Genomic DNA, 72,089 nt, shown 5'->3' on the forward strand with positions numbered 1-72,089 from the left:
AGGGAAGATGAATGAAGATCCAAAGACGCATATGATGGACTTCGAGGAGATCATGAACACCTTTTAATACAATGGGGTGTCACAAGGTCATTCCCCTTTTTCACTTAAAGATAATGCGAAGCAGTGGCTTCGAAGCTTGCCAAATGAATCAATTGGAACATGGGAGGAAATGACCAGAAAATTTCTTGATAAATATTTCTCCTCAGCTAAGACGGTCAAGTTTAGAAGAGAAATCCATAACTTCTGCCAGAAAGAGAACGAAACTATTTTTGAAGCATGTGAGAGGTTTCAACAGAGCAGAATTGAACTCTGGATGCAACTCTAGGGTTTTTGGGATGGATTGACACCGACCTCGCGTAGAATATTGAGCAATGCAGTTGGAGGCCCATTTATGAAAAAGACTCCAGAGGAGATAGTTACTATTCTCGATGAGTTATCTGAAGATGCTAATCATTAGCCCTCTAATAGTGTGGAAAGAAGAAAATCAACTGGTGTTCACCAAGTTGATGCTACTACATCTGCGCAAGTACAACTTGATGCTATGGCTAGAGAAATACGAAAGCTAACTGTAGTTTCGATGCAAAATGTACACCACACAGCTTGTGATATATATGAAAAGAGGATACCCTACTCATGAGTGTCAAGCCTCAACCGAGGAAGTGAATGTTGTAGGAAATTATAATTTTAATGCAATGGGTCGGAGGCACCCCAGATTTTCATGGAGTTCACCTGGGGTTACTGCAAATGCATGGCAAAAAACAACCCCAGATTCCATGAACAAGGAGCTCCGGGCTCTCAAAATTAGCAGAGGCAGCAGTATCAATCTCCAAAGTCGAATTAACCCAGCATGGAAGATCTAATGAAGACCTTCATTATCAATACATATGAGAGGCTTGATGCCCATGATGCATATATCAAAGAATTGGGTACATCTTTTCGAAGCGTGGAAAGACAGGTTGGGCACTTAGCTACTCTAATGTCTGAGAGAGCCCCAGGAACACTCTCGGCTGATACAGAAAGAAATCCCAAAGAAACAGTAAATGCTGTAACTTTGAGAAGTGGAAAAGTGTTAAAAGATCTCACCCCAATCCACAAAGATGTGAGACATGAAAAACAAAGCAAGGAGCAGCTGAAAAGTGGTGTCGAAAAGAAGAAGGAAGAAAACTCGAGAAGGGAGGAACTTGAGGAGAGCAAGCATATGCCGGTGTTGCCTTTTCCCCAAAAGTTAAGTAGAGAAAAGCTAGACAACCAGTTCGAAAGATTTCTAGATGTGCTAAAATAGGTTCATGTAAACCTACCATTCACAGAAGTGCTCTCACAAATGCCGGCTTATGCCAAGTTCTGGAAGGAGATCCTGACAAAGAAGAGGAAAATAGAAAAGACCTCAGTGGTCAAGCTCATAGAGCATTGCAGTGCAATATTGCAAAACAAACTCCCACAAAAGTGTGGAGATCCAGGGAGTTTTACCATACCTAGCTCTTTAGGCACTACTAATTTTGATAAGTCTCTATGTGATTCTGGTGCCTCAATTAATTTAATGCCTCTATCTATTTACAGGAAACTGGAGAAGGAGATTGAAGAGATAAGGTCTGCACCAATATCTTTGCAGTTGGCAGACCAAACGATTCTAATACCCGAGAGAATAGTTGAAGATGTCTTATTTCAGGTAGATAAGTTTGTATTTCCTATGGATTTCATAGTGGTTAATATGGAAGAGAAAAAGAAGGCCCCCCTCATCCTAGGAAGACCATTCCTAGAAACGGGTAGATAAATATTAGATATACATCAGAGAAAACTCATGCTTAGAGTGGGTGAGGAAATTGTGACTTTTGAGATGGATGTAGAAACGGGGGTAAAAAGGGAGAAGCTAGCTGCTAGTGTTGTGTGGAAAGTGAAGGACGTGACAGAGAATGCTGTAGTAAGTGAAAAAGATAAGTGTGGGGTGTACCCCAAGAAGTCTGAGAAGAAGCTATCTGCATGGATGAGTGCACTAGTTCAGGCGAGAGGAATGGAGCCCAACTTCGACTCAACTTGCCTGGTGTGTTTGCAAAGCGAAATAGTAGTTTTATTCAGTCTTGGAAGTGATATATGCGTTTCTTTGTTGAGCCAGTTATATGTTGTACCCACCTAATTGTTATGTATCTTAGTTAACCCCTTTGAGCATCCAATCCTGTTTCTTTGGCAACCACATTATAAGTCTTACCCATTTTACCTCTCGCGAGCACATGAAATTATTATGAACTTTGTAAAAGTTAAAGTGTGGGGTGTTGGTTGGCTTTTGATTGGAACTAATGAAATAAGGAGAAAGGTGCACTATTTTGCAAAACAATAAGAGCCACGTGAATTGAAAAGAAATAAAATAAAAATATAGTTGCATTGTTGTGCAAATATTCATTGATAGTGGTAACTTTTGATGTATGCGTGCTTAAAGAAGTGGGGAGTTGACATATATTGTTTTGCGGGTAGAGTTATGGTTTGACAAAAGTCTAGAATTTTGAACGGTCAATTGTATGTATTAAAGTTCTTAGGGAGGTGTATTCAATATATCCAAATGTATCCTACCCGTCCCGCAGCCTACATTACAACCAAATAAAGTTCTACTCGATCCTTGACTGAATGAGTTCAATTAGTAGAGTAATACATTATGGGCAAGCTTATGGTACGTCTTTTGTAGCACATGAGTATTACTTCTGAGAGTGAGCGAATTCTTCCTATCTTAAGTTCCTAATTGTTCTTAAACTCTATTGTGTGTGGAACTATTCTCTATTATTATGTGACGACACTTGATTCATGAAGGAAAGGTATTGTCATTGACCTCTGTGTTAGAGTAAGTGAGCAGTTATGAAAAATGCGTGGTGCTTTTGAGTGAAATCTTGAGGCAAGGATATTACAACATTGTGCTTAATTTATTTTGATTATTCTTGGTGTGATGAGTTAGGCGAGTTGTTTAAAAAGGTCGTGTCTATGTGAAATATAGTTTGATTGCTGGAGAATAAGCAATGGTTTAAGTGTGGGGTATTGATGGTAGGCTATAATCCCGTATTTTAGTCGCTTATTGTAATCTAATTTATTGTACTTTATTTATGTTGAGCTTTAACTAATAATGTTTTGCACTTATTGTGTATTTTATGGCGTGTAGGAGTGATTCTGAGTTATTTAGATGTTATGGAGCAAATTCAAGCTATTTGGAGCTTTGAAGTCTGAGTAGAAGCCCAAGGGATTAAACCGAGATCACGTTCGGGGGTCGAGTACCAAGTCCGGATGTCAAAACTGGAAAGAAATGAATTACTCTAACCAAACTACACTACCGCGACGCATGGGGCGGCGTGGTTGTGTAAAATATGGCCAGAAAGTATTTTGCAATTCGTCTTGGAAATTGCCACAAGCGCGCCGCATGGTGCATCGCGGTAGTGCAAACTTCTTAGAGTATCTTCCCATTTTCGCTAAAAAGGGTATTTTTGTCTGGGGTTTATTTGGGGGATAGTTAAATACACGGGAAAACACCATTTATTCACTTTTGACATACATTAGACCTAAGGAAGCTAAGGAGAAGAGGGAGAAGCAAGAGCACAAAGATTTCATCATTCCTTCCTCACTCAAGATCCGGGTTTGGATTGTATTTATGTTTTCCTATATTTTTGTTTCAATTGTGAGGAACTTCTCCATGTCTATGGAGTAGAACCTTTTGGGTTTTGATGGATTTGGTGTATTGATGGTTGTTTGTGGATTATAACTCTAATTTTATGTATTTGAATCGTTTTTGGAAGATTAAATTGTTGTATCTATGTTCACTTGTTCTTGTAATCTAGAGAGGCATAACTTGTGATATATTTGCACTATATTGTTGGTTGAGTTCATAGATTCTTCTAGGTAATCGAAAGAGGCTAGTTGAATCCTTGATTAAACCTAGTTAGGAGGATAATCGAAAGAGGTTCTCCTAAAGACCAATCCATTACGATTTCTTGCATATCTTCACCGAGCTTAAATTGGTTCATATTGTGAGGTTGAGATTTAATTGAGAGAGGAGTTTCTACTAAACAATTGTATTGATAATTAAGTGAATTCGAGAGATTCACTTGAACATTAGTAGTGAATTATCTAGAGTTAGATCCCGAGCAATTATTTTGCACCTATTCTATCAGCCCATATTTTCTCCCATTGATAACTTGCCTACTTACCTTTGTTGCGATTGTCATTAGTCAATAGTTTAGATTCTTAGTTAATTTCAATTCTTAATTGTATAAATCTCCATTGTTGATCCTCCTGGATAGCAATCCATCTACAAACTACGATAAAACTGTTTAAATCCAATCCTTGTGGGCACGATATCATACTATACTATCTTTGACTAGCGAGCACAATTTAAGTGTGTATTTTGCGTACTGTCAAACGGTCACCAGACAGGGGACTGTCGACATCTTCGGGAGGAGGTGGAAACACTATTGAAGAATGGTCATCTCTGAAAATTCTTGAGTGATCCAGCTAAGAACAATTATGGTCGTAACAGAGACAACGCGGAATCCTCGAAAGCAAGAGAAGAAATCCCACGCCAAACGATCAACATGATCTTTAGGGGGAACGAGATTAACCGGGTCACCGTTTTGGCAGAAAAGAAGACTAAAATATTGATAACTCATAGCAAAAGTCTCCAGGAGGACGATATCACTTTCACGGAGGAAGACACAGACGGATTGCTATTACCACACAACGACGCACTTGTAATCTCTTTAAATGTGTTAGATTTTAAAATTAAGTGTGTTCTAGTGGATCCAGGAAGTTCGGCTAATATCATACAATGGAGAGTATTGGAACAAGCTAAACTCACCAAAAGCATTATTCCGGCAACAAAACTCCTCGCTGGATTCAACCTTGCGAGAGTGACGACCCGGGGAGAGATCTTGCTGCTCACGAATGCTGAAGGAGTAATGAAAATAACTCTCTTCGAAGTAGTGGATGGTGATATGGGATACAACATCATCTTAGAAAGGCTATGGTTACACAAGATGAAAGTTTTACCTTCGACGTATCACCAATTGCTGAGGTTATAAGAGGTGACCAACCGACAATGAGGGAGATGAATGCAATCTCAATTTCCAGTAGCAAAGGGAAGGAGCACACGACATAGCAATTACAGGAATCGACGCCTACTTTCGAGTTAGAAGAGGTTATTCCAGGGGAAGAATCGTTAGAACAATATTAGGTGTCGGGATATTTCCAAGTTCCGGAAGAAACGGACACAACAAAATCCATGGCAGAGGAACTAGAGCAAGTGTCATTATTCAAAGAATTCTTAGAAAAAAAATTTCACTTGGGAACATGACTACCCCCCGAGCTCAGGTATGGTTTTATTGAATTCCTTACAGTAAACGCTAATTGTTTTGCATAGTCTCACAAGGATATGACAGGTATCCCCATAGAAATAGCCATGCACAAGCTGAGTCTGGATCCCAACGTACCACCAGTACGACAAAAGAAGCGCCATATTTCCGAGGCTAGGAATAAATTCATCAACGAAGAGGTAACTCGCTTGCTTATAATCGGTTCGGCCAGAGAGGTAAGATATCCATACTGGCTAGCCAATGTAGTAGTAGTTCCTAAGAAGAGCAATAAATTTCCTATGTGTGTAGATTATAAAGATCTTAATAAGGCATGCCCAAAAGATTCGTTTCCACTGCCAAATATCGATCAAATGATTGATGCCATGGTCGGGCACGAACTGATGAGTTTTCTTGATGCATATTCCAGGTACAATCAAATTAAGATGAACCCAGAAGATCAGGAAAAGACTTCATTTATAACAAATTTCGGTACATATTGTTACAATGTAATGCCTTTCGGGTTGAAAAACGTCGGAGCCACTTATCAACGACTCATAAATAAGATGTTTGAAAAGCAAATAGGAAAAACCATGGAAGTTTATATAGACGATATGCTCGTTAGGTCTTTGAATACAGGTTACCACCTTAAGCATTTGCAAGAAACATTCGATATCCTGAGGAAACATAACATGAAACTTAACCCCGAAAAGTGCACGTTCGGGGTCAGCTCCGGTAAGTTCCCGGGATTTCTGGTCTCACAAAGGGGAATTGAGGTAAACCCCAACAAAATCAAGGCCATAGACAATATCCCAGATCAATTATCAAACATGAAGGAAGTCCAAAGACTCACATGAAGGTTAGCATCTTTGAGCAGGTTCATTTCTCGGTCATTGGAAACGTGTCGTCGCTTCTTTACATTGCTAAAAAAGAAGAACAATTTCGAATGGATGCCGGAGTGCTAGAAGGCTTTGAGGTACCTGAAGAAGTACTTATCAAGCCCTTCATTGCTCTCGAAACCAAAAGAAGGCAAAACATTGCTAGTCTACCTCACAGTTTCAGAAGTTGCGGTAAGTGCGATTTTAGTATGGGAGGATGAAGGTACGCAGTTTCCTATTTATTACGTTAGCAAAATTTTAACGGGAGCAGAAACTTGCTACCCACATTTTAAAAAATTAGTCTTAGCTCTCGTAGTCGACGCTCGGAAGCTGAGGCCCTATTTTCAGTGCCACCCAATAACTGTGGTGACTACTTTCCCTTTGCGAAACATCCTTCATAAACTCGAACTCTCGGGCAGATTGACTAAATGGGCCATCAAAATGAGTGAATTCGACATAGAATATAAGCTGAGGACTGCAATTAAGTCACAAGTCTTGGCTGACTTCATGGCCCATTTTAGTCCGGGACTGCTACCTTTGGCAACCAAGGAGGCAGTCATGGTGTCGGAATCGACATCAAGGGTTTGGACCTTATTTACGGATGGAGCCTCAAACGTAAAAGGGTCCGGATTCGGAATAGTTTTAATTACGCCTTCGGGGGGAACCTTAAGGCAAGCTATCAAAACAATTCCTTTAACTAACAATAAAGTAGAGTATGAAGCTTTGATTGCAGGGCTCGAAATCAAATGTGACTCACAGCTGGTGGTAAATCAGGCTTACGAGATCTTTGATACCAAAGAAGAACGTATGCAGCAATACGTGATAAAGGTCCAAGCTCTTTTGGCACGATTTCGTGAGTGTTCAATCACTCATATCCCGAGATAGGATAATGTCGAAGCGGATGCATTAGAAAACTTAGGTTCATCGACGGAAATAAAGGGATCAGAGTCCGGAACGGTGGTACAACTGATGAGTTCAGTCCTTGATGGGGATGGATACTATGAAGTGAATTCGGCTAGTCTGGTCTGGGACTGGAGAAACAAAATAATCAACTACCTCGAGCACAGAAAGTTGCCCGACGATCCCAAAGCATCACAAGCGTTACGCATCAAATCTGCACGTTATAGCTTCAGGAAAGGCCAATTGTATAGAAAATCTTTTCAAGGCCCGCTGGCCCGGTGTTTAGTAGCATCAGAAGCTGACTATGTCATGAGAGAAATCCACGAAGGGATATGCAGCAATCACTTAGGCGCAAAGTCTTTGGTGCTGAAATTGGTACGTGTATGATATTATTGGCCTCGCATGGAACAAGACGCCAAAGATATCGTACGAAAATGTGATAAGTTCCAACGCTATACATCACTAGTACATCAACCGACAGAACCCTTACATTCGGTTATGTACCTGTGGACGTTCATGAAATGGGGGATGGACATCGTCGGACCACTACCACCAGCTCCCGGAAAGGTAAGGTTCCTTTTAATTTTGACTGATTATTTTTCTAAATTGGTGGAAGTAGGTTCTTATCAGAAGATTAGAGAATGCGAGGTGGTCGATTTCCTGTGGAAAAATATAATTTACAGGTTCGGAATACCAAAATATATAGCATGCGATAATGGGCCACAATTTATCGGTGCAAAAGTTACAAAGTTCTTCGAAGACCTGAAAATAAAGAGAATCATATCCTCGCCTTATCATTCGAGCGCCAATGGTCAAGTGGAGTCAACAAACAAAGTGATCATTCAAAACCTCAAGAAAAGGTTGGAAGCAGAAAAAGGCAAATGGCCCGAAGAGTTGCCCGGAGTTCTATGGGCCTACCGAACAACGGCCAAATCAAATACAGGAGAAACTCATTTTTCCCTAGTGTATGGTGCTGAAGCCCTAATCCCAGTTGAAGTGGGCGAACCCACTTTAAGATATTCTTAGATAAATGAAGAATCGAATGACGAAGCAATGATTATCAACTTGGAACCGCTCGAGGGACACAGGGACTTGGCGCATGTAAGAATGGCAGCTCAAAAGCAGAGGATGGAGCGATATTACAATCGAAGAGCCAATTTCCATTTTTTCAAAATAGGAAACTTGGTTCTAAGGAAAGTAACACAAAATACCCGGGAGCTCAACACGGGAAAGCTAGGTCCAACGTGGAAAGGTCTTTACTGGGTTTCAGCTGTCACTGGGAAAGGTTCATACGAGTTGGAGAACCAGAATTGGGACAAGTTTCCCAACAATTGGAACGTGGCACACCTCAAAAGATATTATTGCTGATGAACAACACTCAAACAGAAAGTATGTGCTACACTTGTTTTCCCTTCGTTCAGTTTTTGTCCTAATTGGGTTTTTTTGGCAAGGTTTTTAATGAGGCGGCGACAGAAAGCATACTACGAAGACAGCAACAATAAGACATTTGATTGTAAGGCAAACGAACAAGCTCCCTCTCGGGGACGATTAGGTAATCTTTGGTTCGATAGCAAATTCCCACCGGGAAGTTAAGTTTGCTATCGAACAAAGGTTACCCGACCGTTCACGAGCACAAACTTCTAGAGGACTGTTAGGTATTCTTTCGTTCGATAGCATGGGTTCCTAAGGGGAAACAAGATATGTTGTCGAGTGAAGGATTACCTAGCAATTCATTGGTGGGACTTTCGAAGATACAAGACTTCTAGTGTTCCAATTCGCATTCTTTGTATTCAAACACAGGGGGGAATGATATGAGGATACAGCAACAATGACTGCCACGTCAACCAAAAACGAAAATCCGGAAACAAAATACATCATCGGGACCGAGGACTGTTCAGCCAGCCCCGCAGAAATAAGTTGTACAAGATAGCCACAAGTAATGGAAATTTCTTTTCTGCATAGAAAAATGCTTATGTAATTTCTGAAAATAGAATGAATAAAATAAAATCCTTTTGCTTTTATCTTGTTTCTTGTCTGAAAGATGAGCTGATTTTGTCATTTGAAAGTTAAACAAGTACTTCAAATGATTAGTGTCGTAATGAACATGAGACGTCCTCTTCAAGAGCACCGTAAACATAAGAGGGCCCTCTCTTAAAAAAACCCTCACGTTAAAGGGTTGGTTCCGGAAGAATCAATGCCCGGAATCCCAAATGCCATCGGGGAAAAATACACCCAAAGCCGCATATGAAAAGGACGCAAAAAGCAAACTTTGCAAATATTCATAGAAACCCTCATGTAAAAGGGAAACTTGCGCAAATATTCATAAAAAGCCTCACGCAAAAGGGAAACTTGCTCAAATATTCATTAAAACCCTCATGTAAAAGTGAAGCGCGAATTGAACAACATGCGCAGAATGCCTGGGCAAATGCAAAAGTTAAAGGCTTGCATTGATATTCAAATGAAAGTAAGACTCAAACGACACTTAAACAAAAATAAATATGTCTTTATTTACAAGAACGGGCCAAAACGTTACAAGTACAAAATAGGAAAAGAAAGAAAAAGCTAAACTGCAGTGCCTCCGGAATCAGGAGGAAGAGAAGTATCCGCATTGCTGGGAAGAGTAGGTGGTTCCGTCGATGGCTCAACGCTTTCCCCAGTTTGATCTTCGGCCTCATCGCCTTCCGATCCCTCTTCAGTTTTCGAAAATTCAAAACCGGAATCATAAGAACTTGGAGCATCAGACTGCGCCGGGAGTCATTTTTGCAGCCATCTCAAGCTCTCGGGCCTTAGCAATTTCGGCATCAACATCAATGATACCAGCTTTGGCTTCTTCCAAGGTTTTTCTCCTCATGCTATACATGGAATAAGTTTTTTCAACAATGAGGGAAGTCGCTCGATGCTTAAGTTCTTTTTTGAGTTGAGTGACCTTGGCGAAAAGGTTTTCCCGGGCGGATCTAGAAGATTGGAGACTAAGGTCGAGCTCACGGACAGTTGAACTAAAGAGTCTATTATGCTCGATAGTTTTCCTGTACTTCTCTTCTAGCTGGGCATGTTTCACCTCCACAACAGCAAGCTCTTCACTTTTGGAGTTCAAGGCTGCTTCCAAGTCAATCACTCTTTTAGCAGAGGCAGCCTCGAAGTCGGTTGCAGCAAGAACAGCGTTCTGGACTTCTGCCCATTTGGCCTTGGCTTCATCAAATCTAACCCTCAGCGGCCCAATTTCTTGGTTAAGGGTTACCACTTCTTGCTCGCTTTGCTGCAAACGAGCCTCTAAAACAATGGCCTCAGCAGCCCTGGTTTCCAGTTCCGAGAGGCGGAGAATAGTCTGGTCTCGTTCCGCCAAAAGCTGATCCCGTTCAGAAGTAAGTTCTTCCTTCTCACGAATCAACCTTTGAAGACACTCAGAAGCAAGAAAGTTGGCCTATAAAATAATAAGAGGTAAAATTTAGAATACATTCGTTCAAAGTAGAAGAAATAACAGAGGAAGGAAGGAATGTACCGCTGCGGCGTTATTGTCATGACCCAAACCATAGTGCCGCGATGGGCACCTAGTGCCTAACTCAACCGAGTACCAACGTAACGTATCCTTCTTATCATACTATCATGGGTAAATGAACCGGAAAGGCTGTCATGATATAACTAAAATTAAACATAAGGGAATACTAGACTTAGGACAATGCAACATAATATAGAAACTTATACATGTGACATACGGGCCTATAAGGTCGACATGATCATTTGTATACTCAACATATAGGCCGATAAGGCCATACAAGTATCCATATACATGACATCTATCTACAAGCCTCTAAGAGTATATAAATGTCATAAAGGTTGGGACAGGCCCCGCCATACTAATAAATACATGTCCATATCATACTGACCAAATAGGCAACTCCGGAGCAAGTGGAGTGCACAAACACCTTCCGCTGAGCTGATAGCCTACTAGGAGAATTCTCAACCTGTCTATCGAGACCTGCGGACATGAAACGCAGCGTCCCCAGGCAAAAGGGATGTCAGTACAAATAAAGTACCGAGTATGTAAGGCATGATAGTAGTATATAAAAGACATGAAAGAAACATGGAGTAAAGAACTCAACATGTAATTCTGAATAGCTTTGTGAATTATGAAAACATTATAATGTCATGCATGTGCGTATAAATGCCATACCATGCATAGGTATATGAGTACATAACATCATCAAGCCTCTGAGGGCATCCCATCATACCATCTCAGCCACTGTGGGCGAAATCATCAACGTATACCAGCTGATCAGGTGGTGGTGCGTATATAACGCCATAACCCTTCTTCCATACCCCATATACATATACTATACGCGAATATAATGCCATCTAGTCCTGGGTCAATATAAATGTATAAATGAATGCAGTTCATAATAAAATAAGTCAATAAAATCTCTCGGAATGTCATGAGACCCAACAACAGATGATATTATAGTAGGACATATGGGGAATCAAGAACATAGGTAACCCTAGTACTTCTAGAAATAGAATCATTCGTGAAAGTGGCGTGCTTGCTCGTTTCGTTGTATCATATGGATCATGCCAAAAGAAATGAAGGGATAACCTTAACATACCTATATTATCTCTTCCTTATTACTCAACCAAGCTCAACATAACTTCTTGCATCTACAACAGGTGAAATGATATTGACGTTAACATATAATGCCGTACCGTCGTATTTGGCTAGTCGTATGACTTAAGGAAAATCGGGCAGCAACTCTCCTATTTTTTATACATCCCAAAGAACACTAAGGGTCATCAACAGCCCAACAACAATAACTATAACCAACAATAGCAACAACAACAATATAATCCAAAATGAGTTTCTCCGATTATCTTAACAATCATATTGAGCGGCAAGCTCGTTTTTACTCATAACAAGATATAAATTGATTCCAAATCTTATTCCATAAATTAATTTACAACCTTCAAAACATCATACTTATATGTACTATATTATTTCTAGTTCAAAACATCCACAAAATGCCTTCCAAAACAGCCCCATACGTCTAACACCTTAATTATTATCGTCTATCACTTATTTTTCATCTTTTCTTCTTCAATGAACTTAATTAACACCTAGAAAAGCTTAACAACAGCAGACACAACATTATCAAATTATTTCTCACATTTCTAGCTACCACAAACCATATATTTAGCCACAAAGCAGTCCAACCAAAAATCTAGCCACCACAAACCATATATTTAGCTACAAAACAGTCCAACCAAAAAGACAACCATATCCCATGTTCTTTCAAGGCTATCTTATGGTTTTTCACTCAAACAACACAAGATTAACCTTAGGCACAATCAAGAAGATGTTATACATACCTTGGACAGTATCTACAACTTGAAACCCTATCTCAATTTAGCTCACAATAGCCCTCAATCACACCACAACATCATAGAAGCATTCTCTTGTAGTCTTTAACACCTTTGATGATGATTTGAGTTGATTTACCTTGAGTTTGGTTCTTGGGATCTTGGGATATGTTAGGGAGGGTTTTGGAGAGCTTTTGGACAAAATTTGGGTGAGAAATGACCCGAAATGAGGCTGAAACATCTTTTAAAAGACGTAAGGTCGGTGGTCGTCTCAAGTGGGTCCCAACCGAGTTGCTTGTGCAGTCTCGCAAAACTGCGAATATCTCTCTATTCCTATATCATATTGATAAACGGTTAAATGCATTAAAAACTAGACTCAAAGACCGCCAATTTGGTATATAATATGTCCCAAAAACACATCATAAATCTTACAAAATGTATTGCTCAAAAAGCTTCATTACAAGGCAAATCCTTAGTCGGTTTTTTCACAACTTAAATCCGATTTTTTCCAAACTTTATATTTCATATCCAAACATCAAATATAGTCATATCATGACTTTAAACTTATTTAAATCATGATTAACAAGTCTCATATTCATCTTAACTTACTTAATACTTCGATAAACCTTTCTTATCCTTGTAGAAGGATTTCTTCATTTTTGAGCTTACATTAGATAATCCTATAATAACAGTGACGTCTGAAGTACAGGGTGTAACAACATGTCCCCTTAGAAACATTTGTCCCCGAATGATAACTCTTAAAGGCTTACGAAAATGGGATGTAACATCATTAAATCACTTTATATACTTTCAAAGAGGATCTCATTTTCAAGATTACATCAATTAACTTACGACGTACTTTCACGTACAAAAATATGGGGTGTAACTTCATTCCCCCCTTTGGAACATTCGTCCTTGAATGTTGACTGATGCGCTTATCATTCTCATAACCTATGGCTCTTATGAATACTTTAATATTGTCCTTTGCCATCTAGGTAACTGTTCTATGAATAAATCCAAAGGCCAGGGTATTCCCCCCTTAGGCCTCTTTCTCACGCCACGACTCGTGGTCAGAATTCTTCTAATCTCGTAACTATTGCTACCTTCTATCATGCAGTCTGTACGCCTTTGTCCTTGTATGTGCGCCTATGCGACTCTTCTCTCATTTTCCTCCAGCTTTTAGCCAATCTCTAGGCCTCACTTTGTGAACATATACAGGACTACGACAAGTTGTCCCTCTGGGCATCTATAGGTATACAGAAGTTCTTCGCTTGGTACTTTGTTGAATGTACCACTATTGCTATATTTTGTTTCCTAGCCTTGGTTATCTGTCCTTATGGCTTTAGTGCATCTAGGTAGGTCATATCGTACTATAACACTTACTTCGATTTATTATTACCGAGGTCTGCTACCCAACTCCACGTTACTCTCTCACTGCTTATCCCATATGTATAAATCTAAGTCCTTTAATGCTTCCTTATTACTGTTCATCTAAAGAATGACATCATAACCTCCTCTTATACTTTGGAATTTTTATCCATTTATTATTGATTCACCTTTATGTTGATCTATATCTACCACTAATAACTTGAGACCTCTTACGTAATACATTGTCACTAATTTATCATACTATCATGGGTAAATGAACCGGAAAGGCCATCATGAGAATAAGGCTGACATGATCATTTGTATACTCAACGCATAGGCCGATAAGGCCATATAAGTATCCATATACATGACATATGTCTACAAGCCTCTAAGAGTACATAAATGTCATAAAGGTCGAGACAGACCCCGCCATACTAATAAATACATGTCCAAATCATACTGACCAAATAGGCAATTCCGTAGCAAGTGGAGTGCACAAACACCTTCCGCTGAGCTGATAGCCTACTAGGAGAACTCCCAACCTGTCTAGACAGATGTCATGTATATGGATACTTGTATGGCCTTATCAGCCTATGTGTTGAGTATATAAATAATCATGTCGGTCTTATAGGCCTGTATGTCACATGTATAAGTTTCTATATCATGTTGGGTCATCCTAAGTCTAGTATTCCCTTATGTTTAATTCTAGTTATCTCATGATGGCCTTTCCGGTTCATTTACCCATGATAGTATGATAAGAAGGATACGTTACGTTGGTACTCGATTGAGTTAGGCATCGGGTGCCCGTCGCGGCCCTACGATTTGGGTCATGCCAAAAGAAATGAAGGAATAGCCTTAACATACATGTATTATCTCTTCCTCATTACTCAACCAAGCTCAACACAGCTTCTTACATCTACAACAAGTGAAATGATATTGACGTTAACATATAATGTCGTACCGTCGTATTTGGCTAGTCGTATGGCTTAAGGAAAATCGGGCAGCAACTCTCCTATTTTTAATACATCCCAAAGAACACTAAGGGTCATCAACAGCCCAACAACAATAACTATAACTAACAATAACAACAACAACAATATAATCTAATATGAGTTTCTCCGATTATCTTAACAACCATATTGAACAGCAAGCTCGTTTTTACTCATAACAAGATATAAATTGATTTCAAATCTTATTCCATAAATTAGTTTACGACCTTCAAAACATCATACTTATATGTACTATATTATTTCTAGTTCAAAACATCCACAAAATACCTTCCAAAATAGCCTCATACGTCTAACACCTTAATTATTATCGTCAATCACTTGTTTTTCATCTTTTCTTCTTCAATCAACTTAATTAACACCTAGAAAAGCTTAACAACAGCAGACACAACATTATCAAATTATTTCTCACAATTTCTAGCCACCACAAACCATATATTTAGCCACAAATCAGTCTAACCAAAAAGACAACCATATCCCATGTTCTTTCAAGGCTATCTTATGGTTTTTCACTCAAACAACACAACCAACACAAGATTAACCTTAGGCACAATCAAGAAGATGTTATACATACTTTGGACAGCAGCTACAACTCGAAACCCTATCTCAATTTAGCTCACAATAGCCCTCAATCACACCACAACATCATAGAAGCATTCTCTTGTAGTCTTTAACACCTTTGATGATGATTTGAGTTGATTTACCTTGAGTTTTGTTCTTGGGTTCTTGGGATATGTTAGGGAGGATCTTGCGCAGTCTCGCAAAAATATGGATATCTATCTACTCCTATATCGTATCGACAAACGGTTAAATGCGTTAGAAACTAGACTCAAATATCTTAAATTTGGTATATAATATGTCCCAAAAAGACATCATAAAACTTACAAAATGTATTGCTCAAAAAGCTTTATTACAAGGCAAATCTTTAGTCGGTTTTTCCGCAACTTAAATCCGATTTTTTCCAAACTTTATATTTCATATACAAACATCATATATAGTCATATCATGACTTTAACCTTATTTAAACCATGATTAACAAGTCTCATATTCATCTTAACTTACTTAAGATTTCGGTAAACCTTTCTTATCCTTGTAGAAGGATTTCGTCTTTTTTGAGCTTACATTAGATAATTCTATAATGACAGTGACGTCTGAAGTATGGGGTGTAACAACATATCCCCTTAGAAACATTTGTCCCCGAATTATAACTCTTCAAGGCTTGCAAAAATGGGACGTAACATCATTAAAGCACTTTATATACTTTCAAAGGGGATCTCATTTTCAAGCTTACATCAATTAACTTACGACGTACTTTCACGTACAAAAATATGGGTTGTAACAGTTATGCATAGCATTGTTCAACAAACACTCTCCCGAGAGTGTATGGATCTTTTCCCAGTCTTTTCCTGAAGCCAAAGGCTTCAGGTAATTAGCAAGCTCCACCGGTCGCGATAGCAGATTGCACCCGGTAGAGACCGAAAGAGTGATGTTCCTCCTCCTTTGTGGATCTTCCGAAGGAGCAACATAATTTTTCCCCAAGTTCCCATGAACTGGAGACTGTGGAAGAGGAATACTTTCTTTATGTCAGGTGCGGCCGATGGAGATGGTGTAGCAACCACTGGTGGAAGAGTAGACGAAGATGGAAATGATATAGCAGTTGCTGGTGTTGGTGAAGGTGGAGATGAAGTTGATGGAGTGGAAGAGTGAGAAGCAGCTGCATCAAATGCAGTGTTGGTTGTTTGGTGCTCGCCAACCAAAGACGGCAAGGACCTAGTACTCAGCCCTGTAGAATTGGTTGCAGTAATTGGGGCCCAAAAATGGGAGTTGGCATATTCTACCAAATCAGATTTTCCCCAAATTGCCGAGACATTGTCTTCAGTTGGTGTAACTATCTCAACATGTTGAGCATCTTGTTGATATGATGAGGATCGTCACCTTCTGTGTAAAGAAACTCCCTCATCAACAGCTTCTTCATCATCAATCATCACGGTGTCTACGACCAACCCAGAAGGAGGACCAGTCATCATCGCCACTGGAGATGACTCGATGGCAACAACCTTTGCCCTTTTATTCTTTTCCTTGTCCGCGAAAGAGCGTCTTCTCTTTGTTAGTTTATCCTCCGACAGGGGACTCCGTGAAGAAGTATTTGCACCCAAAACAGGCTCGAAGATACATGTTCGATTAAGTGCTTCCTGAAGCAGCCTCGTTGCATCAGCAGGATCAACCAGATTGTCCTCCTCGAGGACAGCAACAGAGCTTGCAGGTAGACCAGAAGGGTTCAACCAAGTTCTTCATATACAAAAAATGAAGGCAAGGTAAACTAGAGTTACCATGATTTTTGGCCTTCTACCTATTTAAGGGCCAGTTCTTTCCACGAACAAGTTTCGGGCATTGTGACGTCCAAAATCTTTTGAACCCACCGGTTCAAACCTTCCACCACCGGTAGGAGCCATCGAGTTGCTGAAACATACAAAGGGTGAAGAGAAGATATGACTATAGAAGAATATCTATTAAGAGGAATATTATACAAAGAACTTACGAGTGTGGTCCCAAGCAACCGGAAAGGATAAAATCGTTGTCGGAATGATGTCGTTGGTGGCAACTGTAATGAACCGTTCTATCCACCTACAATCATTGTCATCATCCATGCTAGACAACAAAGCATGGTGGTCACGCTTGCAAAGGTTTATCATTCCCCCGCGAAAGATTTTTGGGGAATAGAGATTCATCACATGAGCTAAGGTTAGCTCCTCCCCAGTTTCTTGGCACAAGCATCGGAGGTAGACGATCGTCCTCCATACTGAAGGACTTACTCGTGCCAAACATACCTGGTAGTGAAGGCAAAACTCTGCAATCACAGAATCAAGCTCTCCGCTCAAAGAAAACGCACCCAAAGTAAAGAGATACATGAAAAAGTATGTAAAACCTTCCTTGGGAAGGGTCACTCGCTCTGATAGATCAGGAGCGATAATTTTCAACTCATTGCAGCGGCAGTCCTCCTTCACAGCAAGAATACTGGAAGGACGAATTGAAGAAGTTACCTACTAACAACCCATGTACGAGGGTTAGTAGTAGGAAATTTCTCTTCAAAATCCTTCGAAGTACTAAGCCTTCTTGGGATGATGGAATCCACTGTTGAAGGAACATAATCCTTGGTTTTGTTCTTATTCTTTGTAGAACCACCACGTTTGGAGGAAGAAGCCATTGGAAAAGAAGAAGCTAAATAGTTTGTGTTTGAAACAAATTAGAAAAAGGATAAAAAATAAGGATGCAAATCAGAAGCTCAGGCAATTGTGAAACGCTAAGGAAAAGAAAGTTGCGTACAAGTAAAATTTTGGCGGCTAAATTCATGGCCATGATTACCTTGATAATCGGCAAAAACTGTATTGAATCATGGCATGACGCGTGTCCGGACCATTAAATGTGAAGAGATGTGCGTCTAATCAACTGTAAGCGACTTTCAGAGGAAATTATAGTAATTCCCGCCAAAAAGATATTTCTACCAACTTTCCGGTAACACAAAGTTATGTCACCGGAAAGCAGGGGGACTATCTGTATAGGGTAAAATATGATATGACATGTGACTGACTAAAAGGAGGACACGTGGAATCCAAGATGGAATGGCTGAGGACAGAACGCAGTCACTACGCTTGTCACCGGAACGGATAACGTTCATAAAAGTATATTAAATGCTCTGTGCCCGGTAGTATTTACTAAGGAATAGTCTATAACATTAAGGGCAACGGTCCGTTACAATAAATTTGGCATTTACACTCAACATTAAATCTTCATCAATGACCCTCATAATTGGCATTAAATGAGGGCATGATCCTAAGACCTTTTTCCCTAGGTATAGCTATAAATAGTGAGCTCAATTACCATTATAAAGGACACAAAATTTCTGGCAACAACATATACTATATTCTACACAAAGTTTTATACAATTTTACTCTCTTGTTTTTTTAATCTCATCATTGCTGTGTTCGAAAACTGCATTCACGGAATCACTATCTTTGCCATTTCATCTACATTCCAAGGCTAAGTACTGTGTATTTCTTCGATTATTATATTATTTCAGGATCAAATTAGTTCATTTGTCAAGAAATTACGTATAAATTCAACTGTACCGTTTTACGGGTAAACAAATATTTAAAAGTGAATAATGTTCTTGATCTCCAATCGTTCTCATGTAGGTATATACTTAATTTCACTTTCGTATATTCAAGTGTGTTTCTTGCGTGTCCTCCATAGGGTAAAGAGTACCTTATTTGTAGGATATAGGGTATGGGGAAAGATTACAAGAATATTATCCAAATGTTATAAATATTAAGTGATGACTTAACTAAATAGATGTATCTCAAAGAGTTCATCGATAGGACATCTACTTCGTGTATTCATAACACTCCCCCTTGGATGTCTATTAACAGATATTATGCCTCATTAAAACCTTACTAGGATAAATCCAGTGGAAAAAAGCTTAGTGAAGGAAAAAGAATACACATATCTTGAAATACATATTAAGAGCTACCTAATTAAAAACCTTATGAAAACATTATTTTATTTCTTGGAGATAACACATTCCAATATTATATACCAACTTTTCAAATGTTGAGATCGCCAATGATTAGTGAACTATTCCGCCAATTTATGACTTGAACGAATTTGTTGAACATCTATTTTACCATTCTATTAAAGATCACATCTGACAAAACAACTTTGGTAAAATATGCTTTATTCTATTTCCTTCGATATATTCTTCTTTTAATTGAGTTATGCCAACAACATTAACTTCAATACTATTAGAATCTTCTACAGAAAAGTCACACATCTTTTGTGTGTTGGGTTACTTGTTTTGTAAGTTGCTAATATCTTGGCATGACTTGAATAAGTACTAATAATTGACGGCCTTGTAGAATAACGTAATATAATAGCATTCTCACATGCAAATAGATTATTTGAAGAACGAACTTCATATAATGCCCTTTATTTGCATAACCAAGAAAACCTTGACAATAATTGTTAGGATAAACGAATCTACATTAGTGGCTACTTTTTGAAATACAATACCAATGAGAAACGGAAAGAAATGGGTTCTTAGGGTTGTGAGCAGGAGGAAGAGATCTGAAAATTGTTTGTGGATGGTAAATTTGCTATAAAAGACAAACATTAGCTATGTATTATAATTATTTCAAACTATAGTTATGGGTAGTAAATACCTAGTAAATATTAGTTATACCATGTAAAAATTCCGTAATGATTAATTGACAAAATTACATGGATCCTTTTATAGAAGCCCACGTCAAATCACACTATAATATACACTTTACATTGATCTTTAGGGCACCGCAGTAAATCAATTAAACACAACTAGGATACATGAATTACATATCAGGAACCAACACAGAATACACAAAAAATATACCATTCAACAGAGGAGATCCAGACTAAGGATGCAATTTTACATGGCTATAATACCATTGTAAGTAAAATACAATAACTGGGACATGAATTTGTGTACCTGTAACACAATAGAATAGAAATCACAACCAACAAATTGATCCTAAGTCGACTTCGTCTCTCTTGGAAACAGAGTTTTATCCACGAACAAAATATCTTTGTCTTATGTATTTTATGGGAGAATTTAAGTAGTTTTTTGTATCTTCAAGTTGTGTATAAGGCGTATACATGCTTTTCTTTTAAAGAAGAAAAGATATGGTTTTCTTCTAAAAACTAATTCCCCACTTTTCCATATTAACTTCTTTACGGATAACTTACTTGTCTCTTTTACATAGAATGACCCAATATCCAATAATAAGTCTCACCTATGTACCTCCTTCCAAAAAGTGAGACGACAAGTCTCTAGGAAAACAATTACAACAACAACAATAACAACCCAGTATAATCCCACTAGTGGGGTTTGGGGAGGGTAGTTTGCACGCAGATCTTACCACTACCCTGAGGTAGAGAGGTTGTTTCCGATAGACCCTCGGCTCCCTCTCTAGGAAAACAATTATACATAGCAAATCATAATTCACATCATAATTCTTGTGAATTCATCAAAATGAAATCATATACGTATCATAAACATTCACCATTTCATATATCATCATAAACATTTAAACTAATTATATGCATATGATAAATCGTATTTAAGAGATGGTTTGGAAGCCATAACCTTTGCCCGTATCAGAGATCTCCTATAAACATTAACAGCCAAAAAATATGCAAGGATACTGAGATGAGTCTGACAAAGAACCAACCAGCAATTTAGTTGACGCGATGTAACAATTTTTAAAAGCAGAACGAAAGCATGTCAATTATACTAAAATCAAAGAATACAAGAGAAGATGATCATCACACCTGAAATTGCAGAAAACTAGCCTTAACTTCTCTTTCACAAGCCCGTGTTGCGATTCTAAAGAAAACCAGGAGACAAAGAATGAACCTGGCCATTCTTGTCTTTGTACAACAGATAAACTCCACATTTCGTAACAAAATCTTCAGTTGGAAAGTCATAGCATTCAATAAGAATGCTCATCGTTTCTCTGCCTTTAACCGGACATTTGAAGTAATTTCGTGGTATGTAATGGATGGACGAGTTTTCTGCAAAGGATATGGTTGTCCACAGACGATGGTTAAACTCAACGCCATTTGTTTCATCGACAATGGTGGCTTTAGGATAAACATTTTTAGTTTCATCCACTGTTCCATAAACAACCCAAAGAAACATGCCCAAGAATGTACTCTCCACTTGTAGAGGCATATTGAAGCACATTGAACATCCATCTACTTTGTAGCTAAACCAATTCGGAACATTGCTGTTGCAAAGCCCTAGTTGGAGCTCACTACCATGTTCATAATGGACCTGTTTCACGCAAATCATGATAAGTAATACCATATGATAGATTGAATACAAGAATGAACCAAACAAACAACATGCACAGTATATTTTCACATGTGGGGTTTGGGGAGGGTAGTGTGTACGTAGACCTTAGCCCTACCTTATGCAGGTAGAGAATCTGTTTCCAGAGACCCACCCTCGGCTCAGGCAAGTACAATTTATAGGAAGAAAGAGGGGGCAACAGTAAAGTGAACCTCTTCAAAAGATTTTAAATGTTGAAAAATAGAAAATGCAAAGCTAGTAGAGCAGGATCAGCAACAGCCTAGTCCCTCCCACTAACTCCACCTAGTAGTAGAACTCTAAACTTACTTTGAAGAAGTTTTCAGTGAAAGGATTTTTGAGACCCTTGCAATTGAATAAGTTGATGTAGCGTATGGAACGAAGGTTGTCCAAGCCTCGAATCTCTATCAATCTTTCGCAGTGACTAAGATCCAAGTTCTTCAATTTACTCAAGTTAGATACGTCAAGTAGTCTTCCAAAACTCTTGCAGCTCCATAAACTTTTTTCTCTAACAGAATCAAGGTTCTCCAACCCTTGAATCTCCGTCAACATTTCACAACGAAACAATTCCAGTTCCTTCAACCTTTTCAAACCTGACAAATTTGGAAGTCTCTCTAACGACTTGCAATTATAAGCTCTGAGATTCTGAAGAGTGGGAGGAATTTCAGGGATACTTTTAAGATTCGGACATTCGCTTAAATTCAGATGCTTGAGACTAGAAAGGTCACAAAGGTTGAAAGGTATAACATGAAACTTATTATTGCTAAAACATAGATTCTGTAAAGATGATAAACTCGCAAGAGAAAAAGGAATATCATCTTCAGTCATATTCCAGTTCTCAATTTGTAAAACTTTTAAAGCAATTAAACTTGAAACTGAAGAAGGTAAATATCCCACTCTACTAAGGCTTCCTTTTGGTTGCAACCAAGTTGAGAATATGTCCGAAAATTTGGATTGTCTTTTCAATACGAGGTCCTGTGATAGCAATAGCATCTCTAAGTTCTTTAAATGTCCAACAGAACCAGGTAATCTTGTAATAGCTGTTGCAACTGCATTCAACTCTTTCAGACCTTCCAACTTTCCCAAATCATCAGGCAATTCTTCTAGTTTTGTGCAGCTATCGAGATATAAGATTTCAAGTGATTTTAACTCACAGATTCTTCGTGGGAGTTCTCGTAGGTTCTTACAATCAGCTACGTTTAAAATACGAAGTCTCTTCAATTCTCCAATTGTTGAGTCCAATCCCATTAAATTTGAGCAATAACCAAATGATAACTTTTCAAGACTATGTAAACCAACAAACTCTGGGGATTTCTTGAGATACTCACAACTGTAGAATACCAAGCTCTTCAAACACTTGAAATACTGATTCCCAAAAGTAGAACACAAATAAGAATGATAGTAGTAAGATTTCTTCTTTGTTTAATTTATTATAGAAAGATCAGAAAATTCAGTAATGAGAAGACGTGCCAAACCTTTAACGGCGCTTGGGATTCCTTGAATTTGCCAAAACTCATGTTGAGAATGACAAGATTCTCCAGACAAAAGTCAGATGGCAAGCATTTCAAAGGACAATAGTGCCAATGCAAATATTTTAGTGACTTTGGTAAATACTGAAAACTTCCATATAACTGCAAATGATTGATGCGTAGGAGTCTTAACTTGGCCATTTTTTCAAATGCTTTTGTACTAAAAGGTACTTCCTTCAATGCTGAAGATTCAAGGACTATTCCTTCAACTGCTTTTGTGCCCTGTAGCAAGGAAAAAGGGTAACCTTTGTTGGTATCGAAAATAACAAGGCGTTATTCGGAAGCTAATAAAACAAACCTTGGTGACGATAAATCAGACAAGAAAGAAAATAGGACAAAATCCTAACAACATTAACATACTAATGGCGTCTCTTGGAAGAGAATTATTGAGAAATGAACAACGTCTATAAAATAACTGAATTGAACAGTATGATACCTTGTGTCCTATGAGTACATCGGAAATGTCTTTAGCGCACCATAATCTGCTACGCTTCCCCGGGTTATCGGGTGATTCCCTATGAACAATTTCTCGTCCCATATCCCGGATCAAATTATGCATATTCAAATGCTTATTTTCATCGATTGTTAACAAAGATTTGTCAATCAATTCGCAAATTTCAACCTCAGGGTAGAAACCGCAAGCTGTGAATATACCTACGACCTCACTCTTCTGGATTTTGAAGAAGAAATAAGCAATATCAAGGAAAGCAGCTTTAGTAAAATCATCAGGAAGTCCATCAAAGCTTATTCTGAGTTTTGTATGAATATCGTTAGAAGGAATCATCTTTAATTTGTCCACTGCATTTTTCCATTCTTCAATCTTTTTATCAGACAAATAAGCGCCCAAAACTTGAAGAGCCAGTGGAACTCCTGCACAGTAAGTTACAATGCCATCGACAAGCATACTATAGTCTTCAGCCGGTGGTGCATTTCTAAAGGCATGTAAAGTGAAGAGTTGTAAAGAGCTTTTGTGATCCAATTTCATGGCTTCATATTGCTCATTCAAATGTAGTTCTTTGAGCAAATGCTTGTCTCGGGTTGTTATAACAACTCTACTACCCGGGCGAAGCCAATCACGTTCTCCAAGTAATGCATTTAACTGGCATTGATCATCCAAATCATCAAGGACTATGAAAACCTTTTTCTGCCAAATCCCTTCTTTGATCAATGTAATGCCCTCATCCACATTGTGCACTTTGATCTTTCTCCTAAGAATCGTTCCAAGAAGTTGCTCTTGTAAATGAACTAATCCATTATGTCTTTCAGAAGCCTCTGATTTCACATTTTCAAGAAAGCAACTTGCCTCGAAATGCTGAAAAACTTGGTTAAACACAGCTTTTGCAAGAGTTGTTTTGCCAATTCCACCCATGCCGTGAATCCCAATCACACGAACATCATCACCGTCTCCTTTGAACAATAACTTCTCTATTTGATTAACACGGGGAGAAAGAGCCACGGGGTGCTTGGTAACATAAAGGGGTGTTCGAGATTTGACTTCGTGTAAGACTTCCTCAATGATAATACGGATAAATTTTGATTCAAACCTGAAATAACTTGGTTCAGCTAAACACAACAAAAGGCCAAAAAAACAAAAAAGAACACCATACAGCTGATCCTTTGATTCATTTGCTTCTTGAACAATAACGGGAATTGCCATTTAGTAATTAAAAGAAAATTCAATAGGAAGTGACAAAGGCAAAATAATAATCATCTCTAAGTGTTTGGTTAAAGTGGAACTTAACCTAAGATGGAACTTCAGGTGGAACTAAACATTCAATAAGACTGGTGAATTCAGTATCAAAGACTTCCTATTGTTCCAAAAAAAAAAAAGAACTATTTGCAGGACGTCCTACTTATTACTCAGTCTGCTTTAGTTAAATCAAGAAGTTATATCATCTGATTCTTTTAGCACAGATATTATTAAGTAAATAAAGGTATGTCCTCACTAACCGCATAAGCTTTTAGATGAGGTGGTTAGGCAGTTTAACATAGTATCAAATTAGATAGATGTATCAAATGACGTTGATTATAATGATGACGACCCTAAGACCTATGAAGAGGCTATACAAGGTTCTGACTATGAGAGATGGCAAAAGGCCATGGAATCCGAAATGGAATCCATGAAGGAAAATAAAGTATGGACTTTAGTTGAACTTTCAAAGGATATAAAACTTATAAGTTGTAAATGGGTTTTTAAGAAAAAGATTAGAGGAGACAGAAAGGTGGAGACCTACAAAGCCCGTCTTGTTGCCAAGGGATATCGTTAGAAAGAAGGAGTCGACTATGACGATACTTTCTCTCCTGTGTCAATGCTCAAATCAATTCGGATTTTGCTTGCTATAGCAACATACTATGATTATGAAATATGGCAAATGGATGTGAAAACAACTTTCCTTAATGGTGAGCTAGAAGAGGATGTGTACATGACACAATCTGAAGGTTTCACATCTCCGTCTGATCATAATAAAATTTGCAAGCTACAGAGATCCATTTATGGACTAAAGCAAGCTTCTCGAAGTTGGAATATTCGCTTTAACAAGACAATTGAAAAGTTCAATTTTGTTAGATGCGAAGAATAACCTTGTGTGTACAAAAAGGCTAGTGGAAACACAATTATATTCTTAGTACTGTATGTTGGTCATATATTGCTCATAGGGAATGATATACCGGCACTGCAAGTATCAAGATTTGGCTATCTGAATAGTTCTCCATGAAAGACTTGGGAGAAGCAACTTATATATTGGGAATAAAGATCTATAGAGATAGATCAAGGAAGCTGCTTGGACTTTCCCAGTCTTTGTACATTGATACCATCTTAAAGAGGTATAACATGGATAATTTGAAAAGAGGTTATCTACCGATTGGCACTGGAATTACTCTCAGTATGAAGGATTGTCCTAAAACACTTGAAGAGAGAAAACACATGAGTATGATCTCATACGCTAGTGCAGTCGGAGCTATCATGTATACCATGACATGTACACATCCTGACGTGGCTTATGCACTAGGAATGACTAACCGATATCAAGCAAATCCTGGTGAGGAACACTGTAAGGTGGTGAAGACCATTCTTAAGTTCTTAAGGACTAAAAACCAATTCCTCATTTATGGAGATTCTGAGTTGAAACTTAAAGGTTATACTGATGCAAGTTTCTCTTTAGATAGAGATAATAGCAAATATATTTCTGGTTATGTATTCACCTTAAATGGTAGTGCAGTGAGTTGGAAAAGTTTTAAATAAGCTACAATAGCTGATTCAGTGACTGGAGCAAAATATATAGCAGCTAGTGAAGCTGCTAAGAAAGCTGTACGGATGAAAAAGTTCTTAACTGAACTTGGTGTGATTGCTTCAATAGAAGGTGCAGTTCCATTATTGTGTGACAATACTGGAACTATTGCTCAAGCAAAAGAACCAAGATCACACCAAAAATCCAAATACGTTCTTTGAAGGTATCACTTGATAAGAGAGATCATTGAACGTGGAGACGTTGAGATTCAAAAGGTTGATGGAACGGAAGATGTTGCAGACCTATTCATTAAAGCTCTTGGCGGAAAGGAATTTGCCAAGCACAAGTGAAAATTGGGAAAGAAGAAATAACGATTGACTCTAGTGCAACTGGGAAATTATTAGGGATATAGTAGATATGCCCTAGATCCAATCTCACATTTGATGATTTGAACATATTTTTGCGAATATTATTTAATATAAAAATATATGGCATCTGATATTCTTTTATCATAGTTATTATTAATTATTTTATTAACTTGATAAGGTCCTTGATTAAATTTTAAGACTTGACATTATGATGAAGATCATGATAATGAGAGTGAAGTTTTTTATAATTTAATCTAAATTTGTTCTTGATCATGGATTGTTAATTTGGACATTAGTAATCTGGTTAGATCAATATTTATGTGATCGTCTTTATTGGATAAAGATTAGTTGATCTCATTAACTAAATCACATAGATAAATGATGCATATAGAGATATGATCATTGAACCGACTCATTGGATAATTCCTAATTGTTAGAATTACCATAAATTGTCAATAGGATATTCTCTTGAAGAATGTGATGTAAGAATTTCCGTTGACCTGAGATCGTCATAGTAATTGACAAGTTATTTATTGTGCTTTGATACTAGACACCTATGGCCCTAGGGCGATAGTTAAAAAGATATTGGGTATGATTAAATACTTGTAGAATTAGTGATTGATCAAGATGAAATCTGTCAACTCTTGGTAATGAGTTTAAGCTCCATGTTGTCATGAATTATAAACGACAAAACTAAGACCTTGGCCAGGGCAATTGAATGAAAGAAGAAAAGAGTTTCTTAGGTCATTCAATGGTAGATTATATTTGACATGAACACATAGTTGGTCGCCTATTAGGATTTGACAGTTGAACCATATCCTAGGGTGACCCGGAGCTATAAGGACAGAAGAAATTACTATATTATTCTTCTACTGGCTCTTGAGAGTAAATTGTATACTTCATTCTATCCGGTCATTAAAGAGTGTTACTAGACGCCACCCTTGATTAGTATATTGATGTGATAAATTTACTGTCGGCATAGTATTGAACCTATACTTCATTCTATCCGGTCATTAAAGAGTGTTACTAGACGCCACCCTTGATTAGTATATTGATGTGATAAATTTACTGTCGGCATAGTATTGAACCTATGGGGTCGCACACTAACGAGTGTTCTGATCTTTGCTAAAGGATTAATTACTTTATTATTTGATAATTAAATTAAAGAATTTAATTAGTCAAATAAATGTAGTTATTAGTCCAAATGAAATATCATTATTTTTTTTAGCACGGACGATATAATTAATATTGTGAATAAATTAAAGTTTTCTATTTGGAATAGAAAATTAAATTATCTCTTGATTAATGATTAAGACTTATTTGGAAAAAACAATTTAGGATTGGATTGCCAATAAGTCTAAGGGAGGACATGAGGTTGATTCAAACCCATTAAGAATGGGATTGGTATTTTTTAATATAATATATTAATTGATACTTATATTCCAATTGGAATTGGATTTGAAATCGGATGCCAATTAGATGAAATTTCGAATTTCCATATAAAATATTCCATGAAGTTTACTTTTGGAATAAACTTTATGCTAAGTAAGTCATTACCTCAACCAAATAGGAAAAGAGTTTATAGGTGATGCTATATAAAGGGTAATTGAGAAAATTTGCGTGAGAAAAATTACTTTCCAAGAGAGAAAATACAATTACAAGAAAAAAAGTATTCCTTGTTTTTCTACCGTTGAATTGAGATTTTTGGGAAAAATTTCAGCACAAGTTTTTCAATCAATTTTTTTGCGTGTTTCATTGATCAAAGAGTTGATAGCAAGGGTCGGTCTCGGTGTGGATACGCATAGAGTCTTCGCGCTATCGAAGAAATTTTGAAACGAGACTCTCTTCACCAGTTATGTCTTAGATCCGATCTTTGATATGTAAATAGTTTTAAACACGAAAAGATCTTCCTACGATTGTTATTATCTTCCGCTGCGTGTTATGAACATCTAGATGCAATCCTACACTCACTAACCACATAAACTTTTAGATGAGGTGGTCACGCAGTTTAACTATAGTAAAATCAGATAGAGGCCTTGAGTTCAAATCTTAGCACCCCACACACACATTATATATCAAAAAGAATTTTCACATATTTTAGATGAGATAGTCACTGACAAAAAAGGAGATGAAATAGTTCATAAATGTTATAAAGAAACGAGACTGTAAAGAAGGAAATATTACCCTTCAGCAGCATGCCTGAGATCCCATCCAGATAAATTACCAACTTTATTGAGGGCAGTTTTCCAATATTGAATGGTTTGCTCTGATTGAGAACATGTTCTATGCCTTTCAAAGGCTTCAGCGAAAATTCCAGTTTGCTTGCGCACATCAGAAGGGTCGATATCATAGAATATAGGAAGAAGTAACCGTTTGGAATTCTTCTTGAGCTCAAGGATATGTAGAAGCTCATTAAGACACCTTCTAGATGAGGCATAGTTTTTGGAAAGAACAATAATAAAAATGATTGATCCTTCGATTGCATTCATCACTACTTCAGCTGAAACATCATCAGTTTTGAATGTGTTTATCCTAACTTGGCAAAGTTTTAAGTATAGTTGATCTACAAAGTTTTGTGAAGCATCACCACCTATACAACTCAAGAACACATCATATTTCCAAGGACCAAGTGCAAACGAAGGCTGAATATTAGATGATTGATCTTTGCCTTTCTGATCAGCCATGTACCCAAGTTGGAGTAAAGAAACTTATTCTGATACTGAGAGAAGTCTATAAGTATAAGTGATGACTTTAGTTTCTCATTCTTTTTAATTAGGATGATAGAGGAAAAGAACAACAGAACACTATCATCTTTGCCTTTAGAATCAAAGTAATACATATTCTTTCACATGGAGCATTAATAGTACATTTATTTTAACAAAGTAGTACATTTTTAGTCATAACACTGAAAAAAGCCCAAAAACATACATTATCTTTAGCTTTAGACTCAAAGTCATACATATTCTTCCACATGGAGCACTAATAGTCCATTTACTTTAACAAAGTGGTGCACTTTTAGTCATAACACTAAACACATTTTATTTTTTAATAAAAATTTAAGATCTGACAAAATATTTGTTCCCTTTATTTTCTTATTTACCGAAAGAAATAAAGATGACATATTTATCTAGATAATAAATAATAAATATACATAGAATTTATTTACTATTTATCTATTTACTATATGTAAAATATACATTTTACTAAAAAATGTAAAACAGCGTTAATATTTATTTGCAATGATTTTTATCTAGATAACCTCAAATGATATCTAGATTTTTTATTATATACATAATATTTACTATACGTTGACAGAAAATAAATATACGTAAAATCATTGCGGAGAGTAAAATAAATTTTATTACTAAAATAAATATATGTAATATATATATTTATTAGATTTTTTTATTTTATGGGAGTCAGCGTATAGTAAACATAATATTTATTTTTATTTTATGTTAACGTATAGTAAATATTATGTATATAATAAAAAATCTAGATAACATTTGAGGTTATCTGGATAAAAATTATTGCAAATAAAAATTAATGGTGTTTAACATTTCTTAGTAAAATATATATTTTACGTATAGTAAATAGATAAATAGTAAATAAATTCTATATATATTTACTATTTGCTATCTAGATAAATATGTCATCTTTATTTCTTTCGGTAAAAAAGAAAATAAAGGGAACAAATATTTTGTCAGATCTTAGATTTTTATTAAAAAAATAAAATGTGTTTAGTGTTATGACTAAAAGTGCACCACTTTGTTAAAGTAAATGGACTATTAGTGCTCCATGTGAAAGAATATGTATGACTTTGAGTCTAAAGTCAAAGATAATGTATATTTTTGGGCTTTTTTCAGTGTTATGACTAAAAATGCACCACTTTGTTAAATTAAATATACTATTAATGCTCCATGTGAAAGAATATGTATGATTTTGAATCTAAAGCAAAAGATCGTGTATGATTTTGGGCTTTTGCTAAGGATGATATTCAAATCAGTTCTTTCGTTCTTCCTTATTTTATGTCCCATCTTTCGTTCTTCCTTATTTTAATTGCTTTGTTATCTTCCTTTTAGTAGTGCTATATGACTAATTAGGTTGGTAAACTTGGTCTTTCGGGTTGATTAAACTAAGGAAGATGCTCCACTTTTTTAAAATGATTATTCTTGACTGAGTGGGAGACCTCAAGTCCTCAACTTTCTTTCCCTTTCCCCATATATATAATACTCCGTATGTGTTTGGAGTTGGAATTTGGAAAGACGAACATATACACTTTTGGCATTCAAAATTAGATCGTGATTTAGGCGGTTGTACTAAAAGCAGAGAAAGTTGTACCTTTTGGTCTTGACTACGCAAAAATTGCCTGCTTATTCTTAATTTCGCAAGGATCCCTGTAATCTTCACGTAAAAATGAGTTTGATGTTAACGTAATGAGTTGTTCTCTCACAACTCCACCACCACCGTGTTGCTCGTCTATCTCATTGGTAAATTGTAGTGAACTCAACCAACACCTTCTCCGCCCAAAGACTAACCCAGTTCCATTTTGCTCCATAGAAAAACCGACATGGGCATGTGTAGATGGGATGGATTGTGGCATTATGGCATGTGGTTTAGGTGCCAAGACATGATAAGACCATGTTATTGGCGTGGCCATGGCAAGGCAAAGGCAACATGCACCAAAAGCATAGCAAGGGATAGAAAAGCTAAGGCAAGGCAGGCAGATGGGCGCGATGGGCACAGACAAAGTAGTGTCATGGGCGTGCTGGGCATGCAGCACTAGCACATATGCGCGCAAGGTATGTTGCACACTAGCATGGCGCAAAATTGGCATGTTGGTGCCAAAAGTTGAAGGCAACGCCCGTGTACCACGCACATGCGGTTTCCTGATTTTCAACCGAGTTGGCTATGTTGGTTTGGGTGGTTGCCTTGTAATTTTTGAATTATTTTGAATTCCCTTGCACTTGGGGATGTCAAGTGCTAGTCTAGGATAAGGCAGCATATGCATGGCATGCGACAAGTCATGTGGCCCTATATATAGGCATTGACAGACTTGTCACAGGCAGTTTTTAGCTGTTTTTTGGCTAAACTTTTGTAAGGCTATGATTTATGTATTCTTTGTAGCACAGCATTATAAAAAGTTGGAAAGAGATTCTTGTATGTGCCTTGTCCAATTTCTATACGCCTTAAATATTCTAAGTGTCAAACCAAATATAAAGGAAAATGAAGAGGGATGAGTCATTGTGTGTGATTGTCGTGCAATGTCAAACGAAAGAAAAATTGACCCAGTAACAACTGGTATCAGAGCAACGTTGTGAAAGATTTTGGAATAATCATGCCTGGTAATTCAGAACTTCGTGAAAGAATTCCGAAGTTGGAGGCGCGGGTCGGTATAACTGAAGACGCCCTGGATCTGGTTGTTATTTTGACACAGATCCATGGTGTTAACATGAACTTCAACACGTTCGTAAAAGTGTTGATACCCAAATGGTGGAATTGCAGGCTTTCCATGAAACTGCTGAAGGGCGGTTGGAAAAACTATAGAAGGAAAACGAGAAAATTAAGACGGAAATTCAGATCCTTCAACGGACAATTGTAAATGTGCCCCAAGGAGGTGGAGAACACACCAAAATTAAGATTCATGAGCCAAAGGCATTTGATGGCGTGAGAGGTGCCAAAGAACTTGAAAACTTATTATGGGACTTAGAGCATTATTTCTCTACTGCTCACATTCTTAAGGACAAACCCACCATAGCGGTGTGATATTTTAGAGGGGATGCAATACTGTGGTGGCGTATGAAAAATACAGATGATAAAAATGTGGATAGACCCAAGGTTGATACATGGAAAAAACTTCGTGACGCTTTGAGGTACAAGTTCTTCCCCAACAACTCGTCTTGGGTTTCTCGGGATCGTTTAAAGTGGTTGAAACATATCGGTTCTATTTGGGACTATGTGAAAAATTTCACGTCCTTGTTGCTGGACATTCAAAGCATGTCTGATGAGTACAAGTTGCATAATTTTATTTTCGGAATACAAGGCTAGGCACAAAATGAAATTCATAGGCAGAAAATAAAAGATCTGCCTAATGCAATTACGGTAGTGGATACATTGGTGGATTTTTGCTCAACTAGTCTAACTTCTGATCCTACTCTTTCTTCAAAGTCTAAGAAAAAGGAGAAGAGTACGGACTTGAAGAAAGACAAACAGAAGCGAGATGAGAATGACAAAGGCAAAGGGAAGATGGACACTTCTTCATAAAAAACTAACAGGCCAACATGTGATGAAAAGGTTTGCTGGACATGCACAAAACTGTCTCAATGAAGCAAAAATAAATGCTCTTCTTGCCGAAGAGGAGAAATAAGGGAGGGGGCAAGAAGTCTTTTGAATTTAATAGGTTTCTAGATTTCTGGTTTCACGTAGTTAACTTTTCTTAAGTGTAGCTAAGACACACTTTTTTAAGTATTTGACCACTTTTTTCTGAGCAAGTAGTCACACACTAATGATAACGTGACGTGTGATATACAAAAACAATAACATATTCAGTATAATCTCACAATTGAGGTCTGGGAATGGTACTGTGTATGCAGACCTTACTCCTATTATGTGAAGGTGGAGAGGTTATTTCAAAAAACCCTCCATTCAAATACAAATAAAAAGATGCACTAACAACAAGCAGTAACATCAACAATATAATAAGATAACTGAAGCGAAAGAATAACATGTATAAATATAACTCCACGAATAAAAAAATACAAGACTAATAGTAATGCAACTGATATGGCAAAGAAATACAATCAACTGGTATGACGTGTGATTAACTTCAAAAAAAAAAATGAGATTACAATTATATCTCTAGTTGTCATATCTTCCATTTTCTTCATCTTTCCCAAGCTATACCACCATGGCTGCCAAAAAGACCCAGTACCTTATCATTGCCACATTCAGGTCCCACCACCCCAACCTTAAAGATTCACAATTAATCTTGGTCTTTTTTGCCACATTCAACACCCGGCAGTTCAAATCCACCATTATTCTTTATTTTTTTGCCACATTAAATATTCTAGTTGTGAAATAACAAAACTCAATCAAAATTTAAATCTGAAAAACACCTAATATTGAAAATAGTTGCCGATTTGAAGAATTTAAATCACGCATCATAACCAAAATCAATTGGCAGTGAGTGTTCTATTATTACAAGTGCGTTCAAACCAAAATATCATAAAAGCAGTAAATGTATAAATATTTCGAGCCCACAATTTTTTTGTGTTTAATTTTGTCGTTGTTGCTCAAGATAGTTAGATTAATTCTTCCCAAGATAAAACAAAAAACTATTGTGCAATAGCGGCAATTCAAATTAAATAACTTTGGTAAACTCAAATGACGGAGAAAATCACACGCAAAATATTTACGTTTTGCTTTTGAAAACGATGCAGAAATGCAAGAAAAAAAAAGGGGAGAGTCTTTTTCATATTTTCAATGAATTAAGTGTATTGAAAATAAGGTCAAACCTCTGAATTTATAAGTAATGAAAGGTGAGATGAAGAAATGCAATCTGAAAGGTATTATTTCCCATTCACACCTTATTAAAAATCCAACAATTCCCACATGAATCGGAAATGACTATATGTTGAAAAATATGTATGAAAAAACTGTGTGATTCGCAAGCAAAGATTACTCGCATCTGAATAAGTAGATTTTTCTTTGATCTTTTCATTGTGAATATATATCGGATATATTTGATCAATCGATAAATTTGATATTTTTGAACCGTCGAGCTTTGGTGTATACCTAGACAACATAAGTCACACAATCAACCTCAACCGTCTTGGTTCTCATTAATGTTCGTTTCCGCCATGAACACCGCCTGGTTTCATTAGTGTATAGAGAATTGGGCTTACAGAATTCTCATTGAAGCGGTTTATACTTCACACTCGCATAGGTAATTCATAAACATGTAATTCTATAGATACACTATTTGATAATCTCATATTAAATTTAAAAGTTATTAAAAAGCTGTAATGCTTTATCCTTGTTACTAAATATTATCTTTATTACGAGAATGAGCCAAATTCTTTTTGACAATGTTGAACCGTCAATCATAACTTTGTTTGATCTCCTTGAATCTAGATCTTGGGATCTCTAGTCTTCTAAGTAGAGTTACCGCCATGATGACTTGTCCTTGGCCATAGTTCCATTTTCTTTGATGATCTCTCAACCACCTCTCTACTTAGGCCTTTTGCAAGTGGATCTAATAGTCAGTTGTGATAATTCCACTATAGAGTAATTGTCTAATGCTATCATGTCTTTATAGTATGTGACTAGCTTTCCGTTATACATAACGCTCCCACCCCTTTCTATAGCCGCTTGACTATCGCAATGTATGCATATAGGGGCCAATGATTTGGCCAAAATGGAATGTCTATGAAGAATTTCTGGAGCCATTCAGCTTCTTTACTAGCTTTTTCTAAAGCTATAAACTTAGACTACATTGTAGAGTGGGCAGTGCATGTCTGCTTGGACGATTTCCTAGACACCGCTCCTCCACCAATTGTAAAAACCTATCCACTTGTGGATTTAGTTTTAATTAATCTGGTGATCCAATTTGCATTACTATACTCCTCAATAATCGCTAGATACTTATTGTAATGCAAAGTATAATCCTGAGCATATTTCAAATACCTCAAAACTCGTTACATTATCATCCAATGAGTTTGGTCGATATTACTAATTTATCGACTTAATTTACTCATCATAAAAGTCATATCAGGCTGTGTACAATTATGCACATTAAACTTCTCATCACTCGCATAATCCAACTAAGATTTTTTCGAAGTTACTAGGGTTCTGTGACCCCTCCCTTCTACGTAGGTCCGCCTAGTTGCTAAAAGCTTAAAGTATTAACTGTCCACCCCGCAATTTCTTTTGCAACAACTTAAACATTTGAAAAGAAAAGAAGAATAAATAATAACATGTTTTAAGTGTGATAAAGAGTCTCGTGATCTATTATACACATGCACCAGTAGGGAATACTAAAATGAGAGAGTTTTAAAACTTCGGTACTTGGATCTATGGGTGTTTAACGGGCCGGGTTGACCCGGACCGATGGTAGGGTGCCGGGTAGCGCTGGGTTAGGAGGTTGGGACGTTTACATTTTTATTACCGGTTAACCAGAACGGTCAAACCCGATCAAGAAAAATCACGGTTGAGCCGGTTAATCGGACAGGCCCGGACCGGTTCAACGGCTATTATCTGATTTTATTTTATTTTTTAAAATTCATTTGACCGTTGGTAACGGCCAGCTTCCAATTTGACCATTGCCCAACGGATATTTTGCAAGAATAACCCTTTTGGAGCAATTATTTTAAAAAATAACACTTTTAGTAATTACTAATTTAGCCCTTTGAAAAACTATAAATACACCCCCCTCTTCTTCATTTCTTCACTCATCTCTCATTTCTCAAACTCAAATTCTCAATTCAAATTAAATCATGCCCCGTACTTCTAGATTGCGCTCATATGTTTGGGAACACTTTGAGGTGGTAGAAGAAAATGAGGAAGTTCACAAAATAAAGTGCAAGAACTATGGTCGAGTCTTAAATCTTCGTCGAAAGTGGGAGGGCACAGGCTGTTTAAGGAGGCATATGAAGAGCTGTCTTGAGCGTCCTCCAGAAATTCGTATTTAAGTTGATTTGAGATCATTTGTGTTATTTTAAAATTATTAGACGTATTTATGCTTAATGTTTTAGTTTCTTAGATTAATTTGAAGTATTATTATGCAATGAAAATTTGAAATGAAACTATGAAAACCTTTGAATTTAACACTCTAGAAGATGGCCAAGAAGTTCATATTGATTATGAAAAATTTACTAAGGCAATGCAAAACCTTTGAAGTTCTGGATTTATAATTTTATATTTAATAATTAAACTTTGAATTTAATCTTTTTCGTTAATTTAATTGTTGTTAAATGTAAACTTTACTTTGCAAGTTTGAAATAAAAAAAGAACTTACAAATTATAAGTGCAATTTCTTTCCATCTTCATTGTATTCTATTATCTTAAATTCTTAATGAAATATTCAAATATAATATTTTTAAAGTTTTTGCATCCTTTATTCAAACACTCTTTTTATAAGATTATTTTTTTATTTTTTATTTTTACTTTATATTAATATAAATTACGATAGTTATACAAAATACAAAAAATAATAATAAATCCGGCCCGGTCCCTTAGGGCCGTAACCATTATGGTTCAATATTTCACTGGATGGGCCCGGACCCGTTAAACCCGATTTGAAAAATCCGATAACCGGCCTGGATTGGTGATCGGCCGATCACTTTTTTAGTCAACCCGACCCGGCCCACCCCTCTGACACCTTTACTTGGGTCTCAGCCTATGCAACTCAGACAGAATGAGCATAGTCATGATTTTGAAAATTTGATAGAATCCCAATTGTGTGTGCTTGCTTAACAACCAACAATTTGTGGCCTTAGAGTATCAATACCTTGTCTGATTATTTTTTTAATCTTTTTTATTTTTTTATTTTTTCTTTTTTCTTTTTAAAATAATAATTTTGAGGAACATATTATTGTCAGGGATACAATGGATTAAGATTGAGCTACTTTCTCGATACACCTATGGTTTCTAGGAAGTGAAAAGAAAGAGTAGAGAAAGATAGAATATTACAACTTTATGATGCAAACAATGAGTTTTATAACAAAACTTTGGACGGTGTTGGTCTTTAAAGAATGTCTCTGATTGACTTTATTACCAAAACAGCCCTCGCGTATTTATTAGGTGAGCCAAATGACATATATGTCCTCCGGATGTAAACTTATGTTATTGCGCCTTTCATGTAAATAAGTTGATTATGTGGTTTAAGTTATGCCTATATGGTAGGATTCACAACCAATTTAAATATATTAGTAGAATACATATACTTTAATGTCTACTGTAATATCATAGTTATGCGCATTTGAACAAAACAAGAAGTTTGAGCTAAGCTTTGGCAATCTGGTAGAATCTCTACCAAATGAACTACAGTAATATGATCAATATAGTTTAAAGTTCTATTTTTTTTGACATAACTTTTTATAACTTTAAATAAGGTACCATTGGTGAAATATATCCGGTAGCGCTAAGCTCCGCCAATCTGGTAGTCTCTCTACCAAATGAACTATAGTGATATGATCAATATATTTAAAAGTTCTACATTTTTGTGAAAAAGGATGAAATTCTACCGTTTTGTCATAACTTGTTTGCTATCCTTCTGACATGTCTTTTTACTCTTTCGTCCGTAGTTTTTAAATTATGATGATTTGGTAGAGTTTGTGTGTTGTGCAACAAGATAGCTAGGTTGAATATAACATATAGTCCTACCAATTTGTTAGATCTTGTGCATGACGTAGTTTATCGATTTTGGTTGCTCTTGCTGCACCTCTACCGCTCAACCTTATTTTGGTCTGGCGTTTCATTAAACGCATGTTTATACATATTTGGTCATTCCAACAATATTATCAAAGGATCTTTATACAAATAGCCGGTCATATTCATTGTTTACTTTTTCTTATCATATACATAAATTATACATTAATTATACTCAATTATACATATACAATACATAAATTATACATATATATTATACTTTCACGGTCTATTTTTAGTTTAAGTGGTTAGATGAACGACTATTTGGATTAATTCTTCTATTATCAGTTACGGGGACAAAATTTCAAGACAAGTCCCAAAAAGTCCCTTATTGTCAATCTCCCGTTTTAGGTGAAAACAACACGGGCTAGCCAGTTTTCGAACTGGTAATTGAAAAATAGCCAGTGTTTGCAATATCATTGAAAAATAGCCATTATTTTACTGCAACACGGAAAGTTTTTGCATAATATACTGGAGATTTGTGTACATGTGTATGAACTTCCAGCATATTATGTTGGAACTCCAACACACGGAAAGTTCCAGCATAATATACTGAAGATTGGAGCACATGTGTATGAATTTTAGCATATTATGCTGGACCAGTATATTATATTGAACGTCCAGTAGATTATGCTGGAAGTCTAGTATATTATGCTGGAATATTTTTCGAATTTTGTACTGTATTTTCATTCAGATTTATCTTTACATGAAAAGTGGCTAAATTTCGATTACTTTTGAAACTGCGGCTATTTTTCAATTACCATCTATAAATCAGACTATTTTTGAATTTCACCCATTTTTTAGTGAGCTCCCTCAATCCTTCTTGAAACTGTTTCATGATATCTTACATGTTTTTGCTGTTCATTTTTCTACTTTTTTTTAAACGAATCAAGAAAAATTGGAGCAATATAACCTTAAAGTAAACCTTGCACGTCCTCGTTTTAGGAAATCCAAATTTCCAAAATACATTTCACTTATACAAACTTCGGTTCAATGTGATTTCAAAGTAACTTCAGAACCAAAAAATTAACAAAAAATAACTCCTTTCTTCGTTTCTATATTTTACAAAAAACATTTATGGGGAAGTGAAAAATTTCCAGGAAGTTTCAATAATATATGCTATCGGAAAACTTTTCATTTGATCATATCAAATCAAAACATTTGTTTTTTATTAGGCTTGTCATTTTGTAAATTAAAAAACAAATAAATGAATGAATCAGTAACCTAGGTCTCCAGGCAACAATCCTACCTAAAGCACTACCAAATAATTTTTTTTAATGACAACAATGTTTAACGAAAATGATTTTTTTATTATAATAATTATAAGACCTCACATCAAACAATTAATTATTTGATATATTACGTGCATGATTCAAGGGATATCATTTGACAACAAATTAAAATATAAATACATGATGGACCAGACAGATAAGAGACAACGTCCAATTCATAAATTATTATTGACTGATAACAACTCTTTCATTAATAAAAGTTATGAAACTGTGTTCATTGCTGAAATGTTGACCATGCATGTTCATGGAAAATGAAATCTATTCAGAGGCTACAAAAGTACAGCTTGCACAACCCAACACACAACCTTCCACAGCATGACCTACCGGTCAACGAAATGCGTCAAAACAATGGAGATAGAGTTCAAAATGCGTAAATGGCTTCTCTCTATCTGCCTAAGTTTTGGTGGTAAAGATACACGATGCCTATGATACTCCGGAGATCGCAAGTACCTGGTGAAATAGTCGAGGTGTACACATGTTAACCCCAACACCACCGCTAAACTAGAAAAAAGAGACAAACTTCCAAAGTTCCATTTCAAGTTAGGGTTGACTTAATGGTTAGTGATCTTTTTAAGATCACATGTACCTGGTGAAATAGTCGAGGTGTGTGCAGGCTGACCCAAACATAACCGTTAAACAAGAAAATAGAGACACAAACTTCTACAGTTCCATTTTAATTTAGGGTTGACTTAATGGTCAATGTAAACCTTACAGATCACATGTATCTGATGAAATAGTCGAGGCGTGTGCACGCTAATCCCGACACCACCGGTAAACAAGAAAAAAGAGAAACTTCCAAACTTCCATTTTAAATTAGGGTTGACTTAATAGTCAATGTAATCCTTAAAGATCACATGTACCTGATGAAATAGTCGAGGTGTGTGCAGACTGACCCCGACACTACTGCTAAACAACAAAATAGAGACACAAACTTCCAAAGTTCCATTTTAAGTTAGGGTTGACTTAATGTCAGTGTAATCCTTAGCATAAATCTCCAGATAAAAACCTCATCCTCAACCTCTTAGACCTAAGCTTTACAAGATTATTTGAAGTTTTTAGTTAAGACAGGGCCACCGACTAGAAAAAAAAGGCCAGAGCAAGTTGAGAGCACAAGCCAAGTAGACATTTTGGGCAGAGTTAAGGAAGATTAGTCACCTCCAAACAAATATTAACTGTGAACAAATGCAATAAGCAGTAACAATTAACTTGAACAGAATCAAAAACTTTCAAAAGTAACCTGGATTTCTCAATCAGGATTTTCTTATACAAAAATTGCAATTGGAGGGTTACATACCAATGTTACAATTTCGGAGGAGGCAGAGCGGGAGTGCTCATCTTGATTCTCAGATTGAGCAAAAACTGGGCATTCTACATCGTGTCAAGCTGAAGGTGCCTGGTAGTTAGTTCTGTACAAAAACCGATGACTGATTGGGAATGAAATAGACGAATTAGAACTTTACAGTTCTGAATATGATTCATATGGTGATTCGTCTTCAGGTGGCCTCTGTTGGTTATGAGCAAAAGGAGGTGGTGGAGGATCGACAGACAGAGTGCCCTCCAGTACCTTGACTACCTCTCCCATTGATGGCCTCATACGTTCATCACCTTGTAAGCACCAAAATGCAATTCTAAATGCTCGTTCTAACTCTTCCAAGACGACGCCACCCTCAATTCGCTGATCAGTGGCCATTTCCCTTTCAGCTTTTACCCATTTTTCATATGCCCAATAACAAGCCTCATCCACATCTTGGCGTCCGGTGATTAATACAACCATCATCTTGCCAAAATCTTTTACATCTGTCTCTGCTTGTCCCCCACTACTTGACGCCTCAGCTTGAATCGTCCTCAGCCCAAATTCACTAACTTTAGCCTCTAATTCATCATCTAAGAACACGTTTTCACATTTCAAATTTCCATGACTAACAAACTCCCTACATCCTGTATGCAAGTACGATATGGCCCTCGCCACTGACAAAGATATATCTATTCTTTTCCGCCATGTCAATCTCTTGCACATTCTAGGTTCTTCTAAACATTTGTCAACCGAACCATATTTGGAAAGCTCATAAACCAATAACCTGTGGCCTGACTCACAGCAATAACCGTCCAGCCTCAAAAGATTTTTGTGATATATACTTCCTATTTTTAGGACTGCACTCCGAAATCTCCTTTCTTCTATAGAGGCATTAAGATCTTTAACCGCAACAAGCCTGTTATCTGGAAGTACACCTTCGAACACATTCTGTCCAATTTGTTGCTTAAAATTGTCTGTCAGATCTTTGATTTCGGAGTAAGAAAACACGATGCAACCGGTAGCATTAGGCACTGTATGGGCCGGAGCAGATTTCTGCATCATACTTTTCCTTCTCCTGAACAGGTAAACTCCAATCCCGAATTGAAGCATGAAAAACACAACAACTGATCCAGCAGCGACTTCTAATAGACAAGCAACACAGATCTTCTGTGATACCTTTCTCGGAGCAGGTATAGGCGCAGGTAAAACAGCAATTGGATCTGAACAAGTCTTGACAAAAGTAATGGAACCCAAAGAGGGGTCTGATTGACCGCCAATGTATTGGGACTTCATCATGTGGCATTGTGCAGTCCCATTGTTGATGAAGGATGCGGCATGGCAGGACGGGTCTTTCTGACACAGACTTCTACACTGCTGCAAACTGGTTTGCACAACTGTTTTGTTTGGTGGGTATATCCCGTACAAGTACATATGATCATATCGGATCATGGATGAACCAGACTCACAACTTGGTTTGTATGGAATCAGACATTTGGTGTTTGAGTCTCTAGTAGATCTAAATGGACACTGACAAACATAAGAGTCCGATGCATTAAAGATGCATATACCTTGGTTAGCACAGGTCGCAAAGACATCACACTGATTGATTACAGCTTGCCAAACTGTTCTCCATGACGTGGCATTAGTTTCCCATGAGTACATCCGAAGATTACCATCAGAATCTAGTCTCATGAACCGAAACTTCACATCAGGATCACTGTGGTCTTCACCATAGACAGACGAAACAACTTTCGATCTTTGATCAAGTAGTCGGAGGATTCCGTCAGAGCCAAGAATGGACCGGACAGCAGGTTGAGAAGGACCCCCAACAGTCCAGTAAATGACAGTGGAGTCCCACCTAAGTTGCATCTCACCAGAAACATTCATAACAAGACTGTAATAACTTGCTAAAGAATCCCTGCTAGAAGCTCGAAGAGTATGGCCAACAGATAAACTCTGGCCAGGAAGCAATGTGTCAGATGGACTTTCAAAACTCTGCCAAACAGCAATCTTATTCCTATTTAACAGAACGAAGTTGCCATTATCAAGCAGAACAGCTGATCCAACAGATGCATTGCCAGTTTTGCTTTGCCAAACAATTTTTTCCGTTGCTGGATCAAACAGTATCATTTCCCCACCACTGGAAAGCTCAAAATATGCTTTGCTACTAACTTTAACATTCCCTACAGTCCAAATGGCTGTTTGTTCACTGCTAGGAATACAAATCGAATTGAAACGGACACCAAAGATATACTGGTCCGAGGAGTTCAAGAATCCTACTGCATAGTTCCCATTGGATGAGACCCAATAATTGTTCTCTTCTACGGTTAGTTTGGAACCCAACGGAATTTGTGAACTGACTACTGAAAAGAGCAAGAACCCAATAGAGACAGAAAGCAGCAAATTCGAATAAGAGGCTATTCTATCTCCTCTATCCATGTCTATTTCTGCTTGCAGAAGCAGATGAAAAGACAGAAAACTGGTTCCAGCTTCTGCATATCAACAAAAAACTTGTTCACTCATTCCGCTGGATTACAACAAGCAAGAAACTTGATATTGTGTTATTAACTGATATAAGTAATCTACCAACTGTAAAGGCTTACAAAATCAAGAATGACAACGACCATAAGAAACCAAAACCAGGTAAAAACTATTCCTTTGAAAAGGAATTGCATTACATCTATCAAATCTAAGGTCAAACTCCCAAACTGCCAATAGCTTCCAGGTTTGCAGCAAGATCAGACAAACAAAAAAGTGGGAAAATGATGAGAACGTATGCAGGTATGATTAAAGGATAAAGGTAAAATATACAGTTTGGTACCTCAAAAAAGACATTCAAAGCACCATAAGTGAGAAGGAGCTGGCAATGAATACTGCCTGCAGACACATTCATGAAACATCAAATGCTCCTCTATTGCCCTATAAGAAACTTGCCTTGTGAGAAAACATAAAAAAAAAAAAAAAAAAACAATCCACAGCTTAAGATTGAATTTAAGAGCTTATGACCTACAAAATATCAAACTGGACCATAAAATAACAGTAAACAAAGAAAACTAGGAACATGAAGAAATATATTAATGGCTTAAAAAAATAGGTTTGGATTGAAATCCTGGTTCAAATGGGACCCAATTTAGGTCAATATAATGACCCTTTTAAGCATATTCAATCACTATTCTAAGGCTTTAAAGTGACACTAGAAAATGTTTTGCCAGCATCCAAAGTTGAAGACCTAATCACTACTATAATATCCCAAAAACTGAATAAATTAAAATGAAAAAGTCAATGATAACACATATACTTTGACAAATATACACTACAAAGTAACCTTGTGTCCACATACACATATAATATATATTACATCTCAAATTCTTTAAGCAAAAAAAAAAGGAACAATTAGATAAGAGAAAACATATCTAGGTGCACATGCAAGAGAGATTTTCTCCAAAAATTGGATCTTTGGGACAAATGTAGTACAAATTTGAACAACAAAAACACTATCGACCAAACAAAATTCCAAAAGTTGAAAGCTAAAACGAGCATATAAATGGAGATCCTCAAAAGGGTATTCACTAAACTTCAAGAAAATGAAAACCCAAGTGGTGAAAAAGCTGAAAATGCAGTAAACATCAACATTCCTCAAAGAAAAAGCAGAAAGTTGATAATCTTGGAGAATTTTGAGTGGTCAGTGAAACAGATGTGACTCACCAGTAAAGAGAGAAAACTCTGTGCCTCACATTGTGGATTTTTTCTTTACTCTTATCTTAACCTGATAAAGCAGAAAAGGGGCTGCCGGAAAATCAAGAAAGAAAAAGTTTCCGGTGAGAAAAAAGGGAATGGTCTGAAAAGGTTTGAGACACTTTGCAAAATGTCTCTCAATCTTTTTGGAGAATTTTTTTCTTGAAAAGAAGGATTAGATAATTTTTTGTTACCAATGCAAGTTTTTTGTTGTCTTCTTCATCTGGTGTAACATTTTTTTTTTTTTTCTTGGAGTTTTGCAAATTTTGGGTTTTGTGTAGCTGTTGGAATTTTGAAATTTTTCCAGCTAAGTTTTTAAGAGGTGCTAAAAGAGTCTCAGCAAAAAAGAAAGAAAAAAGTTAGAGCGTCACAACTCATTTGCTGGGGTTTGGTAATTGTTTTTTTTTTTGGGGGGGGAGGGGGATGGGGGGCGGGAGAGGGGTTGGTGTCTGGAGTTGAATTTTTGACTGTTGACTTTTGTCGTCTGTTTTTGTTCAGACTGTCGGAGTAATCTTTTTTATATCACAAATGCCAAATGGCTGATATCCTCATTTTGTAGTAATACATAAATTCATTTTTTAATGAAGTATAATATAATGATTGTCAATTAACTTGTGATATTAAAGTCAAGAGTTAGATTTACTAATCAATTAGTGTGTATTAAAGATTAAAAATACTTAACATGAATATTCTTACTATACATATAAAAATCACGAATTTTATTTTTGTTTCTATTTATTAAAATTTACCTAAAAATATTTTTCGCTGTTGCTAATACACAAAAGATTTAGCCGTTCATGAGCAGTATTTAATAGAAGAATTAACCTAAATAGTCGCTCACTCAATCACTTAAATTAAAAATAGTCGATGGAAGTATAATATATGCATAATTAATATATTATATATGTATAATTATATATAATCAATGTATAATCTATGTATATGGCTAAAAAAAGTAAATAATGAATATGACCGGCTATTTGTGTAAAGATCCCTATTTAATATTTGGGGATTTGCAGTCGTACCCTATATTTGTGTCACTTTTTAACATGTATCCTATTTTTAAAATTATTGATTTGGTAGCCATTTCACGAAAAAATCGTAATAATATGACAATTACACCCCTGACAAAATATATAAAATGATCTCCTCCTCTCCTCTCAGCAACTTTATAAAAAAAATAGAAACTTGTCCAAATTCATCTTCAGAATCACACTTGCATGAAATTGTTTCACCTTGAAGCCAAAACTTCATGCTAATGTAGCATAAAGTTGTTTCATGTTGAAGATAAACTTCATGCTAATATAGCATGAAGTTGTTTCACATTGAAGCTAAAACTTCATGCTAATGTATGCTGAAGTTATTTATCATGCAGTCTACAATTTTATCATGAATTTTATCCGAAACTTCAGTCTAAATATGCTGAAGTTATTTAGTTCATTTGCTAAAACTTCAGACTAAACATGCTTAAGTTATTTAGTTCAATTGCTAAAATTTCAGACTAAATATGCTTAAGTTATTTAATTCATTTGCTAAAACTTCAGACTAAACATGCTGAAGTTATTTAGTTCATTTGTTAAAACTTCAGACTAAACATGCTTAAGTTATTTAGTTCATTTGCTAAAACTTCAGATTAAACATGCTTAAGTTATTTAGTTTATTTGCTAAAATTTCAGACTAAACATGCTTAAATTTTTTACTTCATTTGCTAAAACTTCATACTAAACATGCTTAAGTTTTTGTCTTGTAGTATGTAATTTTCTGATGAGTTTTTTCTAATGCATGCTGAAGTTATTTAGTTCATTTGCTAAAATTTCAGACAAAACATGCTGAAGTTATTTAATTCATTTGCTAAAACTTCAGACTAAACATGCTGAAGTTCTTTAGTTCATTTGTTAAAACTTCAAACTAAACATGCTTAACTTTTTGTCTTGCAGTATGTAATTTTCTAAAGAATTTTTGCTAATGTATGCTGAAGTTATTTAGTTCATTTGCTAAAACTTCATACCAAAACATGCTGAAGTTTTGTAACGCAGTCTACAGTTTTGTCCTGAGTTTTATCCGAAACTTCAGTCTAAACAAGCTGAACTTTTTTAGTTTATTTGCTAAAACTTCAGCCTAAACATACTTAAGTTTTTGTCCTGCAGTTTGTCAATAGTCTTTTATTAAAAAAGGGCAAAATCATCTTTTTAAAATGCTTTTAACAAAAAAATAGGTACGGATGCAAAAGGAAAAACAAAACGGATTTAAGTTAAAAAGGGGCGACCAAATAGGGCGCCCCATGCAATTTTTACTTAATATTTATGCGGAAGAGCTAATACAACAACAACAACGACCCAGTATAATCATACTAGTGGGGTCTGGGGAGGGTAGTGTGTATGCAGACCTTACCCCTATCCTGGGGTAGAGAGGCTGTTTCCGATAGCTATCTTAGACAAAAACCCTACACGGCTAGTCCCACAATAGTACGAAGTAAGGCACGACTTAACTATCTCCTAACCTATAGCCCTAATACTCGACCCCCACATCTTCCTATCAAGTGTTATGTCCTCGAAAATCTGGAGCCTCATCATATCCTACCTGATCACCTCTCCCCAATACTTCTTAGGCCACCATCTACCTCTTCTTGTGCCCTCCACAACCAGTCTCTCACACCTCCGTACCGGAGCATCTGGGCTTCTCCTCTGAATATGTCCGAACCATCTAAGCCTCGCTTCCCGTATCTTGTCATTAATGGGAGCCACGTGCACCTTCTCCCGAATATTATCATTCCTAATCTTATCTATCATAGTGTGTCCGCACATCCACCGCAACATCCTCATTTATACTAAAGCAACAAAGAACAAAAATAAATAATTAAGAAAACTTAAAGTAAATACAAGCATGATTGTGAAGTGAGATTCTCCGGAAGCAAGAACAAGAACATAGTAAAGAGCAGAAAGAATGTTAATAAAACAAGAGTAAGTTTAGCCTTTTTTTGCATACAGGTCGTGTCTATAATGAGTACAAATTCTTCTATTTATAGCTCAATTCAGGGAGACAAGATCTCCAACTCAAGCTCTTCTTTAGTGTGAATAAAGACTCCTCGATAATTGTACAATAGTTGAGTATAAATGCAAAGATTCTTTGTAACGGCCGCTCCTTGAATGTTGTTTTCTTCAACCGTTACCTTACTTTCAAAATTTCGTTTCCGGTTTCAATGTCTTCAGAACTCACACAACACCGATCACGTACTTGGGATTGGTGCCAGGTATTTGCTGACTCATACCCTATCTGTCTTTACTGCCACATGTCAACTCGACGAATTTTCACATATCATTCATCAATTTTACCCCATGCAGATAGTCTCCTACTTTCCGGTGACTAAACTTTATGTTACCGGAAAGTAGATAGAACTCCTTTTCTTGGCAAGAAGGTTCCTGAACGATTTCTGACACTTGAAAGGACGCATGTCTCCTTGCATTTAATGCGAACGCATGTTATCCAGTTATTCGGCAAATATTTTCGCCAGTTACCTAGGTAATGATGGTCTTGCATTCTGCCGCCTATAAACTTCTCCCCTTCTTATCACTTTTACCTTTTACCTTTACAAACCTTTTTTCTTCAAATTTCCTCAAAGCTTTTCTGCAACTCCCTTTTCTCAGTAAAACTTTCATATTCGCACTTTCCATCATCATGTCTTCTACTATCTTTCCTCCTGATTACACAGATATTTACATTGGTGGCGGCCCATCCAAGAAGAATAAGTCTAAGGAACCTGATGCTAGTCCTCTTTTTTATTATCACAATCATCCCTTCTCAACTAAATTGTGAGACGGATCTCCAAATTCAACAGGAACCCTCTAACCCTAAAAATGATAAAAACAGAGTTGTTAGTAGATATCCTTCTTCCATTCGTTCTGCTAGTATTTTCATTGTGAAAGAAGATTGTGGCTGGAACAACATTGAGGTTTAATCCCCTAATAAAGTGGAAATAATTACTTTCAGTAAGCCAGGATACATGTGTGTTTACATGTATCCTTTTCTCTTTAATGTTTGGCCAAGAAATTGACCCCATCATCTTGAAGTTTTGCCGGAACTACCAACTGTGTTTAGCCTAAATAGGACCATCGATATGGCGACCAATAACCTAGCTTCGGTTCCTGTGTTCCCAGTCCAGTGAAACCTTTACACTTGATCAACCTCTACGCTCCTAAAATTTTCTGTAGAGACATGATCAAACTCAGCAAACGTGATTATCATGCCATCGTCACCAGTGTTGATGATGACAATGACCGTAAGCTTTCTTAATATCCTTCTTCATCGTGTCAAAGTAATTTCTACTTCTTACTAGATCTTCTCTTCTCTTTTTTCAGCCACTCGTTGGGTTTCTCCAACAGTTGCAAACCTAACCCAATGGGTTAAAAACAATTGGACACCATAAGTGGAAGAAAATTTCACACAGATTCAACAGGAAGTCCAAGAACCATGGTAAGTAAACTTCGCCTTTTCCTTTTTAATCTTCAACTTTATGCAGTATAAATTTTTTTTGACTTCTTTTCATAACATGTAGGCCTTCCGAATGGGTCTTCTGTCTGTCCCACCGTCAAGGTTTCTCATGACCCGAAGGTGGCTCAACAATAAATTCAAGAAGCCCTTGACCGGAATAGGGCTCATGATGCCGCTCTTGTTTCTGATGAATGCCCATATCCCCTGAGTCCCCATCCTAAGGGGAAAAACCTAAAAAGAAGACGTACCTCCAAGGCTAATATTCAAGAGAAGCCTCCAATAGAAGAAACCCCAGTAGGACCGGCCACAGTGGTCCTTGACAAAGAGGAAATCGAGGACGATGATGAAGCGGTTTCTCTTCAAAGAAGAAGAAAAAGAAGAACTTCCCCAGCTCAACCAGATGACATTCAAGGACTCTTTTGATCAGAAGGGGCTCTACTTCTAATATTCCTCCCACTTCAACACCAGCAGCCATACCACCAGCTCATGTCTCGCCACTAGCCCTAATTGAACAAGTGAAAAATGCACATTCCCCTCGGTCACCCGATTATGGGAACATTAAAAACGCTTTCCCAGCACCCATATGAAACCCCAATGGTAAGCGTAGTGTTACCTTTTCAATTTCGAATGAGTGCCCCTTTCTTTCTAAACCGGTGGGAGTTTGCAACTACTTGAAGCCTTTGGCTTAAAACAAGGATTGGAGAAAGATGGATGCCCTCTTAGCGGAATGTCTGATCAATAACAGCATGCACCTTGTTGCCCAGGTATCAACTTATTCTTCTCTTTTCCCTACTCATTTATTAACCATTATCTTCAATAACTTTAATCGTCGATTTTACAGGCTAACCTTTTCGCTTCTAAGGGCTTATAGACGATGATCCTAGCCTAAGAAGAACTTGTTGCCGAGCGGGATCAAATTGGTGTTGAACGGGACCAACTCACTGAATGCCTACCGGCTTTAAAGGCAAGGCTTGCTCAGATAGGTGAACTTGAAGCCCGGCTGGAGAAAACCGAGCAAGAAAAAAGGGCTAATAGCCAAGAAGCCACTTAGATGCATACTGAGCTTACTGAGTTAAAGGTCAAGTGGGCTGAACTGCAGATGTGGTGACTTAGGCAGCAAAATGTGAGTCCTCTTCCATGGGAAAAATCAACAACCTGGAAGCAAGCTTACATTCCAAAATAGAATAAGCCACTACGGCCGAGGGAGAAGAGGGCAAGAATAGAGGCAAGGCTCAAAAGGGTCATGGCATAAAACTGCAAACATTCGAAGACCAATACTGGACTTTACCGGACCTATGATATCTTGAAGGTTGATAATGATCGGTTGTAGTCCAAAATCAAAAATCTCAAAGCCAAACTACAAGATCAAGAAAAAAAAATTATGTTTAAGAAAACTCACGCAGTTTATCAGATGAGGCTGAAAATTTTGGAGGATGTCAGAAGAGGCTTTTCAAATATAGATAAATGCATTGTCGAAGCTCTCAATTTGGAGACAACAGCCTTCGAGAACATTCCTGCCTGATGTTGCACCCTATTTTGCATTAGTCAAAACAAGATTCAACTTGTGATTTCTCTATTGTTGATAAAAGAGAGTCGCCACCTAATATTTACATGTATACTAGGGTACCTATTTAATTACTAAGTCATATTCATTATTAGTCTGCTAACAGGTGAGATTATGGGTAAGGGTTCTTGTTCTTCTAAGAGAAAGGTGTTAGGCACCCCTGAAAATCTACTTGAGGTAGCTCCATAGGACTTAGACTAGATTTGAGATCAATTACTTATACTATGCCTAGCATTTTAAAGACGTGGCTTACCGTATATCTAAGTGAGAGTATAATATTAATGGGAGGGAGGGTGACTTTAAAAGGGTGTGAATTTATAATGGAGTCTAAAAAATAATATTGGTGGATATAATTGAAAGAGTTTTGAAGTATGTGTATGAGTGATCTATATTTATAAAGCATGCGAAAGGGGTTAAGTTATAAAACACTTGGTTTTTAGGGAATGGATATTCATGTAACTCTAAGAGTTATTTTTGTGAGAAAGTGAGCCTAAGATATACCTTGGTTTGAGGACTTGAAGAAAGATCATTTTGTTGAAAATCCTTTAGGGCGATGGTACTTCATTTTTTACGAAAATTCTGATTTGCCTCTTTTGATGGTAAAGCTTGCGATTCAGATCTTATTTTATTTGGAAAGTAGGTTGCTGAATTTTGCTAAGTTTTGGATTTCAAAATCTTTGAGATAAGAAGGTGAGCTAAAATAAAGTAATGATATAAACAAATTACAATTAGCGAAACGGGGATTAGCTACTAACTAATTCTTTTAGCCCTATATTTTTAGGGACTTGCCTAAGTTTTATACGACATTAAAGCATAAAATAAAGCATGTAATCTAATTATGAGTGTTGTATACATGTAAGATAGAACAATAATAAAGGAATAACAAAATGTAACAAGGCAGTGGACTAAACTAGCGAAGCAGTGTACAATTTTAAAAGAATTTAGAGGGAAAGAATTGGACTCTGGTAATTGGGCCTCAAAGAGGCACGCCCAGCAGTGGAGATGCGGCTATAGCTGACTTTAGACTTTCCAGAAAAATGCGACAAGGCTGGGATTGGGCCTGAGTTCCTTAGGAACTTAGCAGGGCCAACCAGTTGTACATGTTTTAAAAAGAGAAGGTCATTAGAGACAGATTATGCATATTCAACCATGTATGAAGCATATAAATAAATGATTGGAGAAAAATATAATATAATATAAATACTCAAAATACTATGGAAAACTTATACTAATGTGGTGGTCATATATGGCAAATAATTTATATTGACAACCTTTCGTTGTCATTAAATATAAACCCCTAAAGAACAACAAGTGTCAATGAATTAAGGGATAAGGAGAGAATTCTACTCAAGGTCGATTCCCCCGATACTTCAAAGTTTTCAAGGGCCTCAAGGCCCAGGGCAATGCTTGTGCCGGAGAGAGCAGCCCAACCTAGAGTTAAACTCCACTCCCAAATATCCCTAACCACTAACGACTCATTTTTTTCTATGGGTTTAAGTGCCAATGAGGCCATTTCAATGTAAACTAAATACTATAATATACCCTACCACAAGAGTATACCTTCCATCCTAACAAAATAACATAAGGTTACAAAACAACTTCATTCTACAACTATATTTTTCTAATATCATATGAGGGATACATATATTAAATAAGTCAGATACACACGGGGGAGAATAGAACACTAAGCTTTACTGCTAAGGACCTGAACACTTGGGACCACACTCACAGGAATAGGTAAAGAACTCACAACTTAGATATGCAACAACCCAGAAATAGATAGTTCTGTCTTCCTAGACTAGCTATGGGTTGATTAGCTTAGGTCTTACCATCAATACATGTATAGGTTAACAATGCTACTTGGAACCTATTAAAAGCATTAGTAAATATTCAGACAAACAGTTACAATTAGAAACTTTTACAGAGATTATTAGAGATATCAGAAACATGATCAAAACTCTTAATATGACTACAGATTCACAGATTTGAACATGAAATTCCTAAGGTGCTCAACAAGATCGCATTCCTTGTGCCAATATAGGAAAGAGAGGATTGAGTACAATTTCAAAATAAAAGGATAGAGTCATGAAGCCAAACATGGGAACATACAACATTTAAAATCAACTATGCACAGATACTTTAATGATCTTACAAAGGTAGGGTGAGCTTTACAAAGTCAGCAATGCCATGAGGAAGTTAAAAACAAATAAAATGTTATGCCAAAAGAAGTTCAACTCAGATATATAGATTGACATTTTACATCTAAACATGAAGTAGTTATACTTAAGCTTGAAAATAGCCATAGCTATGTTTGTTTTTTGAAAGACAACTTGAAAAAATAATAGAATATAGACAAAAAGGTCACTGAAGTTCATAAGAGTTAACCTCAATAACACTGTCTCATATAGGTACAACCAACAGTTGGATATGAATACAAGATTGTCACAATGAAAACTCAGAAGCTATTCTCAGAGTTAACAGACATTGATATAGATAAGGAGAGCACTTAAACACTTAGACTTTCATGCTTCAGTTAAATGGTGAAGGGTGTAAACTATGAACTCTCAGGTTTTGTCCTAATGAGGATTATCAGACAGTGATCTCGACCATAAGACAACATGATGCAGGAAAAAAATAGTGTACAAAGACAAAGATCACAATAGAACTATTGACAGAAAATCTGAAGTTCAGACAAGCATGAAAGTCATTAAGGCACATTAAGGAAATTTAATCATGTTGGCTATCTGAAGGCCATTAGGGACACATGAAGGAAATTTAATCACGTAGGTTGTTTAGGATCATAGATGTAAGTCATTAAGGTCACATAATAGCTTGATCAATATTAATTAATGACTTAGAAGAATGGCAAGTAATCATAAGTAAACAACATCTTATCATAAGCCAAAAATAGTATTTCTATACTAATTATAAGCATCATAAGTTAGAACGGTTAAAAAAAAGCAATATCATGTTCATAGTAGTCCAGTAAAACAATTAAATAGAAGGGGGTGAAGGTGTACTGGCCTTCTCTAGGGCAGTAGACCAAAATAGGACTCATTTAGCCATTAGGATCTAAGAACTCGAAGACAAGACTTGGAATTTAGGATTATTTGTACACTGCTTTAACTGTGTTTGAATAGCAATTGTATGCTTACTTGACTTACTTGCTCGTTATGTACTTATTTGCTTATTTTAAAATGTTATTGCTAATATCACTATCTGTTATCGCTTTATATAAACTGTCATCACGCTCTTTCCTATCGAGTCTTGGTCGTACACTATCACATACAATAGCACACGGGGGTTATTTTTTACACCCCTCCGAACCTTTTTTCAGAATTCTTTAGTTTCAGAGAATGACTTTGTCAGGTCAACTAACATAACTTCTTACAGTATTCAGTCCAACTCAAAATTAGGAAAACTCTACTCTAGCAAACATATGTCATATTGCATAAACCTTAGGTGGGTCGGTACTTGACATCGACACACAATTAGGAAATCTACCTTAATGTCAACGGGTCATGCACCCAATAACATGACATTTGTGGAAAGACGAACCAATCACGACGAGACACTTATGATCTGAAGCAAACACTTATTAAACACTTTTTCTCTACCCTCTTCAGAAATAAAAATCAACCAAAACATCCCCGAGATCAATATGGTGACGGGAGCACCACACAAACTAAAGCAATAGTGGAAGAACATCCACCAAGAGCATGGAAACGAAATCAGGACACACCTAGGAGCACTGACTGCCTTGCTAAACATCCGAGCTGACAAGGTGCTCACCCGCTTGCTGATAGAGTTCTGGGACCCGACCAAATTAGTTTTCAAGTTTGATGATTGTGAGTTGAAGCCAACGTTGGAAGAAGTTACTAGTTTCACAAAGTTTCCATTTACTGGGAGGAGGCCAATACTACCGGTCACCATTTACGACTACGGGTTTCTTGATGCTTTGGGTCTAGCAAATAGTCGGGGGTTGAGAAAAATTGAATTTCATCATATTTTTCTTGCTCTTTGGTGGGGTTAATTCCTGAATGGCCTTGATTTTTGATAGGTTCAGTTCTATCCCCTTCTTGCTTACAATGAAGCCCAACAGCTTTCCAGCGGGGACTCCGAGCGCGCACTTTGCCAGGTTTAACTTCAAACTATACCTTCGCAAGCATTCAAAAAATTTCCTCAAATCGTCCAAGTGCTCTGAACTCTTTCGAGATTTTATGATGACACCATCCACATACGCTTCAATCTCCTTATGAATCATGTCATGAAAAATGGTCGTCATGGCGTCGACATTCTTGAGACCTAACGACATGACACTATAGCAGTAAACTCCCAAGATGTAGTGAAGTCTGTGTTCTCTGCATCTTCCTCGTGCATCAAGATTTGGTGATACCCAGCGAAACAATCCACAAACGACTATAATTCATGCTTATCGCAATTGTCGATGAGGATGTGGATATTTGGCAGAGGGATATCATCCTTTGGGCTAGCTTTATTGAGATCTCGATAGCCCACACATATCCCTATCTTTTCGTCTTTCTTGGGTATTTGGATGATGTTTGCCAACCAGCTTGGATAGTTGGTGAACCTTACTACATTCGCTTCTATCTGTTTGGTCACTTCTTCCTTCATCCTCAAACTTAAATCGGGTTTGAATTTTCTGGGTTTCTGCTTGACCGGTGGTCTGGTAGGATCGGTGGGCAGTCTATGTGAGACAATATCAGTGCTTAATCCTGGCATGTCATCATAGGACCATGCAAATACATCGATGTACTGTCGGAGGAGCTCAACTAGTTTTTCCTTCTGCTCGGCTTCTAGGTGAATGCTGATTCTGGTTTCTTTTACGCCTTCTTCACTTCCAAGATTGACTATTTCTGTTTCTTCGAGGTTGGGCTTTCTCTGGCTCTCCAACTACTCGATCTCCTGCAGGAGATTTTATGGCATCATACTCTCGTCGTACTCCCCATAATCTGGGTCGTTGTGCTCGACGGTTTTGTTACATGTCATAATCACAGAACGCGATTTTTTAGCATTTTGATTACTGAAAAGAAGCTAAATATGAATAAAGCGGTAAATAAAGTTACAATATTTGAGAAAATGATTCTTTTTATATCATCAAAAGAGGAATTTCTTAAGCGTTCAAACGAGGCAAATGACAAAAAAGTACAGACACGGTGCATTCCTCAATTGACCGTGCGCTTTTCAAAAATAAAACTGTTACAGTTCCATACTACCAAAAGTCTCGGCGAACCAAAGATGGACTGGCGGTCTAATTCTGCAGCTTCTCCTCTGGTTCGGCATCCATGATATTGGTGTCTTGATGCCAGTCCCTTCACAACATTCTTCAATCATATTTACGAATAACTTTCCCATCCTGTCGATGATATCATCTTCTGGTAGTGAACTCTGACCTAGACTTGAAATATTCTTTGGCACAAAAACCTTTTTCCTGGATCTACCGATAATAGCTTTCCCCTCTGAAGGTTGATATCCTATGACGGCCCTTCCTTTCTGCCTATTATGTTCAATTGGCTTTGTGATCTCGTCCGACCTGGATCCCAGCCATGTTCTTGGCCTGTATGCATATTTTATCATCTCCCCTCATGGCCATCTTGGATCTATACGACGACTGCATTCCCAGGTTTTGTTTAGTCTTTTCCATTTTGGTAGTCTGCATGATTTCCACTGCATGGAAAGAAACTCTGTCTAGCCCTTCAATGAACGAAACAACATACTCCAACTAAGCGAAGTGACCCCATTCACCGTGAACCATGATCTCCTGACATCCCCACTCAAATTTCATGCATTGGTGTAAAGTGGATGGGATGAACCCCGCCATATATATCCAGGGCCTTCCCAGCAGCAAGTTGTAGGAAACGAAGATGTCTATTACTTGAAACAATATGGAAAATTCAACCGGCCCAATTTGCAAGGCCAAATAAATTTCTCCAATAACATCCTTTTGCGAAGCGTCAAAGGCCCTCACCCTCACGTGGCTTTCTTTGACTTCCCTAAATTTAATTCCTAACTTCCGTAGGGTGGAGAGTGGACAAATATTGACCCCTGACCCTCCATCGATCAACACTTGAGACACCACCTTGTCCCCGCATTTGATAGTGATATGAAGAGCTTTGTTGTGACCTGCGGCTTCGACAAGAAGTTCGTCTCTTCTAAAAGTGATCATGTTTGCTTCGACCATTTTCCCAATTGTCGAGGCCAGTGCCTCACTGGTGGTATTACTGGGTACACTTACCCCACTTAGTACTTTCAATAGGGCATCCTTATGACTGTCGAAACTTATTAACAGATCTATGATTGATATATGTGCTGGAGTTTTCTTCACCTGCTCCTCCATAGAATACTCTTTGTCGACATTCTTTTCCAAAACTCGGCGGCTTCTGGGTCTGTTATGTTCTTTCTTTGAATTTGCTCTCTTCCTAAGTTCCCTCGATTGACATCTTCAGGAGCGTAGCATCTCCTGGACCTAGTCATACCATAGGCTACGATAAAGTCTGTCATTTTGGCCTTTCCCATGTGCTGGTACGTCCATGGGACGATTTTGTATTCCCGACTTTCTTCGTCTCCTGTAGCAATGGCAGGTTGTCACTGATAGGTTTGAACAGTCACTGTAGGTCTTACTTGTACTATAATCATTGAAGCCCTTTGAGGAGGGATCCTGGCGGCTTCTGAATTTTCTATAGTGATAATCGTTCCCTTTAGGTCAAACTCTTCGTCTAATGTGATCATGTTAACTCCCTGGTTTCGATGATTTGGCAGCAGATTGCGATTCATATTGGGCGGTGCCGAAGTGCACTGATTATCTTCGCTCTTGATCAGTGTTTTAATCTTATTTTTCAGCTTAAAACAATCCTCAGTATCATGCCCAGGTACGTTAGAATGATACACGCATCTCTTAGTTGCATCAAAATACTTAGAGGGGTATTCAGGAACCTTTCCTTCGACTGGGTGTATAAATCCTACTCTGCTCAATCTCTTGAACAATTGGGCCAGAGGCTCAGCAATCAGGGTATAATTTCTTGGACCCCTCTCTTCAAAGTTAGGGCAAGGGCGTGGTGCATAAGCGAGTCAGATTTGGTGAGTAGTGGTTTTGATAGGAGCATATGGTCATTGCGGGTTTGGGTTGTTGTTGGCTCGAGGAGGGTTGTATTGTGGTTGAGGGTGATAATATGGGTGGGTGTTATAGACTGGAGCGTAAGTGGGCAGTGGTGAGTGATTGTTCGGGAAATAGGAAGTGTTTCCTTGATATGGGTTAGATTGATAGTAAGGGACGATTTCTGAGACCTCCTCTTTCTTTTTATTTCTACTACTGATTGACCCTAATTGGATGGCCTTGCTGGTCGCTTGCAGTGCTGCCGTTGATTGTACTTTACCAGATTTTATGCTCTTTTTAAAAGAAATCTCCCATCTTGACCAGCTCAGGGAATTTCTGTCCCATCATTCCCATCATCTATTCAAAGTATATCCCTTCCTTGGCTCTAATGAAATACTTGGTCAATTCACTATCATTTAACGGAGGTTGTGTCCTGGTGACCTCTAACCTCCACCGACGTGCATATTCTTGGAATGACTCAGATGGTTTTTTTTGCATGTTCACCAGTGCGAACCGATCGAGAGTGATCTCTGTATTGAATCGAAAATGATTCATGAAGTCCTCCGCCATATCTTGCAGGTTCTCCAATTTCGTGGATCTTGTCAAGTATACCAGGTGAGTGCTTCTCTCGTCAAACTTCTTATAAATAACTTCATCCTTAGCTTCTCATTCCTCCCCACTCTGACTAACTTATCAAAATATGCCCTTAAATATGCGTAGGAATCACTCGTCCCATCGAAGATATCAAACTTTGGAGGTTTATACCTTGCCAGCATATCCACATCCGGATGAATACACAAATCTTCGTAGTCTAAACTTTCACTTCCTTGGGCAACTTGGATGCTCTTCATCTGCTTCCTCAAGATTTGCAATTGCTTAGACACTAACTCTTCTTCCTTACGTCTAGATTCCCTTTCCATCTCAGCATACTAGTCAATCTCATAAGGCACCCTGACCGTGATAGGTGTTGTAAAGGTAGGTTCAGAAATGGCATATACGGGGGGAACATACCGCTCATGGACAGCGGCTTGTGCCACAGGTATGTGCTTTTTAGTGATAAAAGTGACTCCGTCATGAGGAGAGGTATGAGTTGCATTGGTGGTGATAGGCGGTTTTTGTGGTGTTTAAATGTACTATGGCACGTAGGGAGTATGGATAGGGGGATTTGGTGGGTTTGCGAGGGTTATTGGAGGTATGAGTTGAGAGGTGGTAACTGAAGGTGGGGTGTTGTTGTTTTGGCGTGATGTGGAAGGAAAGTGGTCAGTGATTGAGTCCAAAGAAGGGAATCAAGATGGTTGAGGAAATGTCGTCACGACCAGGTGCGCTAGTTCCTTGATATGTTGTACTTCCTCCCTTAGAGACTCCATTTCCTGGGCCATCTTGGTCATGCGTTAATCATTCCTGGTATCATCCTTTTCCCCCGATCGCCCCGGACTGTCGGCTATGACCAGAGCATGTTCAGTTGGGTTTTCTGCGACTGATATATTTCCCTTTGACCTTAGATTATATAGTGGTTCTGCCAGTTTCGGTCGACACAAACCAACTTTCTTTTTCTTTTCGAGGGTAATATTAAAAAGAAAAATAAGAAGAAATAAAAGAAAAGGGACAAGAGTTAGTTTCTTCATTTATACAAGCAGGAAATCACACAGAGCAATTAATTCGTGCATTAAGGCTAGCGCGTTTCCTAGAATTCATGTTGGCCTCTCATTGACGGAGGTAGGCCTAGATCACAGATATTTGACAGACATTTAGACTTGACAAATTTAGATCCGAAGTAATTTGTTTTTATTGATAAATTGGATTGATATAAGTGGGAACAAAGATTACATCACTGTTTCACAGAACTGCATGGGCTTGGACATCTTGCCCTTTTGGAAAGTAAAAGAGAAAACTTTAGATAAGGGTATAAAGTGGGAAAGAAAGGGAAATCAACCAACTCAATTAACCACCCCCTGAGTCGTTTCCTATATCCTCTTCTTCTTCTGGTTCTTCTTCCGGATCCTCTTCCAGGTTTTCTACAAACTCCTCCTCATTATCATTGAACTCTGACTCCTCCTTCGAATCTTCTTCTGGCTATGTGCTGGACTCTATTTGGATGCACTCCACTACCCGGTCATCGTTCTCAATAGGTGGCAACATATGGTCAATGGATCATGGGACTACTTGACGGTGCATTGAAGTAGTCACAAGTTAATGTGGCAGGATCTCATGGTAAATCTGAAAAGCAACCACTTCATCCTCTAACCAGGCTATACCCTCTCTTCTTGGTTGGGCCATCTCATCTTTCTCTCTAATCCAGACATAGTACTAAGGAGTACACCACGAGTTTTGACCCATCGACATTGTGACTAGGTCGTTCCACTCTTCTTGAAGCCTTCTTATCCTAGGGATTAGAATCTGTTCGTTGTACTTATCCGCGTATAATATTGTCCTTGTCCACATAGGCACATCTTGAATCATCCTGAATTGCCTGAGGACCTGCATGGGTGAATATGGTTGAATACCTTCAAGTCCGATCAACTCAATAAAGTATTTCTGAGGAGTCCTCAAGATTTCTCTTCCACCTAGCCATGATAGTTTCCAGTAGATCCATTCTCTACTCAGATTGGTCAGCGTTTCCCTCCACTCTTCTTGCCTATGTGGGGAAACCCAATGTTTCATTCTTTCGTTGTGGCTGCGGATCATGTTACTGACACCCACAAGGTAGTCGTTGGTGGCCTCACGTTGGAAGAAATGTTCAGTAGCCCAGATCTAAAGCAGTAAGTTACAACCTTTAAAGAAATCATACCCTCATGCACATGCGAACAAAGCCCTCAGCAGCTCAGCTAACACCATCGGCACCAAAGTAGCTTAAAGATTGCCACAGAATGTCACAAGAACCACAGGTAATAGGGTGATGTTGATCCGACCCTTTCTCTGCGGGAAGACCAATAGTCCGAATAATGCCATTAAGAAAGGGATAGGCCTGAGACTCTCCCACGTTGCTGGGTCACATTAAAACTCTCTCGAATACCACTCATAGCTTTCATGGTGCCCAAATCTATCAAACAGCTGGTCGAGGCTCACCCAACCGTCTTCGATACTTTTGAGACTCCTACTATTGGCTAGGCCTAATGAATCCAAGAACCGGTAATCGAGCATAGTAGCTGGCAATATCGGCTTCCTTCCATTGAATGGTAGCTCCGTGAAACTCATGACATCTTCCAATGTCGGTACTAATTCACAGTCGGTAAATTTGAACACCACCTTAGCGTAGTCACAAGTTAATGTGGCAGGATCTCATGGTAAATCTGAAAAGCAACCACTGCATCCTCTAACGAGGCTATACCCTCTCTTCTTGGCCGGGCCATCTCATCTTTCTCTTTGATCCAGGCATAATACTAAGGAGTACACCACGAGTTTTGACCTATCGGCATTGTGACTAAGTCGTTCCACTCTTGTTGAAGCCTTCTTATCCTAGGGATTAGAATCTGTCCGTTGTACTTATCCGCATATAATATTGTCCTTGTCCACATAGGCACATCTTGGATCATCCCGAATTGCTTGAGGACCCGCATGAGTGAATATGGTTGAATACCTTCAAGTCCGATCAACTCAATAAAGTATTTCTGATGAGTCCTCAAGATTTCTCTTCCACCTAACCATGATAGTTTCCAGTAGATCCATTCTCTACTCAGATTGGTCAGTGTTTCCCTCCACTCTTCTTGCCTATATAGGGAAACCCAATGCTTCATTCTTCCATTGTGGTTGCGGATCATGTTTCTGACGCCCACAAAGTAATCATTGGTGGCCTCACGTTGGAAGAAATGTTCAGTAGCCTAGATCTGAAGCAGTAAGTTACAACCTTTAAAGAAATCATACCCTCGTGCACATGCGAACAAAGCCCTCAGCAGCTCAGCTAACACCATCGGCACCAAAGTAGCTTAAAGATTGCCACAGAATGTCACAAGAACCACAGGTAATAGGGTGATGTTGATCCGACCCTTTCTCTGCGGGAAGACCAATAGTCCGAATAATGCCATTAAGAAAGGGATAGGCCTGAGACTCTCCCACGTTGTTGGATCACATTAAAACTCTCCCGAATACCACTCATAGCTTTCACGGTGCCCAAATCTGTCAAACAGCTGGTCGAGGATCACCCAACCGTCTTCGATACTTCTGAGACTCCTACTATTGGCTAGGCCTAATACATCCAAGAATAGGTAATCGGGCATAGTAACTGGTAATATCGGCTTCCTTCCATTGAACGGTAGCTCTGTGAAACTCGTGACATCTTCTAATATCGGTACTAATTCACAGTCTGCAAATTTGAACACCACCTTAGCCGGATCCCAAAATTCTATCAACAGGCGAGTGAGCACCTTGTCTGCTCGGATGTTTTCCAAAGAGATTAATGCCCCCAGGTGCATCCGAACCTCTTCTTCGTGTTCCCGACAAATATTCTTCCATCACTGCTTCAATTTATATGGAACTCCTTCACTTGTACCTTTGTCCAAATATCATCAGTACCCATTTCTAGAATAGGTGGTTTTGGAGCGGTTTCCTTACTTGTTCCTCCCTGAGCGAGATTCTCCGGCGCGTAGACCCTTCCTGTTCTAGTCATTCCTTGGGAAGCACCCATTTCTTCCATCTTGGATTTCCCTTACCTTCGTGCCTCTTCCATATAATCCTAAGGAACAATATCATATTGATAAGATGGTGATGAAGCTACCATCATAGTGAACGACGACCTAGATGTGGCCACTTCAACCTCGAACGGTGCCTTAGTTTGCACCATAATGGGTGAGAGTGTGACAGTGGATGTCATAGTAGTGTATCGTTCTCAAATAAGACTAATGGATCCTTCTTGGTCCCATTCTTCATCAGTCTCGATCATGTTTACTCCCTCACCCCTGTGGTCGGGAAGGGGATTATTGCGGACATCAGGCATGTATTCGTTTGCCTATATTACCTTAGTGTCAATAAATGTTAGGATTTTGTCTTTCAATATGCTATATTGCTCAATGGTGTACCCATTCATGCCTGAGTGATAGGCATAAGTTTTGTTGGGGTTGACCCAACTTAGAAAGATTATCAATAGCGGCTGTAAGAATGGGAGTGACATAACCGGCGGTCTTTAGTCTCTCATACAATTGGGATATGGGTTCGGCTATAGGGGTGTACAGTCTAGGATCTTTGCGGTTTAAATTTGGTCGGGGTTTTGGATAATTCTAACAGGCAGGCGAGGATGAGTGATAGTAAGTTGGCTGGGTATTGTAGGTATGGTAGGTGGTAGCAGGATAGTAGTATTTTGGGGGTGAAAGATGATATGTTGGTGGGGGTGTTTGATAGGTGAGAGGAGACTTCGGTACTTGAGCTACCATCATGGCACCCACTTCTTTCTTTTTAGAAATACCTCCAGACTGCAGAACCTTATTAGTGGCCTACAAAACTTCAAAGTTAGTAACCATGCCACTCTTGATACCCTCTTTAATTCTTTCTCCTAACTTGATGATGTCGGAAAACTTGTGATTCTCTATGACCATCAATATTTCATTGTACTGTGGGTCGTGAGCTCGGACGAATAACTTATTCATTTGTTTCTTCTCCAGCGGCGACCTCTCCTTAGCAGCTTCTCATCTCCAATGGGTGGCAAACTCATGGAAGGTCACCGTGGTTTTATTCTTGAGATTCTGGATATAGAAATCATTTGGTGCATTCTCTGTATTGAACCTAAATCTATTTATAAAATCGGATGCCATGCTTACCCAATTAGGCCATTTTTTTGGGTTATGACTAATGTACCAAGATAAAGCATCCCCAGTGAGACTTCGCATGAACAACTTCATGCGGATTTGTTCGTTCTTGCTTACTCCCACGAGTTTATTGCAGTAAGTTCTCAAATGCACCTTGGGATCACCGGTGCCATCAAATATTTCAAACTTCGAGGGTCTGTAACCTTCAGGTAGCTCCATATCCGGTTGGATACATAAATCTTCATAATTCAAACCTTCCATGCTCTTTCCGCCCTCGATACTCTTGACCCTTCAGACAACCTTTTCAATTATTCGGCCATGTTCCTGATGAGGAGGTCCTTCTCGATTAGTTCGGGTGTGTATAGTATTTATTTTGCGGTGTATGGTAGGGTCTCCACGTATATGGGGTTGCTTTGGTGAGTTCCTGGGATTTGAGTGTATGGATGATCATTGATGGATGCCTAGAGTGGATCATGGGTAGGTTGTGGCATATTTTGAGGAGTAGGGTAGGTGGCGGTTTATGGATATTGGGCTGTATTATGGTGTTGTTGTTGGGGATCTTGTAGTGGTGAAGGATTTAGGTTCTTTGGGGGTGTTGGGTTGTGGTATTGTTATGTAGTAGGGGGATTTTATGGAGCCTGGGGTTGTAGATTTTGCGGTTGTGGGTTATGGGGTTGTGTCTGTTATTGAGTGGTGGTATTCTAGTGATTGATGTCGGGGACATTTAAGGTGAGGGAAAGGTTGGCGAGATTGCAGACCTGTTCGAGCTTGCCTTGTAACTCCAAAATCTTCTGCTCTAACCATAGAACCAGCTCGTTTTGCTCCGGTGTACTTCTTCCATCCGAAGTTTCTACATTCTCTGTCATAGGAGCATTATCTTTTATGTTGCCATTTAAATCGTCCATCTTTCCTTTACCTTTGCTTTTGATGTCGTTAGTAGGGGATGAGGTAGAGGATCTCTGGATCTGGTGTGATATGCTGATGTTGCCAGAATACACGAACAAACTTTTGGGAATGAGAATAATTAAAAAGAAGAACAAAAGGTAGGCAAGTCAGTAAGGCGAAGTAAAATAATCTTGCAATATTTAAAATGATAGAGCATAAGGCATGCATTGGTTCACGTCCTAATTTTGGGGACCTAGTTATGCCCGAGGTAGGCCTAAGTGACAAATAAACTTCAAGAAATTATGTGTGAACATTGCTTCATCCCATTAATGCAAAAAATAAATCAAACGAGTTTATTACTAAATCGAAATAGTATAGAGTTACTAATGGCACAAAGCCTTAGTACATCGAATCTAAAGAAAGTTCTTCCTATTCTACTTGGTTCCACATGGACCTTCTCTATGCTTTGCCTTCTTGTCTTCATCGATCACATTCCCAAGGTAGCGCATGTCGAGCTGCAAGTAAGCCATTGCCAGCTTTCATACCTCATCGTAGCCCATACCCCGATAGTCCCAAAGCCTCTTCCTCATCTTTCCTTCCAACTCCATCAACCTTTGTTCTAAGTACTCCAACCTTTCTGTTGACTTGTTCGCAATCTCCTTCTATTCCTTTATTTCTTCTATGTCTATCTTATGTTGTTCCATATGTTTGGCCTCAGATTCAAAGACCCTTTTGCGCAGCCATTTATACTTTACTTGAGCCTCAACCTCTTCATCTATGATCCTTCCTTTTAGGTCGATTCCCGGTTTGACATCCCCGGTTATGTCATTTTCTAGCCAAGAAAGGTAGTAATACATATGCCCATCATGATACATGTCATGCTCGATAGTCTCTTCATCAACAATGATCTTTTGATTCTATATGTGCTGAGCCTTGAAATTGAAAGGAATGACGTCTCCATTGAAGTCTGCCTTATACTGAGTGATGTTGGGCATATTTCTACATGTTTTAATGTTACTTTACCCATGTTTTAACCGCTTTTTGGTGTTATTTGGTGTTCAAAATGCCCAACATGTGTTAATTATCTGTTTTATGACTAATTAAGTTGTGTGTGATGATTTAGGATATTTAGAGTGCAAAAATATGAAGAAAAGATGCTCCAACTATAGGAGAAGAGGATGGATGCTTCACATCCAACCTAGGAAAAAAGGGTATTTTGTTCATCCTTGGCAGTGAAGTCGGAAGAAGGCATCCACCTTACCATCCGCACCTGGGCACAGCAAAGTTGAGGGAACAGAGGGTGGACGCAAAGCATCTACCCCAACATCTGATGTTGAGAAGTTAAAGTTGAGGCGGACGCAAAGCATCCAACTCACCATAAATCCCTGAAGCTGATTCGGAAAAGGAAAGGGAAAACTTTGGCTCACGACTTTTGTACGCAATATATAAGCCAAAAATACCTCTTTTAGGTCGTCTAACACACTTGGAAGCGGAAAAACGCCATCCCATAGTTTGGAGACTGTGGAATTCGTCTTGTAAGTGGATAGAGTTCAGAGAACCTTTGCTGAACCAGACCAAATCCACAAAGCAGGTTGATCCAAAAGATAAAGGGAAACAGAAGGCTACCTCAGAATCTGAGTTCGATTCTGATTCGGACTATGAGCTCACAAATGTCAATATGAGCGATGAAGATGAGGGTGAATCAATTGACCGATCTGCTTGGGAGGAGAAATTTGTTAGTGAAAAAACATTATGCTTATGAGAAAATCTTGGATTCAAAGAAATATATTCTAAAAAACCCAATCAACATTGGAGCACTGAAGAAAAATTACCCAGATCTACGCATATAGTATATGTATATGGGGTATGGGGAAAGGTTATGGCGTTATATACGCACCACCACATAATCAGCTAGTGTACGTTTATGACTTCGCCCACAGAGGCTGAGATGATATGATGGGATGTCCTCGGAGGATTGATGATGTTATGTACGCATATACATATGCATGATATGACATTTATACGCATATGCATGACATTATAAATATTTCATGATTCACAGAGCTATTCAAACTTACAGGTTGAGTCCTTTACTCCATGTTTATTTCATGTCTGTTATATATTAATTTTTATGCCTTACATACTCGGTACATTATTCATACTGATGCCCCTATTTCCTGGGGGCCTGCATTTCATGCCCGCAGGTGCAGGTAGACAAGCTGATGATCCCTTATCTTAGGATCCCTGCTCAGCAAAAGTTGGTGTGCTCCATTTGATCCGGAGCTACTATTGAGTTTTGGTACGATAATTTTGTATACATATGGGTATGACGAGGCCCAGTCCCGTCTTTTATACAGTTGTGCACTCTGTTAGAGGTCTGTAGATAGTCATGTCTAGTTAGATAGTATGTGACCTTGTTTTTGAGTGTATTGTTCACCACACTTATAAACAGGAGGCTGAAGGACATATAGGATGTTATCCTCCCTTCTTATCATAGATCGTGCGATATGAGGATTCATTTTCCTAACGTTATGTTATGTTTTCAACGATGCCCAAGAAGGCTACAACCGCCCAGAAGGGAAAGTCCGTGGCTGATGAGACTACAAGTTGAGCGCCACGAGTTACCACGGCTCGGGGAAAGTCGTATAGTGAGACTCCATCTCAGACTTCACATATCCTGCCCTCTCCAGAGGAGATCCGAGGGGAACCAGATCCAGCACCCGCTCTAGTACCCCCAGCTCCTCAGCCAAATGCACCGGGTCAGGAGATGAGAGATGCTATTCAGCTATTGACTCGATTAGTGGCCGCACAGGCTCGGTACCAGAAGGTAGGTATTGGTCATGCAGATAGGGCCATTAGTGTGAGGGTTCATGATTTCATTAATCTGGACCCTCCAATATTCACTGGAGCAGATCCAAATGAGGACCCTCAGGTATTTATTGATAGGATGCAGACGACTTTGAGGGTAATGAAGGCCACTGCGACTGAGTCAGTTGAGCTAGCTTCCTATAGACTTCGAGATATTGCAATTAATTGGTACGAGTCTTGGGAGTTGTCCAGAGGTGAGGATGCCCTTCCAGCAGTATGGCAGGAGTTTACAGAGGCTTTTCTTTTTCATTATTTGCCACCAGAGCTTAGCCGGGCCAGAGTTGATAGGTTCTTGACCCTTCGTTAGGGTAATATGAGTGTTCGGGAGTACAACCTTTAGTTTGATTCTTTGGCTAGGTATGCTCCCACTATTATAGCTAAGATGGAGGATCGGGTTCACCAGCTCATGATGGGGTTAGAGACGCACCTGCTTAATGACTATATGTCGGTCTCACTTCATCCAGGCATTTATATTTCTCGTATTCAGGCATACGCTCAGGGTGTAGAGAAGCATAAGCAGAAGAAGAGGACCGATGGTTATGCTATCTATTGTGACACTTCGGGTATTGGATTGGGTTGTGTACTGATACAACATGGTAAGGTTGTAGCTTATGCTTTTAGACAGCTAAGAAAGCACCATAAGAATTATCCGACCCACGATTTAGAGTTAGCCATGGTGATTCATGCACCAAAGATATGGAGGCACTATTTGTATGGTATTCATGTTGATATCTATAAGGATCATAAGAGCCTTCAGTATGTCTTCAAGCAAAAGGAATTGAATTTACGTCAGAGGCGATGATTGGAGCTATTGAAAGACTATGATGTTGATATTTTATACCATCCAGGGAAGGCGAATGTAGTAGCCGATGTCCTCAGTTGTAGATCTATGGGTAGCCGGTCATATTTATAGCCGAGAAGAGTGAGATAGCCCATGAAGTTCATCAGCTAGCTAATCTTGGAGTTCGATTACTAGATTCAGGTGATACCGGAGTTACTATTCAGGACACGACAACATCCTCTTTAGTAACTGAAGTGAAGGAACACCAGTATGAGGATCCTGTGCTAGCTCATTATAGAGATACAACCCCTCAAAAGGAGAATACACCATTTGAGATTACAGGAGATGGAGTCCTCAGATATCGAGGTCGATTATATGTTCCTAATGTGGCAGGGCTGCGCCAGCAGGTTATGGGAGAAACTCACTATTCTCGTTATTCTGTTCATCCAGGAGCGACAAAAAAGTATCATGATATCAGGGAAATATACTGGTGGGACGAAATGAACAAGGATATAGCAGAGTTTGTTGCTCAGTGCCCTAATTATTAGCAGGTTAAGATTGAGCATCAGAAACCGGATGGATTATTGTAGGCTATAGAGATTCTGACTTGGAAATAGGAAGTAATTAATATGGATTTCATCATGGGCTTACCTCGTACCCAGCGTAAGTTTGATTCTTTATGGGTTATTGTTAATAGACTTATAAAATCAGCCCATTTTCTGCCTATCAGGACTACGTATTCAGCAGAGGATTATGCAAGGCTTTACATTAAGGAGATAATACGACTTCATGGTGTCCTTATATATATTATCTCAGATAGCGTTGCTCAGTTTACAACTAATTTCTGGAGGTCCTTCCAAAAAGGATTGGGGACTCAAGTAAGTCTTAGTGCAATATTTCATCCCCAGACAGAAGGTCTGGCTGAGCGTACTATTCAGACAATAGAGGATATGCTACGGGCTTGTGTGATAGACTTCAGGGGTAGCTGGGATGATCATCTTCCACTTATTGAATTCACGTATAATAATATCTATCATTCCAGCATTCTGATGGCTCCATACAAAGCTCTTTATGAACGGAAGTGTAGGTCACCTATTGGATGGTTCGAGGTTGGGGAAACTAATTTAGTAGGACAAGAGTTGGTATAACATGCAGTTGAGAAGATTAATATTATACGGGAAAGGCTATTAGCAGATCAAAGTCGTCAGAAGTCCTATGCAAATAATCAACGATGAGACTTGGAGTTTCAGGTAAATGACTGGGTATTCCTAAAGGTATCACTGATGAAAGGCGTTATGAGATTCGGTAAGAAAGGAAAGCTTAGCCCTCGGTACATTGGACCTTATAAGATCAGACGAAGAGTAAGCCAGGTAGCATATGAGTTAGACTTGCCTTCCAACTTCGAGTCAGTACATCTAGTCTTTCATTTGTCGAAGATCCTTCTAGAGTCATTCATATTGACGATGTTCAGGTCACAAAGCAACTATCATATGAGGAAGCTCCCATTGCTATACTAGATAGATAGGTTCGAAGATTGAGAACTAAAGACGTACCTTCGGTTAAAGTACTTTAGAAGAACAATAATGTGGAGGAGATGACTTGGGAAACTGAATAAGACATGAAGTCTAGATATCCTCACTTGTTTCTGCTTCCGGAGGAGGATCGGACTGAGACATCACAGCCTTAGGTACGTATATGGTACTTGATTCTTATGTTAGTTATTGTCATTAGTCGTGCGAGGCCATTGATGTTATTGATGATTGTGGCCCTGTGTGGCTTTGTATTGTTGGATTTTCTGTCTGACAGGTTGGTAGTGGTACCATTACAGAGGAGGCTATGCCAAAATTTCTATAAATCTCTTGGAGTTTAACATTCGAGGACGAATGTTTCTAATGGGGGAAGATTGTTACACCATGTGCGTCCCAAGGTGACGTATAATGAATATGAGACTTGTTAATCATGATTTAAATCGGTTTAAAGTTATAATATGACTATATATAATGTTTGGATAAAAAATATAAAGTTTGGAAAAAATCGGATTTAAGTTGCGGAAAACCCGACTAAGGATTTGCCTTATAACTGAGCTTTTTGAGAAATATATTTCGTGTGCTATATGAGGTCTTTATGGGACATATTATATACCAAATTTAAGTTCTTGTAATTTAGTTTCCAAATCACTTAACCGTTTGTTCATACGACATCCGGATAAAAAGATATAAGTGTCGAAAGATGAGCCAATGCGAGGGTGCCAAGCTAGCATCTCTTTGACTTTTAAAAGTTGATATATAGGTCTTAACTCGCCTCTCTCTTCATTTTTACATAGAAACTGACTACAGAACACCATAAAACCTTTCCTTGAGCTCTCTAATAGGGTTTCAAAGAATACTAACATCCCGGATACGAAATCGAGAAGCGATAACATCAGAACAATCACTATGACATAAGTATCATTATACCGCCTCTCTTTTTTCTTTGTAGTTTGAGTTTTGTAAGGTACTTCATAGTTAAGAAACTTCTAATTTCTGTATTTAAGTGTTTAAATATCAAGGAAGGTTGATACATTGGTTTCCTAATAGTTAGAACTCACAGGACGGTAATCGAAAGCCGTGAGTTCGATTGTTTTCCACTTTTAGTGGATTGTTTTGTAGTCCACTCATGTTGGCCTATTGTTCTACTGATTTATGGAGTTTGAAAGGATAAAAGGGCATGGATAAATGCCACATGTGGTAGGGTAGTAGGTTGTTCGCTCGTCGTTGCAGTTTCAAGCTAATTGATAATTTGTTGATTGGGTGTGTTATGGTATATTTGGGGTTTTTGTTGTATTGAAGGTTCCGAATTGTAATTAGGTTGATTTTGAGTTTCTGATTGTACTGTGTTTGTATCTCACCTATAGTATGCTTGAGGGAGTAGTAAATTTAGGGGAAATGCTGCCCATTTTATTTTAGAATCGAGTTATCATTTGAGATACGTAATATACTAGCACCATTTAAGTCGTACATGTATTTATTTGTTATAGGGTTGGCGCGCTAAGTTATCATAAGCTTGTTGTTGAGTTGCATTGATGACTTGAGGTATGCTAAGGCTATCTCTTCTTCCCTTTTGGCATGATCCATATAATACAATGAAACGAGTAAGCCCACAACGTTCATAAATGATTCTATTCTTAGAAGTACTAGGGTTGCCTAGGTTCTGGATTCCCCATATGTCCTACTATCATATCGTCTGTTCATGGGTCTCATGACATTATGAGAGATATTATTGACTTACTTTATTATGCATTACATCCATTTATACATGTATACTGACCCATGACCAGATGGCATTATACACGCGTATAGTATATGTATATGGGATATGGGGAAAGGTTATAGGGTTATATACGCACCACCACCCGATCAGCTGGTATACGTTTATGACTTCGCCCACAGAGGCTGAGATGATATGATGATATTATGTACATATATACATATGCATGATATGACATTTATACACATATACATGACATTATAAATATTTCATGATTCACAGAGTTATTCAGACTTATAGGTTGAGTCCTTTACTCCATGTTTCTTTCATCTCTGTTATATATTAATTTTTATGCCTTACATACTCGGTACATTATTCGTACTGATGTCCCTATTGCCTGTGAGCCTGCGATTCATGCCTGCAGGTGCATGTAGACAGGCTGACGGTCCCCCATCTTAGGATCCTTGCTCAGCGAGAGTTGGTGTACTCCATTTGATCTGGAGCTGCTATTGAGTTTTGGTACGATACTTTTGTATGCATATGGGTATGACGAGACCCAGTCCCATCCTTTATACAGTTGTACACTCTGTTAGAGGTCTATAGACAGTCATGTATAGTTGGATAGTATGTGGCCTTGTCGGCTCGTCCTACCGTATTCCGTATATATATATATATATATATATATATATATATATATATATATATATATATATATATATGTGTCTTTTGGGCATATTTTCCCACGTATGTTGTTTATATGAATCAATAGTTTATTTCCAGAGGTTATGCATGACCTACACTTATTTCATATTTATATCTTA

General features: G+C 38.0%; 3 protein-coding genes and 1 long non-coding RNA gene across 8 annotated transcripts; 2 read left to right on the forward strand and 2 right to left on the reverse strand.

The window, feature by feature from the left end:
- Positions 1-847: 847 nt before the first annotated feature.
- LOC104108763 (uncharacterized) lies at positions 848-1,282 on the forward strand. The gene has a single exon (XM_009617884.1). The coding sequence runs from the start codon at positions 848-850 to the stop codon at positions 1,280-1,282; it is 435 nt and encodes a 144-aa protein (XP_009616179.1).
- An 18,779-nt stretch (positions 1,283-20,061) lies between these two features.
- LOC104110484 (disease resistance protein RPV1-like) lies at positions 20,062-29,582 on the reverse strand. Of its 2 annotated transcripts, XR_689469.4 has the most exons (6): positions 29,024-29,582; positions 23,681-24,788; positions 23,191-23,466; positions 22,025-23,080; positions 21,175-21,679; positions 20,062-20,332 (listed from the first exon to the last, which is right to left on the reverse strand). XR_689469.4 is itself a non-coding variant. In XM_009619996.4 (5 exons), the coding sequence occupies exons 1-5, from the start codon at positions 29,521-29,523 to the stop codon at positions 21,230-21,232; spliced, it is 3,390 nt and encodes a 1,129-aa protein (XP_009618291.1). In that variant the 5' UTR covers positions 29,524-29,582; the 3' UTR covers positions 21,060-21,229. The 2 variants fall into 2 exon arrangements, 1 of the variants encoding a protein (XP_009618291.1); XM_009619996.4 differs by lacking the exon at positions 20,062-20,332 and having other exon boundaries at positions 21,060-21,679.
- Positions 29,583-36,193: 6,611 nt separating this feature from the next.
- On the forward strand, positions 36,194-36,587 carry LOC138908716 (uncharacterized). The gene is made up of 2 exons (XR_011415115.1): positions 36,194-36,435; positions 36,470-36,587. It is a non-coding gene; the product is annotated as an uncharacterized lncRNA (long non-coding RNA).
- A 3,201-nt stretch (positions 36,588-39,788) lies between these two features.
- LOC104110483 (G-type lectin S-receptor-like serine/threonine-protein kinase SD3-1) lies at positions 39,789-44,931 on the reverse strand. Of its 4 annotated transcripts, XR_011414590.1 has the most exons (4): positions 44,558-44,931; positions 43,674-43,771; positions 40,853-43,344; positions 39,789-40,008 (listed from the first exon to the last, which is right to left on the reverse strand). XR_011414590.1 is itself a non-coding variant. In XM_009619994.4 (3 exons), exon 3 carries the CDS (start codon positions 43,289-43,291, stop codon positions 41,015-41,017), a length of 2,277 nt encoding a protein of 758 aa, XP_009618289.1. In that variant the 5' UTR covers positions 43,292-43,344; positions 43,674-43,729; positions 44,558-44,931; the 3' UTR covers positions 40,710-41,014. The 4 variants fall into 4 exon arrangements, 3 of the variants coding, with proteins under 3 accessions (XP_009618289.1, XP_009618288.1, XP_009618290.1); XM_009619994.4 differs by lacking the exon at positions 39,789-40,008 and having other exon boundaries at positions 40,710-43,344; positions 43,674-43,729; XM_009619993.4 differs by lacking the exon at positions 39,789-40,008 and having other exon boundaries at positions 40,710-43,344.
- Between the last annotated feature and the right edge of the window lie 27,158 nt (positions 44,932-72,089).

This window comes from Nicotiana tomentosiformis, chromosome 3 (assembly GCF_000390325.3).
Source record: "Nicotiana tomentosiformis chromosome 3, ASM39032v3, whole genome shotgun sequence".
Lineage (NCBI taxonomy): Eukaryota > Viridiplantae > Streptophyta > Magnoliopsida > Solanales > Solanaceae > Nicotiana > Nicotiana tomentosiformis.

Coding starts and splice junctions, on each gene's coding strand:
- LOC104108763 (XM_009617884.1), top strand. CDS start 848: ATGGAAGATCTAATGAAGACCTTCATTATCAATACATATGAGAGGCTT.
- LOC104110484 (XM_009619996.4), bottom strand. CDS start 29,523: ATGGCTGATCAGAAAGGCAAAGATCAATCATCTAATATTCAGCCTTCG. Junction 23,467..23,680: donor ATGTACTCATAGGACACAAG/GTATCATACTGT, acceptor TCCTTGCTACAG/GGCACAAAAGCAGTTGAAGG. Junction 21,680..22,024: donor TCACTGAAAACTTCTTCAAA/GTAAGTTTAGAG, acceptor TGCGTGAAACAG/GTCCATTATGAACATGGTAG.
- LOC104110483 (XM_009619995.4), bottom strand. CDS start 43,291: ATGGATAGAGGAGATAGAATAGCCTCTTATTCGAATTTGCTGCTTTCT.